Genomic DNA, 72089 nt, shown 5'->3' with positions numbered 1-72089 from the left:
TGATCAAAGATGTTATCATAGTATTAAAAGAAATGTGCCGGGTATGCACAGACATGGGTTCCAGGCTCACTATACCACTGAATTCAAGCTACCCTGGCTGATGAGGTGTGATACCCTGAAATCGGTTCCCAGATGCTTAGTTCCGGGCCATGGAGGACCTGGACTGGCAGTTCGGGCTGGACTATTCACATGGGGAACAGGGTCAAGACTGATTTTAATAGGGCTGGGTCCAAACTGGGGTGTTGGGGTGAGCAAAAGAATTGATGGATTAAAAACAAAACTGTGACTGGAGGTGAATGTTTGATTTGTTCCGCATTACATCCATCATTTGGATTGTTTACTTTTCGAAAGTTGGCATTTTCCTATCTTAGCCAATTAGTGCCTGTAGCCTGTCCATGGATCACATGACTGGTGTGGCTAACAATTGGGCTTTGGGTATTCTGCCTCTACTGCCACACACAATAGGGAGTGTAGGTATGCTTGGATGAAACATCACTAGTATGATGGGAGGGAGGAGTTGGACAGAGCCCTACTCAATCTTGAATAGGTTGTGTCCTGCCTCCACACAAAGTGTTGCATACCCTCTGTAGTTAGTCTGGAGTCAGGACAGGGAAGGCAGGATGCCAGGGACTTCAAAGGGAATTTCTACCTGCATCTTCAACCTGAACCCAGGACCACCAGAGTGACTCCAAGGGCTAATCTTCTGGCCTCCTGATTCAAGCGATGGGGCCAAAATGTACTCTCCAAACATACTGCACCATCCCCCAGGCCCAGCTGTAGTGAGTTTCTGACCCCCTAGCAGTGCCTCTTAGGTCCTTGAACACGTGATGAGGCTCAGAGAGCTATATTTAAGTTTTTGGGCTCTTTGCGACCGTGAACAGAAACGTTCACACCAAGATCTTGCTGTCTGCTCTGTTATTCTGCACAAAGCTCCAGCAGCTGCCTTCTAATGCTGACCACCACTGTGAAGCTTCAGCAACTCCTATCCGCAATGACTGGTCTGCTCCATGCGCTACTTTAACAGCTTCCCACAACACTCTCCCTGCTCCCTTCACCATGAATGGGACATGAGAAGGTCAACTTTAGAGTGCCTAATCTGGTGACTGTAGCCGACCTGTGCTCCCTCAAGGTCAGCCTAAATTTGTAACTTTGACCTGGTGGAGCGCGAACAAATGTCCATAGTTAGGATTATGTGTTTTTTGGTGATATTTCCACTAAAATCTCTAAAAATTTGTAACTCTGGTTCTACTAATTGTATTTTTCTAATTATGATCTTGCTTTATTTATTAAAAAATATGTGTTTTAATTCCGTTGTGGGATCTTTTTGTGGTGTGTTTTCATTATATTATTGTTTGGAGTGTTGCACAAATACTTTTTACATTTTCCCTGAGTTAAGTCTGACTGCTCTTTACCAAGCTACCCAAGGGTTTCACAAAGGTTGAGTTAGGGTTCGCTTGTGACTACACACTGAGAGGAATTGTTTTTGCTACTTGGGAAGAATTTCACCTCCCCAGTTGGTAACCCAATTATTTACAGTATTAGTATAACCTTGATGTATTTTGGCATTAAAAACACCTGACACAAATAGAGCAGCATTGGGAACATCATTGTTCAAGCTACATACAGCAGAATTTATTTCAAGGTACTATAATGTAAGTGAAGGACACAGTTAAATAAAAAAAAGTTCTGGTTATATAAAGAAGTTAATGTAACATTTTAATTTAAATGAATTGATAGGATGGGTCTCAATTAATGATTTTAATTTAATCTATTGCAAATAATTCAATTGAAATTGATTAAGAGTTAGGATTCGTATGAGCACAAAGCCTAGAAAGTGTTAAGGTAAATATTAAGATTAAATTACGAATCTTGTTATTGAAATTTAATTTCAATGTATTAATCTATTAGAGTTGGTGCTAGTATATAGGCTTAGTTTAACCCCTTCTGTGCCCAGGACGTAATGGTTACGTCCTGAGGCACAGTGCTCATGTGCCCAGGACGTAACTATTACGTCCTGGGCACAGAGCGCTAGCGCTCCCTCTGTGGGGTTTCCCCCCACCCCCCCAAGGCAGGGATGGAAGGGGAAGCCCTTCCCCTTCCACCCACGGCCCCTCCACCCCCGTGACGTCAGCACGCAATCGTGCACTGACTATCACAGAGGCCTCCGCGATCGGAAGAGAATCTCTTCCGATCACGTGGAGGTGGCCGGAGAGGCTTCAAAGGGAAGGAAATGAATTTCTTTCCCCTTGAAGTCTCTCTGAGCGTTTTAGCAGTCGGATTGTGAAGCAATCCGGCTGCTAAAACACCCACTAGACACCAGGGATTAATTTTTTTATGGGAAATTGGCATGAGGGAGCGACCCTTTGGGCAAGGGTCGCTCCCAGGGGGGGGCATTTTTTTTTAAGGCTTTTTCTGCCCCCCCCGGGGGGGCAGAAACCACTAGACACCAGGGAGTTTGTTTTTTTCGTGAATTTCAAGCATGGGGAGCGACCCCTTAGGCAAGGGTCATTCCCCTGGGGGGGGAAATTTATTTTTGGGCCATTGCTGCCCCCCCGGGGGGCAGATCAGCCTATTTTAATTAGGCCGATCTGCCCCCAAGGGGGGCAGAAACCACTAGGCACGGGGATCTTTTTTTTTGCGTCAATGTCACTCAAGGGGAGTGACCCCGTAGGCAAGGGTCTCTCCCCGGGTGGGATTGGGGGACAAATTTATTTTAGGCCATTTCTGCCCCCTCGGGGGCAGATCGGCCGATTTTTGTTACGCCAATCTGCCCCCATGGGGGCAGGAACCACGTAGGCACCAGGGATTGGTGTGTGTGTATGCGTGTGTTTTCTTTAGGGGGGCAGCCCCTTGGGTAAGGGTCGCTCCCCATGGGGGCACATTACTGTTGACCATATCTGCTCCCCACTGGGGGCAGATATGCCTATTTTTGGAAGGCCCATCTGCCCCCAAGAGGGTGCAGAAAGCCCACCAGAGGCCAGGGAAGTTTTTTTTCTCAAGAATAAGAGGGTGGGGGTATGGCCATACCCCCACCCCAAATAAATGGTGCCAAAGTTGTTCTGCCCACCAGTGGGAAGATGGGGCAATTACCCCTGATCCGCACCCTGGGGGGGGGCAGAAAGTCTACTAGATGCCAGGGAATTAAAAAAAGAAAAATATTGGGGTGGTGGCTTCCAGTAACAGTCTTTCAGCTCTCCCCGCACTCTAAAACATCTTATCCCACAGCAAGCAAGAAGACATTTGATTATTTTGGGTTTTAGTTTTACAATTGGGCCATGAGAACTTGGCTTACTCTCAAAATCGTCCCACTTGGAATGGTGAGGGCTGCGCTTTATGGACTTTGGGACGATGCCATGTAGAAAAATCCACAAGACCTAGACTCATCTGAAAACTAAACATCTGGTTGATTCCAGGGTGGTGTGTTTCACATGCACCACGCACCATTTTTGTACCCACAATACCCTGCAAACCTCCAACATTGCTGGAAATCACACATTTTTCCCATGTTTTTGTGATGGAACCTTCTGGAATCTGCAGGAATCTACAAAATTCCTACCACCCAGCATTGTCCCATCTATACTGATAAAAATTCTGCTGCACTTGTCAGCCTAAAAATGTTTTTGTGCAAACTGCCCATTTGGACCCTCTTTGTTCCCCCTCAATATCGACATGTTTTTGGCTCTTCCCTTTCACAAGCACATGGCCCACGTACACAAATGAGTTATCATTTTTACCGGGAGACTGAGGGGAACATTGGGTGGTGTGAAATGTGTCCCAGTGTGGTGATCCCACACAGAAATGGTGGAAAAATTTGATTTCTTAGCTAAATTTGAGGTTTGCTGAGGATTCTGGGTAAGAAAACATTGGGGGATCCACTCAAGTCACACCTCACTAGACTCCCTCGGGTGTCTAGTTTTCAGAAATGTCTGGGATTGGTAGGTTTCCCTAGAAGGCTGCTGAGCCCAGGACCAAAAACGCAGGTGCCCCCCTGCAAAAACAGGTAGTTTTGTATTTGATAATTTTGATGTGTCCAGATAGTGTTTTGGGGCATTTCCTTTTGTGGGCGCTAGGCCTACCCACACAAATGAGGTACCATTTTTATCGGGAGACTTGGGGGAACGCTGGGTGGAAGGAAATTTGTGGCTCCTCTCAGATTCCAGAACTTTCTGTCACCGAAATGAGAGGAAAAAGTGTTTTTTTGGCCAAATTTTGAGGTTTGCAAAGGATTCTGGGTAACAGAACCTGGTCAGAGACCCACAAGTCACCCCATCTTGGATTCCCCTAGGTGTCTAGTTTTCAAAAATGCGCTGGTTTGCTAGGTTTCCCCAGGTGCCGGCTGAGCTAGAGGCCAAAATCCACAGGTAGGCACTTTAAAAAAACAACTCTGTTTTCTGTGAAAAAATGTGATGTGTCCACGTTGTGTTTTGGGCCATTTCCTTTCGTGGGCGCTAGTCCTACCCACACAAGTGAGGTACCATTTTTATCGGGAGACTTGGGGGAACGCTGGGTGGAAGAAAAATTGTGGCTCCTCTCAGATTCCAGAACTTTCTGTCACCGAAATTAGAGGAAAAAGTGTTTTTTTGGCCAAATTTTGAGGTTTGCAAAGGATTCTGGGTAACAGAACCTGGTCAGAGCCTCACAAGTCACCCCATCTTGGATTCCCCTATGTGTCTAGTTTAAAAAAATGCGCAGGTTTGCTAGGTTTCCCCAGGTGCCGACTGAGCTAGAGGCCAAAATCCACAGGTAGGCACTTTGTAAAAAACACCTGTTTTCTGTGAAAAAATGTGATGTGTCCACGTTGTGTTTTGGGCCATTTCCTTTCGTGGGCGCTAGGCCTACCCACACAAGTGAGGTACAATTTTTATCGGGAGACTTGGGGGAACACTGGGTGGAAGGAAATTTGTGGCTCCTCTTAGATTTCAGAACTTTCTGTCACTGAAATGAGAGGAAAAAGTGTTTTTTTGGTCAAATTTTGAGGTTTGCAAAGGATTCTAGGTAACAGAACCTGGTCAGAGACCCACAAGTCACCCCATCGTGGATTCCCCTAGGTGTCTAGTTTTAGAAAATGCACTGGTTAGCTAGGTTTCCCCAGGTGCCGGCTGAGCTAGAGGCCAAAATCCGCATGTAGGTATTTTGTAAAAAACACCTCTGTTTTCTGTGAAAAAATGTGATGTGTCCACGTTGTGTTTTGGGCCATTTCCTTTCGTGGGCGCTAGGCCTACCCACACAAGTGAGGTACCATTTTTATCGGGAGACTTGGGGGAACGCTGGGTGGAAGGAAATTTGTGGCTCCTCTCAGATTCCAGAACTTTCTGTCACCGAAATGAGAGGAAAAAGTGTTTTTTTGGCCAAATTTTGAGGTTTGCAAAGGATTCTGGGTAACAGAACCTGGTCAGAGACCCACAAGTCACCCCATCTTGGATTCCCCTATGTGTCTAGTTTTAAAAAAATGCACTGGTTTGCTAGGTTTCCCCAGGTGCCGGCTGAGCTAGAGGCCAAAATCCACAGGTAGGCACTTTGTAAAAAACACCTCTGTTTTCTGATAAAAAATGTGATGTGTCCACGTTGTGTTTTGGGCCATTTCCTTTCGTGGGCGCTAGGCCTACCCACACAAGTGAGGTACAGTTTTTATCGAGAGACTTGGGGGAACACAGAATAGCAAAACAAGTGTTATTGCCTCTTGTCGTTCTCTACATTTTTTCCTTCCAAATGTAAGGCAATGTGTAAAAAAGACGTCTATTTGAGAAATGCCCTGTAATTCACAGGCTAGTATGGGCACCCCGGAATTCAGAGATGTGCAAATAACCACTGAGTCTCAACACCTTATCTTGTGGCCATTTTTTAAATACAAAGGTTTACTTGATACCTATTTTTCACTTTTTATATTTCAGCAAATGAATTGCTGTATACCCGGTATAGAATAAAAACCAATTGTAAGGTGCAGCTCATTTATTGGCTCTGGGTACCTAGGGTTCTTGAGGAACCTACAAGCCCTATATATCCCCGCAATCAGAAGAGTCCAGCTGACGTAACGGTATATTGCTTTCAAACATCTGACATTGCAGGAAAAAGTTACAGAGTAAAACGTGGAGAAAATGGCTGTTTTTTTCACCTCAATTTCAATATTATTTTATTTCAGCTGTTACTTTCTGTAGGAAACACTTGTAGGATCTACACAACTGACCCCTTGCTGAATTCAGACTTTTGTCTACTTTTCAGAAATGTTTAGCTTTCTGTGATCCAGCATTGGTTTCTCACCCACTTTGGTCACTAACTGGAAGGAGGCTGAAAGCACAAAAATAGTAAAAATGGGGTATGTCCCAGTAAAATGTCAAAATTTTATTGAAAAATGGGGTTTTCCAATTCAAGTCTGCCTGTTCCTGAAAGCTGGGAAAATGGTGATCTTGCCACCGTAAACCCTTTGTTGATGCCATTTTCAGGGCAAAAACCATGAGCTTCCTTCTGCAGCCCTTTTTACCCATTTAAAAAAAAAAAAAAAATGTTCACTGTATTTTGGTTACTTTCTTGGTCTCCTTCAGGGGAACCCACAAAGTCTGGGTACCTCTAGAATTCCTAGGATGTTGGAAAAAAAGGACGCAAATTTGGCATGGGTAGCTTATGTGAACAAAAAGTTATGAGGGCCTAAGCGCGAACTGCCCCAAATAGCCAAAAACAGGCTCGGCACAGGAGGGTGAAAAGGCCTGGCAGCGAAGGGGTTAACAGTACATGTCTAATTCCAGTAAAACAATGAAAGGTTAGGGTTAGTATTAGGATGTTTATTTAATTTATTTTAATTTACTTCAATTAATTGCAAGATTTGGCTTTGGGTGTAAGATGAACATAATTATGCAATATTTGTAAATCTAACTAGAATTAATTAGGGCTGCAGTTTTTAAACTTTTGCTTTCCGTGGACCCCAATGGAATCATATTTGGAAGCTCAGGACCCTGGGCTCAGCAATAGCTATGATTTGAACAAGAAAACATTACACACAATTACAGAAACAAGTACACAGCAATCAAATGCATGTATTATTTAATATGTTGTTCAATTCACTAACAGAACAATGTAAGTGATTCAACATTATAATTTTAATGGGAAGGTTAGAGTATTTTTAAAATGTGCATTTGTTTCTAAAAGACAAAGCAATATGATAGAGTCTGTGACACCACTTTATCCTTTTTGCATGTAATACATTCTCTCTTTTTGTTGGTGCATACCAGTGCTTCATTTGAGGCTATTATTCGGTCATAGTGATGTTTGCAGTATTTGAACTGCTTCCACACAATGCTAAGGATACAAACTTAGTTCGGAGCCTCCAGTTTCAAATGTTTCCACATTAACCAAGCATTTTTATATTTTAAATGTTGTCGTTTGCATTTCTACCATATGTTGTTCATTAAACTGCTGTTAACAGTCTGAGTAGTTGTGGACCCCTTCTGTAGGCATTGTAGACCCTCAGAGTTCCTACACCCCAGACATTGGGCTTTGCCCCGTCCCATAATGGACCCACCACTCTTTCTGACCCTTCTTAAGGGTAGATTGTGGGGTTTCCCCCCAATCTGTCACAGGCAGGGCTGAAAACCCGCTAGATACTAAGTATTAGTACATTAATAATATTTTTGAAAAATTGTGTGGGATGGATTCCAGCCATTGAGCATGGCACCCATCCCTGAAGAGCCCAACAGTGTTACTACGTAAGAATTTTACTCCAATCTGCCCTGAGGAGCAGAATGCCCAGAAGATACCAGACACATTATTTCTAGTAAATATGTGGTAAGGGGAAGGCCTGCCCAGCCATTGAGCCTGACCCTTACCTCCAACCAGTTCCATCATTTCTTCCTTAGGGGCAGATTGCAGTAAAAGTCCTAATCTGGACCCCACTGGGCAGAGAGGGGGTGAGAAAGGCCACTACACTCAGAGATTATTTTTTAACAAGATGGAAACTGGTCAGCCTAGAGCAGGCCAGGCCTCTGCCCCAAAGGTCTAAAAGTCTTTCTGTCCTCCAAGGGTAAGATTGGAGGATTTAAACCAAATCTGCCAGGATGGGGACAGAAAGCCACTGGATGCCAAGGATATTAAAAACAAATCCAAAAGACTTTCCAAATGCCATTGCTATCTACATTGCAAAAATGGGTCAATTTTGATGGTGAAAACTTCACATTTCCACAATGTTGTTTTGTGGTGTATCATGTCACTGGCAATAAGTACCAATTTAAACAGAATTATGGACACTGGATGGTATGAAGTTTGTGGATGCTGCAGATTTCCAAAGTTTTACTCACGAAAATGTTGTAGCGTATGGTTTAATGTGTTTATTTCGGTCTCAAGCCAGTAAAGCACACCACACAGTAAAACAGTATAAACATTCATAAATAGCTGCATAAATAATAAAAATGAAGTTCCTACGACAATCAATTTAATTATATCACAGTACAAAGCCAAAATTGCTAAAAAAAGTTTAAAACTATATACATAGGTGGTCATTACAACCCTGGCGGACGGTGTTAAAGCGGCGGTAAAACCGCCAACAGGCCGGCAGTAAAAAATTTGGAATTACGACCGTGGCAGAAACCGCCAACAAAGACAGCCACTTTAACACTCCGACCGCCACGGCGGTTCATACAAACAGCATGGTGGTCACCGCCAACAGACTGGCGGAGGACAAAGTACCGCCCACAGTATCCTAACCTACCAATCCGCCACCTTTTCCGGGGCAGATTTACCGCAGACAAAAACACGGCGGAAACAGGACCTCGAAGGGAAAACGCTCACCTCTACACACCCCATGAGGAACCAGGACGCCATACAACCAGAGCTGCAGATCCTGCCAGCCCTTATCTTCTTGCTCCTCTACCAGGAGCACGAACGCCGGCGGCGAAGACCTTGGTGAGTACTGCACCTACGACACAGGGTAGGGTGGAGGGAAAAAACAGGGACACACACACGCAACACCCCCACCCACACCTTCACCCACGACAACACACACACTAATACAGCATGATACATTATAGTTACACCCCCAAACACCCAGAAGAATGCAAAGACCAAAGAAAATGAGTGCAACCATTGTAATATATTAAAATGCAGTACGCCAAAATATACATATATACACTATTAACAGAACATACACCAAGATAGTAGTCCAGGTAGTGCTCCATTGAAGTCCGTGGAACACTGGGCCCACACGGTATGGGCGAGGCTCACACAAGATCCCCGACCATGACGGAGAGAACACTGCAGGGGCATCAGATAGCAATAAAACAGGTGTCTCAGGGGAAGGGAAAGGGGGGGGGGCACCTCAGCCGGTTGAGTGCACAATGCCAAATCCACGAGGGGGCCACATGCCCACTGTTCAATCCTGGGGAGTGCAAAGCCACAGTCTCTCAAGTCTCTAAAGTGGGTGGTTTGCCCACTGCTTCATCCTGGGGAGCACAAAGCCACAGTCTTTCAAGTCTCTACAGTGGGTGGTTTGCCCACTGTTCAATCCTGGGGAGTGCAAAACCACAGTCTCTCAAGTCTCTAGAGTGGGTGGTTTGCCCACTGTTCAATCCTGGGAAGTGCAAAGCCACAGACTCTCAAGTGGATGATAGTCTCCACTGGTTCAGGAGGGGGCATGGTGCCCAGAGTGCTATATCCTGCCAAAGACTGAGGTAGTGGATGGATCTCTCCACTGGTTCTGGAGGGGGCTTTGTGCCCAGAGTGCTTCATCCTGCCAAGGACTGAGGTAGTGGATATATCTCTCCACTGGTTCTGGAGGGGGCCTTGTGCCCAGAGTGCTTCATCCTGCCAAGGACTGAGGTAGTGGATGTATCTCTCCAGTGGTTCTGGAGGGGGCCTTGTGCACATAGTGCTTCATCCTGCCAAGGACTGAGTTAGTGGATGTATCTCTCCACTGGTTCTGGAGGTGGCTTGGTGCCCAGAGTGCTTCATCCTGCTCGTGATGGACTCAGTAGCGTCAGTGCCCTTGGCGCTCATGGTGCTCAGTGCTTGTGGCGGTGGTGCCCTGTTCAGCGGTGTTTGTGGCGGCGGTGCCCTGTTCCGCGGTGCTTGTGGCGGAGGTGCCCTGTTCAACGGTGCTTGTGGCGGCGGGGTCCTTTGCAGTGACTCAGCTGCTGGCGGTCCTGTCTGGGCCAGCGGGGCTGGTGCTGGCGATACTGTCTGGCCCAGCGGGGCTGGTGCTGGCGATCCTGTCTGGCACAGCGGGGCTGGTGCTGGCGGTCCTGTCTGGACCAGCGGGGCTGGTGCTGGTGCTCCTGTCTGGGCCAGCGGGGCTGGTGCTGGTGATCCTGTCTGGCCCAGCGGGGCTGGTGCTGGCGGTCCTGTCTGGGCCAGAGGGGCTGGTGCTGGTGGTCCTGTCTGGCCCAGCAGGGCTGGTGCTGGCGGTCCTGATGGCAGTGGCCTCCTGGGCAGCGGGGATGATGGCGGTGGCCTCCTGGGCAGTGGGGCTGGTGGCGGTGGCCTCTTGGGCAGCAGGGCAGGTGCTGGCGGTGGCCTCCTGGGCAGCGGGGATGATGGCAGTGGCCTCCTGGGCAGCGGGGATGATGGCGGTGGCCTCATGGGCAGCGGGGATGATGGCGGTCTTCTCCGCCGTGCTGCTCTTCCCAGACCTGCTGACTTTCTTGTGGCCCTTCCCCACCTTGGAAGGTGTCGCAGCTGACTCCACACTCCCACCTGTACCCCTGGGAGCGGATTTGGTGGCTGGAGTCTTCCCCCTCTCCCGCCGGTCAATGGCCAACTTTTGATGCTTCACAGGTGGGGGACTGTCCATGCTGTGGCTCCGTGCCACACTGGCTGCCCTGGTGGCCGGTGCACTCCAGATTCCGGTGACTACAGGCATCACTGGTCCCGGAGATGTTGTGGCTGAGGTACTAGTTTGGGACCTGGAGAGTCGGGCCCTAGGAGACGGACGGGGTGGGGGAGGTGTGGGAAAGAGGTCAAGGTTGGACAGGAAAAGTTTTTGGGAACCACTGGGACGGGTAGCTGGTGGGGGTTTGGGAGTGGAGCAAGAGGTTGTGCTTGTAGGAGGTGTTCGTTTGGTGACTTTGGGTGAAGGTGCATGCGCTGGAGGCTGTTGTGAGGTGGATGGCTGTTGGGTGGGTGTGTGTCTGCGTTTGTGTATCTTGGCAGGTGGCATCACAGACACTGGGAGAGGACACAGGGGACGTGTGAATGGCAGTGGGGGTGGTGACTGCACGTGAGCGGGGTGTGGTGGTGTGTGTGCTGGTGATGGCAGTAGTGGCTGTAGATGTAGTGCATGCAGGTGTGATTGTAGACGAGACTGGGAGGGAGGAGGGAGATGAGGAGGAGGGGGACACAGTGGAGGCAGTGGATGTTGGTGTGTCTGCATGTGTGTGATGCTTGCATGAGTGCCTGTGGGATGTGTGGTGCTTATGTTTGCCTGAGCTTCCCTTGTGTGTTGACGTGTGTGCATGCTGGTCTGAAGTTGTGCTTGGGATAGGCTGAGGTAGAGGGGATTGGGTCTGGGTGGAGGAAGTTGGAGGGGGGAGGCTAGACACAGGGACAATGGCTGCCATCAGTGCTGAGGCCAGAGTCTGAAAAGCTCTCTGAAGGGCCGCCTGACCAGAATGAATGCCCTCCAGGAATGCATTTGTTTGTTGCAACTGCCTTTCTACACCCTGGATGGCATTCAAAATGGTAGACTGCCCAACAGTGAGGGACCTGAAGAGGTCAATGGCCTCCTCACTGAGGGCAGCAGGGGTGACTGGGGCAGGGGCTGAGGTGCCTGGGGCGAAGGTGATGCCCACCCTACTGGGTGAGCGGGCAAAGGGCAAAGGCTGAGGGGCTGCTGGGAGGGCGGTGCTGGTAGGGGGGTGGCGGCTGTACCTGTAGATGTGGGGGACACAGATGTTGCCACCACCGCAAGGGAGCTCCCATCAGAGGACGAGTCCGTGCCACTGGTGTCAGCTCCTGTCCCTGCCGTGGAGCTCCCTTCGCCCTCCGTCCCACTGGTGAACTCCGAGTCCGTTGTCTCACCCTCCAGGGCCATGTGGGATGCAGGTCCCTCCTGCTCCGGTGCCACTGCTCCTCCACCTGATGATGCTAATGCACACAAGAACAGGAAGACCACAAAAAGGGGGGGGACGACAGAAGAAAGACATGTTGAGTGCATGCATTACCGCTACCGTTGGCGGACACGACAGACACAGAAGCCCCCTGCACTATGCCGCGCACTTGGGCTCCACTGTTCAATCCCTGGGACATGGCCTACAAGGCTATGGACGACATCTACACACATGAACGACACAGGAGCCTGACTAGGTGTACTTGGCACTGTACACAGGTGGGGTGGGGTGCCACAGGGTCTGCCAGAACAAGGGGACCTTGCCTACTAAATTCGCTCTGGCCTAGGGAAACCCACAGCCCACCTCCCCCACCCAGACACCTCCACTGCATGCAAATTCAGCAGAATGAGAGTGTACTCACCCCCTTGTGGCTGCTGTGATGCCCCCAAGCGCCCATCCAACTCCAGGTACGCCACCGCCAGGATCCTGAACATCAGGGGGGTCATGGTGCGACGAGCACCCCTCCCACGTTGGGAGGCCTCCCCAGCTGGGCCTCTGCCGTCTTCTTGCTCCATCGGCAAATGTCCTCCCATGTCTTACGGCAGTGGGTGCTCCGTCTGTGGTAGACCCCCAGGGCCCAGACGTCCTTGGTGATGGCACGCCAAATATCTTTTTTATGGTGGGCGCTGGCCTACATGAATTGTACAGGGGGAAAAGAAAAGTTATTACCAAATGCACCGTCACAGTCATTGGCCACCATCCCTACCCTTGCCATGATGCACATGCACTCACCGTCGTTTCATGCACGCCTCAATCCCCCCCTGATCTTTTATCCACCCCACTTCACACAGGCATAGCCCATACAGCATGCTCCCAGTGTATTTACCTATTTGTCTGGAGGACCGTAGAGTAGCCTGTACTGGGGAGGACCCCATCCACGAGTTTCTCCAACTCCTCCGATATGAAGGCAGGGGCCCTTTCCCCAGACGCACGAGCCATTGTCTCTTCCAGACCGAGGTCACAGCAGCACTTGCAGTGTAGGTCCTCTCCTGTCGAAGATCAGGTATCGAGTGATTGAACAGATAGAAAATGGCGGTCACGTCATTGGCTCCTGGGACCCATAGGGTCCAATGTTAACCAATGCAGCATTGCGCCGCAGTCTTCGACCGCCTACCGCGACGGTGTACAACGCCAGCGCAGTTACCTCACATCCCATTGTCCCACTTTACAGGTCAGGCAGCCGCCATTTCAGGGGCCCGCATGGCTTAATTTTTAACTGCATCACACATACCTAGGCCTAGCCTCAACACACATACAGGCCAATTTTCGGATTATGATTCGTGTTCTGTGTAAGCTGTGGGTACGTACCTCTGAGTTGTTTGACTCTGTGCTCGCTGTTGTCCTTCATAGGCACCGTCCGCTGGGACATGTGAGGAGATGGCGGCATCCTCAGGTGTACAGACCGCTGGTGGGCCTGTCGACAATGGAGGAAAGACATGTGATCATCACCTACAGGCTTGACCATGCCACAATCCAGGAACTGTGTGCCCAGCTGGAGCCAGACCTGATGTCAGCTATCTGCCATCCCACAGTAATCCCCCCTCAAGTGTAGGTGCTGTCAGTACTCCATTTCCTTGCAAGTGGGTCATTTCAAACAACAGTGGCCATAGCATCAGGGATGTCCCAGCCTATGTTTTCCAACATGTTGTTCAGAGTGTTGTCTGCCCTGCGGAAACACATGTGGAGCTACATCGTTTTCCCTCATGTGGAGGATTTGCCTACAGTGAAAGGAGACTTCTATGCCCTGGGACATATCCCCAACATCATAGGTGCCATTGATGGGACCCATGTGGCTTTGGTACCCCCCGCAAGAGTGAACAGGTGTACAGAAACCGGAAGAGTTATCATTCCATGAATGTGCAGATGGTTTGTTTGGCAGACCAGTACATCTCCCATGTGAATGCCAAGTTCCCTGGCTCAGTGCATGACGCCTACATCCTGCGGAATAGCAGCATCCCTTATGTGATGGGTCAACTCCAGAGGCACTGTGTGTGGCTATTAGGTGAGCACCTGGAAGCAAGTCAGTGGGAATGGTTGTCTGGGGATTTCCCTACAGGTTAGTGTGTGTCTAACAGTTGTCCCTCGCCATTTGCAGGTGACTCTGGGTACCCCAACCTGTCATGGCTACTGACCCCAGTGAGGAATCCCAGGACAAGGGCAGAGGAACGCTACAATGAGGCCCATGGGCGAACTCGGCGGATAATAGAGCGGACCTTCGGCCTCCTGAAGGCCAGGTTCAGGTGCCTCCATATGACAGGTGGATCCCTATTCTACTCACCAAAGAAGGTGTGCCAGATCATCGTGGCCTCCTGTATGCTTCACAACTTAGCTTTGCAACGACAGGTGCCTTTTCTGCAGGAGTATGGTCCAGATGGCAGTGTTGTTGCAGCTGTGGAGCCTGTGGACAGTGAAGACGAGGAAGCAGAAGAAGAGGACATGGACAACAGTAACTCGGTGATCCTGCAATATTTCCAGTGAGACACAGGTAAGAATACAAAGCTGCCTACTACATGTACTTTAACACTACTACCTCTCTACTGTCTGTTGTTTTCACCCAGTGTATGAAACCTAATAATCTTTATTGTATAGTTAATAAAAACCATAACAATCATCTCATAATACAACATGTTTAAAGATAAAACATCTCTAAAATACCGTAAATTCCTTGGCCATGAAACCATGCGAGGATCTAAAGTCAGTTTCTTAATTCTAAGATGCAAAAAAGTGCGTGATTAGGTATGCATCCTGGATGGCAGGTTTACGTCTTTGGTGTGTGCAGTCAAGAATTTGATAAATTTGCATATTGATTGTGCATCATTAGGATCAAACATTGACATCACCGCTGACCGACAGGAACGAGTTCCATTTCTCATAAAAAGCGGTTTTAATAGTTGTCTGCGGGGTTCTTTTAAGGCTGGACAGATACAGATCAGGTGAACCATATCTTCTTTTGGGCCTTTGCATAGCCTGCAGGAAGTCTCTCCTCTATTCTTCCACGATGGTTGATCCGCTCTTGCAGGAGATGCTCCCAAATGGTGAGTCAAGAAGCGATGCTTGATGTGAAGTGCGAAGGTTTCGGCCAGGTATTGTGATGGGGCCCTGGTGGTATAAGTGTGCATTACCAGCCAGGCGTGTGAGCGTTGCGCAAGTTTAGCTTTATCATCTAGAAAAGATTAGATACTTATTTCCTTTTTTATCGCTCGACACAAAAGGGAATACGACATGTTGGAATCCCATAGGTACTTTGTTTTCGTCTCTTGCAAGGAGTTGTTCAGTTATCTGTTGTATACTGAATTAGGATTGCCATTTACTGAACTCCATAGTGCTGCTACTAGCGGGCTGACAGTGTTTTTACTTATTTTGTACCAGATCTTTATTGTGTGTGCCTTCCTGTCGAGCTGCTGTTTGTGTTAGACAAAATTCCAGCCTTATCTGTGCAGGGGAAGCAGAGCGAGGAAGATTGAAGACTTGCTTATAGATTTTTATTTGCTGCCTTTCCAGAAGGCTAGCATCTTTCCCGTATTGGGCTGCGCTTCCGTATGTAATTGCTGGAAGGAATTTAGCCGACATAACCGACATTAGTGGTTTATATGATGGGCCCTTTAATCTTTTAGCAAGAGTGCAGAAAGCGAAAGCCAAGGCTTTGGACTTCTGTAGAATATACTGATTTTGGGGCACAAAATTGATCTTATTGTCTACTATAAGCCCAAGATATTTGTAGCTGCAGATCGTATCGAGAGTGAAACCGTTCAATTTTATTTTGTTTGCAGGATTCAAAGAGCAGCCTATTGACATTGTTTTTGACTTTGAAGTGTTAACCTCTAGTTTGTTTGTCTTTGCAAATTCGCCCAAGGCAGTAACCAGTCGTTGCAACCCTATTTTTGTGTGGCTTAACAGAACAATGTCATCATCATACAATAGATGTGTTATAGCCAGACTTCCCATCCTTGGAGAATGTGAGTTGGTTGCATCTAGTTTTGTAGAGAGATCTGCCATGAAGAGGTTAAAGAGGTGAGGGGCCAGCACGCAGCCTTGCTTTAGTCCTATATTTGTTGGTATTCTCCTGGAAACTTTTGAGCCGTCTGCTACCTTGATTCGTACCCAAGTTTTGTCATACAGCAATTCTATACACCTCAAAATGCGTTCTTGCAAACCCCAACTCCGTAGTTTGTTCCAGAGAATTGCTCTGTCCACACAATCAAAAGCACTTTTGAAATCCACAAAACATATGTGTAAATTTTTCTTTAAGCACTTTGCTCGATTGGCTATATCACATAGCGCAAGAATGTTAGTCACTGTGCCGTAGCCCTTCCGGAAACCAGTTTGATTCATAGGGACCAAGTTATTTAAATTAGACCAGGTGAGCAGGTCTGCTAGGATTAAAGAGGCAAAGTATTTGGCCTCACTGTCAATTAGAGCTATCAGCCTATAGCTCGCTGGGTTTGCCCTGCTGCATCCTTTGTATATAGGATTGATGACGGATCCTTTCCAACTATCAGGAATGGTACTGTTACGTTCAACTTCAGCATATAATATTGACAGAGTGGCTGACCAATAATCGAGATCTGTCTTAAATATGGCTTGGGGGAGACCATTAGGGCCGGGAGCCCCATCCCTACGGCTCCTTCTGATCACCTGGGCTACTTTATTGGCACTGAATCTCATATCACTCTGAGGAAGGTCTGTAGGTTTAAGCAAAGCCTTCAGTTGCTGATTTTATACAGGAGGAGTTGGTTTAAAAAAGATTTCTAACAGGTAATCCACCCATTTATCTTCTGAAATTGAAGTACAGTTTATTACTCTTGCTTTTCGGTCTATTTCATTCACTGACATCCAGAATTCTCTAGTATTAGCCTTTCTTAAGTTGAAAAGTATTTTGATCCAGAAATCATCCTCCTTTTGGGTTCATATTTGCCATAGCTGTTTCTTATAATTTTTCCGAAGGGTTTTTATTTGGGCACATAAAGATTCTGTAGGAGGTTTATCTTTTGTGGATCTGAGTTTACGTCTCAGATCCTTTCTTAATTCTAAGATATTTGGTGGCATAGTTAGTGGCCTCCGGTTGTGATTTGGTGCTTGACGCCTGGCCGAGCCAAGTGATGGAACTAACTGTAGAAAGCTGGCCCACACTTCCCCAGCTGAGAGATCTTGGCATGCTGTTGATTGAAACAGGGTTTTTATATTTTTTGCACAGCTGTGGTAAAGAGGACTCCGTCCAAAACAAGCGGTTTAGATTGACAGAGGTTACTGTACCTAATTCATTTATGGCTGGAAGAAAACACGGAGCGTTCCAAGCCAATTCTATGTGCTGAAGCGAATGGTCACTGTGAAGAGTGGGTATGATTTTGAATTTTTTAACATGTGCCAGAAGGGGAAGAGAGACGGCAGTATAGTCGATTGTAGATGCAGATTTTGCACTATGATGAGTAAAGCTGGGTGGGACATCACCTTTCACCCTGCCATTTAGCATCCTCATACTCAGATGTTCTAAGGCCTCGACCAATTGCTTGCCCCTTATATCCAGTTTCATCTGTGTTGATGGTAACTGTGGTAGCACTGACCAAATTCCGTTTTCTGCTGCCAATTGCTCGTCCGGTTCTGGAGTATATATCAGGTTGCTATTAAAGTCGCCTGTTACTAAGATGTCCCATGCTGGATTAGTGCACGGTGTCTCTTCTACCTTTTGTAGTAACTTCTCGAAGAGAAGTACTTTGCGATGTTTCCGCGGATGGGCGTTGACATTAAAGATAATTAGTGGAGCGTGACGGTTGAAACTAAAATTGATTTTTATTGCCTGTAAGTCCGTTGATGAGAAGGCCAGCTGTTCTGTTGTGACCTGAAGTGCCGTAGAGATGTATGTGGCTAGACCACCGCTTGCCCTGCCTGATTTGTTTGATTTTTCAGCTCCAATGTGGTGTAGAGAAAAGCCTCCTAGTTCTATCAGGTCTACCAGCCATGTTTCTTGCAGCACTATTATCGAGTAGTTGCAACTGGACAGTGCTGTAAATCCTTCTGTAATAATTGCTTTTGCTCCCGCAATGTTCCAGGACATAATAGTAACGGTCGGCCTTTGATCTGTATCTGGTGCATTACGTATGCTGGGTCAATTACTTCTCCTTGAATTTAGGGTACGTGCCATCTATCTCCATTCGTCTTGTAGTCCATTCCCTACAACTAGGGGGTCGATAGAGGTGTTTGAATCTTTTCCCCCCATTTGGATTGAAGCTGTTCCGCTTCCCCGACGTCCGGGCCCCATCCGCGCTTGCGGGCCTGTGATTCAGTTTTTTTAATTGGTTCACTTTTCAGATTTAACAATAGGGGAAAAGGATACCGTGGGTTGATTGTTTGTGGTTTTCAAACTCTTGCTTAACTGCCATAATTAAAGCAGCGATTTTGCTTGTTCTCCACATAGTCAGAGTTTGTTCCCGGTCATTCTGAGTGCTGTTGGAGAGGAATTTCAGTGATATTAAATCTGGGGACATAATTTTCTTAGTTGAAGGAAGCTCTGCCAAAAGCCTCAGAATGTTGCCCCTGTTCAGGCTTGGCCGCGTGCGTCATAATCTGGGGTTAGGATGACCTGCCTTGATTCCCTATCATTTTCAATAACATGACTAGATTGGGAATGTTCTATAAGTCTGTGTGGCATAGGCCTGTTTCGTTGACCATCTTCCGACTTGTTTCTACTTGGGCCCCTTTTGAGCGTGCATGATTGTTTGCTTAAAAAGGCTTTGTTTTCAAGGTCTGTTGCGGCTATTTGAGTACTTTGAATCGTTACTTTTGTCTTTATTCGTCCATCATGATGAGTAGTTGCGACCTCCCTAGAAGGATATTTGAGATTTAGGGTCGGTGACAGATGTGTTTCTCTGGTGCGAGGATTGAGTCTGGACTGCGAGTCATCTGCTAAAGGAGTGAATTTATTGTTCTTTGTTCTTTGTGCCTGCGGGGATTACTATAACCTGCCCCGCATTGACCTGGGCGGACGATCTTTGCCTGGAAGATGTTTTTAGACTCTACAAGATGCCCTGGGTCTTGTCCGGAAGGGTTATTGTAGATAGTGAGGAAGTGGCTGTGCTACAGCTGCATAGGAGGGTGGTTCTGGTGGAATCTTCAGTGGTAATTGGGCATCTAAAGGGATCTCAGATTTATCCTTGTAGATGCAATTTCCTGCCCTTAGGTCTCCCTGACAAGGAGCTGCCAACCTCGTGGCCAATGCGTGCCCGTTCAATTGGTTTTGGGATGTTGGGTGTGGCATGTTATATTTGAGTGACATTGGTGAGTCAGTCGGTAGATGTTCTCCAGTGAATTGTTGTTCTGGACTGGTGACTACCCTCTCCCTTATGGCTTTGAAGCTATTTGAGGTTTGCATGCTGCTTGCGGTTCCTAAAGCTCGATTTTGCGGTTGCCGCAGCATTGAAAATATGGGATATAGATTGTCATTAATAGCTTTGGCACGTGTTTGTTTCCTTGCCTTTCTTGCTCGCTTTTTTTGTCTCTTTGTTAGGGGTTTCAGTGCTGGAGCTGGCTGTTCAATTATACTCTCCAAATTGGTAGATGCTGTTTGTTCCGACTGTGAAGATCTATCTGATCCGTCTGTGACCCCTGGGTTAGTGCACTGAATGTTTGCATCTTTTTTTGCTGGGTTGCTTACCCCAAAGACTGGTGTCTTTTGAGATGTATCTTGGTTCCTGGAGATGGCCTCATTGTTTTTCCTTGCTTTAACTTCCTGCAGAATCTCTGCTAAGACTTGTGGTTACGTACACAGTTTATCTAATATTAGGCCACAATTACAAGGAAAATGCTGTTGGTTGCAATTTTGTTCAGTTGGACGAATGGCCAGCGAGTCCAGTTTGTAATTGATGCCAGCTATGCATGTGGCCATTACCTTCATTAGATCCATTTGCAAGTCTAATTTATCTGATTGCATGTTAAGAACCGCTGTTGAAGTATGTAAAGCATTCAGCAATGAGGTGTGTAGTCGCGTTAGATCTCCCATTTCACAAGTAGGGTGGCCTGCGTGAGCGGGATTTTTGAATAGAATTTCCCTGTTAATGGATTCTGAGGGGATATTATTGGAAGTTGAAACAGTCGAGTTGTTTTTTACCCTTAATTCCTCAAGTGATTGTGTTTTGGACATCTCACTAGAAATTTCAGTAATCGAATTAAAAGTTCTTTCTTGTTGGTGCGTAGTAATACTGTTTTTAATGCTTCCTACCACCAGAGGATAGCTCGACTGCTGGTCCTTAGGATTCACTAGATCAAAAGTTTTTAAGTCCAGCGCTTCTCCCAGGTCTTTGTTATTTGTTATAGAGAGCGACTGTAACCAGGAATCTTCCAACCCTGTAATTACTTCGGAACCAATGTTCAGTCTCTCATTATTCCCCTGGGTGTTGAAATTTGACCGCAGGATTGGGGTCGATTGTTGGTGGGTTTTCACATACCCAGTGTCATTATGTACCTCTGTCGCATTACCCGTATAGATTGGAAGCTCGGAGTTACTTGGGTTGCCCGTTAAAACCTGTAGATGAGCACCTGGAGCAGTTTCCCGCTCCTGGGCATGTACCTGAGCCATAGTCACGATTCTACCTGTTTGCGAATTTTTGTGCGCTATTAGGCTACTTAAGTAACTGAAGTTGATTTGTTGCCCTTGGAGCAGGGGATCACTAAGCTCTACAGGAGCTTGGACCTTTGATGTTTCCTGACAGGGGAGGGCTGCCCCTAATTGTTGTGTCAGGTTTGTTAACAGCTCGGGCCCCAGCTGCCCCGTGATCAGAGGTTGTGGAATCAGTGGGGTTGGAAGGCCCACGTCGGTGTCGGGATTTGAGAAGAAAGCCGCCGCTGGATCTTTCAAAAAGTCCGCCTTGTTAGTGAGTCCTTTTTGTTTGAAGTAGAGCTGAAAAGGAGTGAGGGGCGTTACCAGCTGATCCTGTCTGCTACTTTGCGGACTTGGCGCTGAGTGCTTCGCTGAGCACTTTCCCTTCCCTTGCGCCCTCCTTTGGGGTTTTAAAGGTTTGACTTTGCCCTCTGCTAGAGTCCTGAGTCGCCCCGATCTCATGGTGGGTATCTCTTGGCCCGGACTGGTGAAAGAGAAGCGCAATTAGCTTTTTCCTGATTTTTAGGATTGCAGGATTACAGTGGCTTACAGCGGCAGGTGAGCGGGGCACCTGGGGGATTCACAAGCCGCACCCAACCTAGCGGGCCGCCTCCGTGTAACCCCGGTGCACTCTCTGTGCAGCAGTTTAAAAAAAAAAAAAAGAACTGCTGCGCTCACTGCGACCTGTAGAGAATGTTGGGCCCTGGTAGGCCCTGAGCACTACACCTTCTGCTTAGGTAATAGTAGGTGAAGTTGTACATGCGACGACGTACAGCAGTGGGCTGAGTGTCCAAAGGGCTGAATGTTCGTAAGTTTCGTAAGTGAGGAGGTAGGTGAGGAGCGAGGTGCAGTTGGGAGGTGCGGTGGGTAAGCGGGGCACACAGGGCCCACAAGCTGCACCCAGACCTGGCTGGGCCACTTCCGTGTGGCCCTGGTGCACTCACTCCGCTGCTGTGACTGACACAGCTGCGCTCACCCTGCCTCTCTCAATAGCCTACATGGCAACAGCAATGGCCGCAATGGCAGCGGATGCCCTCGTCTGCGTTTACAGCGGCGCCCTTGTTAGCGCGTCAGCTCCGTCTCGCTCACTCCGTCTCACTCAGTGCGTCACTCTGTCTCGATCATATTAAAGTATGTTTCCAACACATCAGTATACGGTGACCAGCAGTATGCTACGTCCACGTTCCTTAAGATCAGTCTCAAGGTTTTCCTAGGTCTTTTTGCAATCCTTGAACACTGGGCTCCTTTGTTAACTCAAAGCTCCCACTTCGCCCACTGTGAAGAACTGTTTCATTTCCTGGTGAGCGGTGTCAGGGACAGCACAGACAGCGGAACCTCACAATGAGCCTTGTAGATTCTTCAGTAGGGAGTCCCCATCCCGGGGCTCGCTCTACAGGCTCTCCTTCCCATGGGCTTGGGGTCCAGACTCTGCTATCCTCCCCTGCCTTTGTTCTTCCTTCTTCTTGGTGGGCGAAACAGGAAGCACCACTGCTGGAGTTCTGAAGCCGAGCGTAGGGCGCCGTTCCTCATCCTGAAAGAGCACGCACTCTAGAACACGGCTCCTGTTTCCCTTTATGATGTGGATAGTGCGATTGGGACTCAGCAATCTAATCCAGCGCTGCCGCACTTCAGGGCTGTTTCCAAAACGGCAGCTCCCGCCAGTAGCTCATAAAATCCATTCGCCTCTGCTTTGCTTCCGACTCTTACCAACTTTCCAGAGGAGGGAAGAACCACCTGCCGGGCTCCCCGCTACTCCCGCCTGTTCAAGTGGGTCCATGCCCCAGGCTGCTCTCCGCGGGCTGGGCTCTTGCCGCTGGCGGTGTCCTGTAGGATGTGGCAGACGCTGGGTTGGTCCTTTAAAGGTGGACTTCGGTCTTCAAGGATAACGTAAAACAGAGGTGTCCGGTCCTCAAACTGGGGTTGTGCCGGTTCTCACCGGGAGCAGAGAAGCTTCCGGTCCTCAAAGGGGGGGAGGCGTGGGCGACCTCCGGTCCTCAACCTCAGCTTTCCTTCCCCTCAGCGCGCGCCCCGCAAAGCCTCACCTTCTTACAGCTGCCAGGATCTACGTACGCAGAAGGCCTTTCCGCAACAGGAAGCTCATGGCGGCGGTCGGGTCTCCTTGCTTCGTCGCTTGAGCACACGCGGGACGAAGCGAACTCAGACGGGGAAGGGCCGGGAAACCTAGAGCACTGCAACGACTTCCAGAGCCAAAGACAACGCACGGCAACGACTTCCGGGAGCAGCAGCAGTCAGTCTCACATTCAGCCACAACAGCTGACTATGAAACCTTAACCACGAACAACAATCTTGTACACAATCCCGCTTTCGGTATTCTGTCCATTTGTCTCTCACAGCAGCTAGCACCTCCGTGCTTTAGTCTCACGAGGGTCGTGTATGGTCACTGAGTTGTCACTTTCCCTTATGATTTCACAGATGTGGGTCCCACAGTGTGACATCTGCTTTGTTTCCTCATGGACTAGAGCTGTGTGACATAGGTATGTTGACATTACAATTGAAAGAGCATTTTGCCACTGTAATTGCTAATACACTATTTTGAAATCACAGACTGACTCCAGATTGTTTTGTGCTTCAAGGGTGTTTATTTAAGTGCTCAATATTGGAGGGGGTTGTAAAATGGTGAGGGGTGATGGTGGAGGAATGTCCATGGCAGAGTCCAGTCTATTAGTCTCACAGGTGCATTGCCCAAATGGGCATAGGAAGTGGAGCTGGGGCAGTTTGAGGGTGGACAGGGTGACAAGGTTGGACAGAAGGATGACAATCAGGGTGGTCTCATTTCTTGGTGGGGGTCTTGGCATCATTCTCTGTCTTTGTCCTGGATCTCAGGGACCATTTGCGGGGTGGTTCTCCCTCTGCAGGGGGTGGGGTGCTGGTATGGTGGTCCTGTGGTGGTGCCTCCTGTCCACTAGTGCCGGCAGAGGTGGTGGGCAGTTCATCATCCATGCTAGTGTCAGGGGCCCCTTGTTGTGCCACAGTGTCCCTCCTGGTGTTGAGTAATTCCTTCAGCACCCCTACAATGGTGCCCAGGGTGGAATTGATGGCTCTGAGTTCCTCCCTGAAGCCCAAATACTGTTCTTCCTGCAGGCGCTGGGTCTCCTGAAACTTGGCCAGTACCGTTGCCATCGTCTCCTGGGAGTGGTGGTAGGCTCCCATGACGGAGGAGAGGGCCTCGTGGAGAGTGGGTTCCCTTGGCCTGTCCTCCCCCTGTCGCACAGCAGCCCTCCCAGTTCCCCTGTGTTCCTGGGCCTCCGTCCCCTGGACCGTGTGCCCACTACCACTGCCTCCAGGTCCCTGTTGTTGTTGGGGTGGTGGGTTAGCCTGGGTTCCCTGTAGTGGTGGACACACTGCTGCTTGACGTGTCCTGGGGACAGAGGTATGGGCCCGCTGGGTGGGTGCTGTGCTGGTGTTTCCAGAGGGGGGAAGCTCTGTGGTGGCCTGTGACTGTGTCAGGGAAACCGACTGTCCAGAGGTCCCTGATGGGCCGGGCTGGTCATCTAGATCCAGTTGGACAGAGCTGCTGTCATCACTGTGGGCCATTTTCTGTTGGTGGTGTGGACGTGTGTGGACCCTCCTGTCCGGTGACGTTGGGTAGGGGTCCTGCAGGGGTATAAAAGGATGTTTATTACATCTGTGTGTGGCATGGTGTGCAATAGGTGGGTGTCCTTGTACCCCAGTGCTTGCATTCCTGTGTGGGACCTTGTGTGATGGTGGTTTAGGGGGGTGTATGGGTATGTGCAGTGGCCATGCTTTGGTGATGGGTGTCCATGCTTTGTTGTTGCATGCAGGGCTTGGTGTTGGGATGGGTGGGTTGTGATGTTGGGACATTTGTGAGGAGTAGGGGTGATGGGGGTGAGGGTGAGGGTAGGGGTATGTGATGGCATGCAGGTAGGGTGGGGGATGTAATAGTAAAGGTTTGACTTACCAGAGTCCATTCCTCCATCTACTCTTGCGAGTAGGCCCTCAGGATGCAGAATCACCAAGATCCGCTCCTCCCATGTTGTTAGCTGTGGGGGAGGAAGTGGGTGGCAGCTGCCAGTCCGCTGAACCGCAAGGAGGTGTCTTGAGACCACGGAACGCTCCTTCCCCCGTAGGTCGTTCCACCTCTTCCTGATGTCATCCCTATTTCTTGGGTGCTGTCCCACTGCGTTGACCCTGTCCACTATTCTTCGCCATAGCTCCACCTTCCTAGCAACGGAGGTGTGCTGCACCTGTGATCCGAATAGCTGTGGCTCTACCCGGACGATTTCCTCCACCATGACCCTGAGCTCCTCCTCAGAGAACCTGGGGTGTCTTTGCCGTGCCATGGGGTGGTGTGGGGGATGTGTGTAGTGATAAGTGGGGTGCTATTTAGTGGTGTGTTGTGTGAGGTGCGTGGAAGTAATGTGGGTGATGGTATTGTGTGCCTGTGGATGCTTGGTAGTTGTTTCTAGTGTCTCTCTCTGGCCTTCTATCTGCACTTGTGGTCGTAGGGGTTTGTGGGTGATGTGGGTGTGTGTTTTTTATTGTATTGGGTGTGTGGGAGTGGTGTGTGTATGTGTATCAGGTGTGTGTATTTTGAATTGTCCAATGTGGTAGTGTTTTGTAAATGTGTGTGTATTTTGAGTGCAGCGGTGTGTACCGCCAATGGAATACCGCGGTTGAAAGACCGCCGCGCGGATTCGTGTGTCGTGATAGTGTGGGCGTATTTCTGTTGGCATGACGGTGGAGGTTTTGTTTTCGCTAGTTTATCACTGACCTTTGGTGTGGCGGACTTGTGTGGGTGTCTGAATTTTGGCAGATTCTGTGCTGTGGGTGATAATAGCTGTGGTGGAACTCCGCAGCCGCGGAGGTGTGTTGGCGGTCTTCTGCACGGTGGTAAGCGGCATTTACCGCCAATGTTGTAATGAGGGCCATAGTGATATATATAGCAATAGTTTCATAAAATTCGCTAAAAATACATTATGCTTTAGACTATTACTAAACCTTTCAGCAGATAGTTTAAAAACTATAATGGGATTCCCAATAGTTTTCTTACTGTCCATACTGCATAGCAATTGCTACCAAGACAAAGAGCAATGGGAAGGCTGCAATCTGTCCATAGGACACGCTATACTACTCTATAGTGTATCACCCCCAAGGTGACACAGTTTGGCCTAATCCATAACCGCCTTGATGGAGCATATGTCACGGCAGAAAAATTATAAATGCTCTATGTTCTCTGTGGCATGCTTGCATAATATGCAATTTTGAGGTTTGGATGAATTAGAATTCCATTTGCAGTTACATTTGTTCCCTAACAAAGTGTCTACCCTGAATTTTATAAGCAGGTGCGGGCCAATGGAGGAACAAAAACATCTATGTACAATCTAAGCATGGGTGCAGGTTTAAAAGACAAAAGCTCATCAACCAACCCTCCCAGTTTGGCATTAAGGTGGTAGGAATCAATAATATTTTCTGAGGATGCCTCTTTAACTACTGCTTTGGTGCTACTATTTATTAAAGAGGGATTACTTCAGCCCATACCCAAGCTTAGATTAATCAGTTAGGATTTGATAAAAGAAAACCAGGGGATGGAATTACTATTTTCTAGATAAATAACCTCTTCCATTGAGGATCTATAGGTGACTAATTCTGATGTGCACCATTGTCTTACCCAGAAGGGTAGGGGTTTTAGCATTTAACATGTATGATTTCAGCTACATTTCGAGGTTTAGATGGCATTCTGCCCAAGAAAATATAGTGGCATCCATGCAACTTACACCATCTTTGACTCCCGTGGGTAAAACGTTTTCAGCAAGGTTTGAGTTTAGTAGGTTTCCGTGGGTGACAGCTGAGCCTGGGACCAAATACGTCAATTACACACATCAACAACATGGGTCAATTTTCATGGTGCATTTTTGGGGTCTGTTTTATCGCCAGCATTGAGCCGACCCACACAAGTGTTCCTACTATTTTAATCAGGAGAACTATTTTTGACTTACAAATGTCAGCTAGTGTGCAATAAAGAACAAAATATTCAAAATGCCATCTGAATCACTTGAGAGTGTGGGTAACCGCAAATTCTGAGTTGTACAAGTAACCTGTTAACACTGATGGAGGTTGTGCCCTATGATATTCATCACTATTGACTCATGTTCGCAATCATCTTTTGTTGGTATTATGCCCCTGAGTCCAACTCCACCCAACAGAGATCTGACTACCGTATTTAGAAGTATGGCTGCTAAACCTCTGCCAGGTTCAAAAGAGTGGAATCTGTCATGTACACCCTCTATCGCTGTCCACACATCAGACTGTAATGCTGACTAACAGTACTCTGTAACCTTTCAGGATAGCAAGATTGCACCAAGCATTTTTAGATTTCACAGTCATGCTGCCGTTCTCTGGTGGTGGATTCCTGATAGCAGGAGTCTGAGGTCAGACCCACTCAGCATTGCACTATTGCTGTGGGAATTGGATGGATGGCAGCAGCACACACCTGATGTATATTGGCCTATTGAAAACAACTGCATACCACACTATAAATACATTCCATTTTAGGCCATGATCCTTTCCCATTCCACTGCAGAACACCATTTTTGCTGCTGAATTTGCCACTCAGAAGTCAGGTTATTTTATTTTGGTTCACTTCCTCTGTTCATTAGTCATTGTTTACATTTATTTCATTAACTTGTGGGCTAATATGCCATATATTTTTAGTTACTCATAATGGTAAGAACTCCACATTTTACAGAGGGAGAATTTTCAGTCATGATGGATGAAATCATTAGAATAGAGCCACAATTCTTTGAAGCCCAGGTACAAAATACAACCATATCTCAGAAAAGTCAATTGTGGGCCAGAATAGCTGACAGACGGAATACTGTACCAAAAAAGACAGAGGTGGAATGGCCTATGGGGGAGAGTGCATTTTCTGACCTCCAAGTGTCACCAGGAGGCCCAGAGGGTTGGTGTTGTTCTCCCAGCCCCTGTTTACTATTTTTTCCCTGGGAAGAGAAGGTCTTGCAGATCCTACATCCTGAAGGCTTGATAGGAGTTCCTGGTGAAGTGGAGACTGGTAAGTTGGATATACATATGTCTCATTAAACATAAATGTAGTTTTTCCTCTTAAGTCAGCTGTACATAATGTGTTTTCCACCTTTGAACGACATAGATGCACAATTCGAAAAATTATGGTGTCAAAACTCATTTCACTATTTGGAAATTTTGTGTTGTCATTATGTGTGTTGTTCTTCATTTATAATTTGTTGTATTTGATTGTTTGTATGTTTGAATGTATTGTGTTGCAGTTAAGATAACATATTCACCACCCACCCATTAAACCATGAAGGTATTGTGCTTTTAAGTCTTTTTTTACACTTTAACATATTTCACATGTCATAATTTTTGTAATGTGTGCACACCTTCACTGTATATATTTGATTAGGTATGTTCAAATTACAGTTTTCCAATTGTTGGCAATGTTTTATTGAAAAGACTACAACTACCATGAGGACGTATTTTTGTACAATGAATATATTTTTGAATGTCAGGCATTTCTCAAACCACTTTTTCTGCAATTAATAAAAAGTGGATTATTACAGGTAATTTTGTATGTTTTCACTTTTTTGCCATTTCATTGAAGTGATGTATTTGGTTTCACAGCTCAAAGTATGTTGACTTAAAAGGTTTATGTCATGTAAAAAGTCATGTTGTATGCAGAATATAAATAGCAACGATAAGAACTTTAGTTAGCAAAGTTCATATGATGACCAATGCCAATAATCCTACTATGTTCTGTAATAGTCTGAACTTTAGCCTGCTAGTCCTTGGAATGGTTTGCTTCTCATTTCTCCTCTATACCGAGTTGGGTAGAGGATGTGGTATAATTTATGTACACATCCTACACTATCTTTTTTTTTAGGACATCTCTTTACAGGCCTGTTTTGTTCAATTTTGAGTGTGTTTAATTCATAATGGGTGGGTATTAACCAAAAACTGTCAACACCAGGACAGTGCGCGCTCTACGGGCATCTAGAATGCAAAAACCCAACACTCGCAAGATAATGTAATTTATGCTTTGTGATGATATGTTATTGTTTAACCTTTTGCATTGCAGAATTCCATCCTAAAGATTCATTTTTAAGGTGCTTATAAATACTGTACATTTGCAATGTATTGCTGCAGACATTCAGAGTATGTTAGGGTGTGGTCCCTTTCCAGGGCCTTCTAGAGACTTTCCCTGCAACATGCCTGGGCGTGGTTCTAGGCTAGGCCAAGACTCTATAAAAGAGAGTCAGCCCAACTTCCAGTGCTCACTATTCAGAGGTCCCGGTGCAGAGCAGCAGCTTCTTCCTGAACTCCTGTCCCAGCGGCCTATTTGGATTTTCCAGTCTTCTGCACTCATCTCTCATTGGTGATCACTGTTTCCAGGCGGTAAGACGGTGTTTGGACATTTCCCAACACCGTAATTGAGAATTTTCATATTCTTGATTTTAATTCTTAAATGAATAACAGATTACTTGTGTGCTGCCATTTTTTGACATTTGTATGGTGGTTTGCAAATAGGGAGGACACGCAATTTATTCCATAAAGATTTGATTTCGTTATTACATTGTTGTTCATTGCGCGCTGATATTTCTTGACATTTACATGATGTTTTACGAGTTGGCAAGACGTGCAACTCGTTTCATGAGCATTTAACTTTGTTGTTTATTGCGCGCGCTACCTTTTCTTGACATTTACATGGTGGCATTCAAATCGGCGAAACGCGCAATTCACTTCTCGTGTGTAATTCATGCTGTTCATTGTGCGCTACCATTTTCTGGCATTTACATGGTGGCATTCGAATCGGCAACACGCGCGATTCTTTCCTTGAGTGTTTTTTCATGTTATTCATTGTGCGCTACCATTTCTTGGCATTTGCATGGTGGCATTTGAATCGACAAGACGCGCGATTCTTTCCCTGAGTGCTTTACATGTTGTTCATTGTGCACTACCATTTCTTGGCATTTGTATGGTGGCATTTGAATCGGCAAGACGCGCAATTCTTTCCTCGTGTATAAATAATGTAAATTACTGTGCGCTACTATTCTAAGACATTTTTTTGGTAGCATTTCAAGTTGACACGTTGTGTGATTTCATGGTGCACAATCCTTTATGGTGTTTAATACTCATATAAAAATCTGCAATGTGCGCAATTCACTTCCCAATGTTTTTTCTGAGATGAACACAACAATACCAGAGTTCTAGATGTAATGCTGTGTGTTCCTGATATATATTCTTAAAAGGAGATTCATATGGTTGTTTAGAAATTGCTCAGAGTGTTTCCAGATTCTCATGCTAAAGAAAGTACTCGAATCTGAAAGTCCTATTTAACTTTTCCTGTTTCCTCCTCAGGCATTCGCTCATCTAAAGCCTAGTCAGTTTTAGGACTATTCTAGGGTTGTTCATGTTTTTCGGAAAAGACGAAGCTTAGAGTGGTAGCATGGTACTGATTTCATGAGATGTAATTTTGATGTTGTGTTTTAACCTTTTGCTTCCTACAGGTCTCCTTCCCAGCTGTTCCCGTCCTAATCCCCTTTTCCCCACTTGGACTCTCTTAGACTCTGTGATAAATCTAATCAGAGTATTGGAGCTGTCTTGTGGTCGAAGTGTTGGGAACGTGCACAGACCCCTAGGATCTGGTGACTCTGACAAAAACACAAAAAGGTCTAAACATAACATAAATTCCAATGCATTAATTATAGTTTGTTTCATCTGTAGCTCAAAACACATTTGATGCATAATCCAGACTTTTACAATGCCTTTTCTTGTAAACCATATTTGGTCCTATACCCAGAGTATGTGGACAACCTTCTGCTACTGAAGATACCTCCACTCCAGACCAGGATCAAGCCTTCAGTGAGGGCTCCACTCCTGGAGGTTCTGATGATGTGTAGGAGCCTGGTCCATCTAGTATGTCTGGGCAGACAGCTCCAGTGAGTCTCTCTCAACCCACACCTACACCTCCCACCTCAGGTGTTACAACACCTTAGCCAATGGATACCTCCAATGTATGTGTCCAAAGAGACTTCACCCCAAGCTTGTGCCCCTCAGACCTTTCCAAAGAGACTTCACCCCAACCTCGTTCCCCTCACACCTATCTTCTGTTGAGCCAGCACCACCCCATCCAGTTCAGCCAGGACTCAGTGGGATGGGGAACACTGACTGAAGGGCACAGGTAAGTGGTGGGGGGGTACGTGAGATGGAATCCGTGGGCCAGCAAAGTGAGGCTACTGGATTCACTGTCTCTCAGACCACCACTGAACAAGTCTTGGGATCCCTATATCAGTCCTAAGACATGATGGGCCAGGTGCTTAGAGAGCTCAGGGACATTAAGCAGTTGCAGAGGGAGCATAATGTAGAGATGGAGACTAACTCTAATTTGAGCTCCCTGACTGGGGTGAATCTTTACATTTACCACCGTTAGTGCTAAGCTTTTCCAGGAATAACCATTTCTGTGGCCCTACAACATCTGGGTACACTAAATCTGCCTCAGCCACAGAAAGGGATGCACTGCCAGAGGCTGAAACACCTGCAACCATCTCAAATACTGGAACTGTGGAACAACCCCCTAGAAGGGGACAATCATCCAGACTACCAGGAGAGGATGACAAGACCTCTACCACCACCAGAAAGAGACGACAAACCTAATTTCCTCCAGTGTATGACTACCATTCACTCTGTGGACTAGATTCTAGACACATTTACCTTGTAGATACCAGTTGTATTTTGCATACAGGACTTCCAACAATTTTGCCTCTAAAATAATAGTTTCATCTACCACGATCAAATCTTTTTTTGGGGTTTTCCTTTTTTTATTTTGTTTTCATCCTGCATCAGTTAATTGTTGTTTGTAAAATAAAATTTAAAAAAACAAAGTCAAGGACTGATGTTGTATTTCTTGAGGTTCCCACTTTTTAATTTCTTCTTTCCATTGTTACTTTCTAAGATGCAAATAATCAAAACATTTTTTAGTCAACAAATTGTTACATTAAGGTAATGTCTCTTCTATGTTCAAAAAATTCATACATTAGCAAGAATAGTTTGTCAAATGTTATAGGAAAATTACAGCACATGCATAAACAAAATAATCTGTGTCATTTAATTTTCTTTTTTAGTTCCAGACATTGACACCATGGAGGAATGGAATATAGTCATATAAAACAGATAGAATAGGCAAACTATTGTTGATTCGTGTTATCAGCTGAAGCTAGACCTCCTAACTCACAAACGAAATCCCACATAATTAATGGCAATGGTCACCATCATGATAAACGTGCATGTTGTGTACATGTATGTGGCATCACAAAAATCCCACTTGCCTACTAAAACTGCAGTCAACAACACATCCTCCAATTTTGCTGCTGTTATCGATCTCTGGGAGCCACAATGCTAGGCAAAGCAGGTGACAGGGCGCCTAACTTCTCAGCTAAGGAGTTAGAACTGCTGGCAACGGAAGTCCTGCCCCTGTACTAAACGATAAAGATTTAATATGCACAAGTTGAAATATCACTTTTGCAATGCTAAGAAGAGCCTTCAGTCTTAAAAATCAACAGTTGTCTCTTGTGTGCACAAAGTATCTGGTTTGCGTCAAAATTGACTGAAGAGGAGGAGATGCGTGGAAAAATAAGGTGTGCGTCGGCTTTTCCGATGCTGCACAGATGATGTGTTGTTTCTTTCCACTATGCAAGGGCCTTTGCGTCGATTTCTGGCACACAGTCTTGAGTTCGCACTGCAAAGCAGGGTTCTTTTGACGCCCAGGGATGATGCGTGGAAATCCTGGGCATGCGGGACGAAGTCACAGGTGTTGCGTCGATCAGGTAGACGATGCGTCTGAGTTTCTGTCGCACGGCAGGCGCTGCATCAATCCTTCACTCAGGAAATCCGGTTGCGTTGTTCTGGCTCGGCTGTGTGTTGATCCGGTAGGACTGTGTGTCAAAGTTCCAGTTGCAACGCAGGCGCTACATCGATCTCCTCTTGGGAAGTCAGGCTGTGTCGTTCTAGTTCGGCTGTGCAACAATTTTCTCATCGCAGGGCAGGTTGTGAATTGTTTCCAGCAGGCTGTGCGTTGATTTTCAGTGCACAAGGAGTTTCCTTGAAGAGAGGAAGTCTTTGTGGGCCTGAGACATCAGAAACAGGAGGCAAGCTCAATCCAAGCCCTTGAAGAGCACTTCTCAGCAAAGTCAAAGACTAGCAAGGAAGCAGGGCAACAGCAAGGCAGCAGTCCTTCACAGCAAAGCAGTCCAGGTGAGTTCTTTGGACAGCCAGGCAGCTCCTCTTGACAGGTTGCAGGTTCAGGTCTAGAAGTGTCTGATTTGGTGGGGTCAGGGACCCAGTTTAAATAACCAAAAATGTCTCTGAAGTGGGGGAGACTTCAAAGAATGGTTTTGAATTGCATAGTGTCCTTTTTCAGTACAGGTCTGTCTGTCAGGGTCCCAGTGGGGGGTTTGGCAGTCCATTGTGTGAGGGCAGGCCAGTAGCCTTTGAAATGTAAGTGTCAGGCCCTCCACCCTCCCAGCCCAGGAAGACCCATTCAGTATGCAGATGAGTGCAGATGTGACTGAGTATCCTGTGTTTGCAGTTGTCTGGGTGAAATTCACAAGCGAGCTGTCAACCAGCCCAGCCAGATGTTGATTGGAGACAGGCTGTAAGGCATAGATGGATTTTAAGTGCAGAGAAATGCTCACTTTCTGAAAGTGGCATTTCTAAAATAGTAATAAAAAATCCAACTTCACCAATAAGCAGGATTTTATATTGCCATTCTGCCCATACTAAATATGACCTGGTTACCCCTTTCTGATCAGAATCTGCCACTCAAACAGTATATGAGCGTAGCCCTAATGTTATCATATGAAAGGAGCAGGCCTAATATTAGTGGAAAAAGAATTTAGGGGTTTTCCACTACCAGGATATTTAAAACTCACATGTACATGTCCTGCCTTTTACCTACATAGCACCCTGCCCTATGGGTTTGCTAGGGAGTACCTTAGAGGTGACAAATATGTAGGAAAAGGGGAGTTCAAGGCATGGAAAGTACTTCTAAGTCCCAAGTCGAAGTGGCAGTGAACTGCATACACTGGCCTTGCAATGGCAGGCCTGACACATGGTTAAGGTGCTACTTATGTGGGTTGCACAACCAGTTCTGTAGACAGACTAGAAGCATTCATTCTACAGGCTCTGGGCACATACAATGCACTTTACTAAGGACTTATAAGTAGATAAAATTTGCCAATTGAGTATGAACCGATGGTACCATGTTGAAGTGAGAGAGCATATGCACTTTAGCACTGATTAGCAGTGGTAAAGTGTGCAGAATCCTAAAACCAGCAAAAACTGTGTCAGAAAAGTGGAGGGAGGCAGGCAAAAAGTTGGGGGATGACCACCCTAAGGCTGTGAGGTTTAACAGCTGAGAACAAAATGATGTTTAACAATGTTTGAAATGTCTGAAAATTGAAAGGTGGAGTCATCTAACTGACTAAGGTGATGTTTCTTTTCAATTTACTTACAAATCAAGATTTTCAATTTACAAAATGTATACCCCTTACTTTCAGTGGCCAGTACACACTATACTATAAGTATAAGTGAAAAATACAGCTATATTTCGAAATGAGAGCAATGTAAAGTGCAGGAAAAAACTTTCAAGTTATGTACTTGTTTGAATATCTTTTTATTCACTTTAAATTTAGCCAATTTTTTGATAAATGAGGGTCTGCGTGTATCATCCATGTAATGGTGCTACATATGGGGGAAGGTATATCTTGTGCTACAAGTACATATGACACAGGCTCTCATCCACCCATACAAATATGTCCCATTCCTACACACACACACACTTGTTAATACATCACCAAAAACCATACTCTCACTGACACACATGGCAGTTGTTCCATACTTCCCTTAGTCATTGTCTGTGGTTCAAACCATAGTATCTGGCTGTAAAACACTAGGCATTAACTATTGAATCTGTGTGTGGGGGTGTTTGCTAACAATGTACAAGTTGTTTAGCCTTCAGTAGCTCACAATTGTGTGTACTGATCAGAAGTAGCTCTCACAACAGAAAACGTATCAGTTCCCTGGCCTAGATGGTGTTTGCCATCGCCCTCGGTTAAAGCAGGATCCACTCAGGAGGAGCATGTAAAGAAAAGAAGAACACAGGCAGTGGGTGTAATGGTGCAGGTCAGGAGTGGTGACTACCGCCGGAGTCATAGCATGTGGGAACCGAGAGAAAAAAGGAAATAAAAATCCGGTGCCTTGATAAAGTCCTTCACAGGACGAAACACGTGTCGGCTAAATTTGGTTGAATTTCAAGATCAATTCTTTCATTTGGAAGGAAGGGAAAAAGATGAAATGTTTCACCATTGACTCAAATATGCAATGTGTGAGAAAACACTTCCAAGCTTTTATGTGCAACACCAGTTTTGTACAGTAGTAGTTTTGTCATACTTTTTTTGTATGTTATTTCGTGGAATTGTGTTATATTTGTATTGTGTATATTAAATTTGCCAATGAAATAATATACTTTTTGTAATTATTACTTGTCATATCGATGCCACATTTGCTTTACATTATGTTTTTTGCATAAAATCTCTAAACTTTATTCGTGTGTGCTCCATTCTCATCTTAAATATAAAATTTTGATGGTGTTTGTGGCCTGGATTTGTAAAATGAGGGCATTAAAAGTTATAAGGTTATTCAACAGTTCACTACAAATTAGTATTACCTATGAAAAAAATGTTGGTAAATAATAGGTGCTAACTTTTTATAGAAATGCTTGTGAGAAATTGTACAAAATATGTGTCACAGCAATACAGACAAACCTCAAAAAACTTATTTTTCTTTCTTTTTTCTTATCTATACAAATCAACACCCATCAGAAGAAGGCAATAATGAAGGCCAACGCCAAGAAGGTGTGGAGCCTGCAGGTCTACAAGCAGCGCTGGAAAAGGTGGGAGAACCTATGATGCTGGACCTGCAAGTCATCAGAAGTCCTGTTCATCCCACTCCTCACAAAGTGGGAAGCACATGTGCTGCACATTGGCCCCTATAATGGCCCTAATACGTTCAGTGGCCTATCCGGACTTTGATGGGCAGTTGACAGCCCAATAGTAACATCAAGGAGGTAAGTTGTTTTTTGAGTTCAGATTGTTAGTTAACCATTTTTTGTTACAGTAATGATGTATGGGATTAAGATGAAGTTTTCAGCACTGCCATGGCGGATTGGGATCACCTGCACCACAAGGCTGTCTGACGGCCAAAACGTGGTGGTGCCCGTGGTCCGACCATGACACTTTTGCCACAGTTGTAATGTTACAGTCAGACCACCGCTTTCGGCGGCGGTCCAACTGCAACCATGACCCTGGCAGACTGGTGACCGCCAGGGTCATAATGAGGCCCCTAATGCACGGGAGGATTTCTTGAAGGTGTACGTTTTTGCACAAGGTATATGATGATGTGTTTGTATTGATTTGTGTTAAAGGTTGCCACTAGAATCCTTGTCACAACCCAAGGACTGTTTTGAGCAGACACATGCCTGCCCAAGAAAATAGAGGTACCTGGATTTTGCCTATGTTATGAGAGACAGTTGTACCATACAGGCCCCAATTGAAGATTCTGTCAGGTGTGATGCTCCATCACAAATGTGAGGAGGTAATGTTGGCCCTAATACAGGTGGTTTGGCATATAGTGCACTTACGATACAGAGGATGTTTCTGACTTCACATCGGTGAGGTGGTATAAAGACCAAACAATATTGAGCATCTTGTTCAAAATGACTAGGAACATAAGTACAATGGCAGTATGTGTTTGAAAAAGCATCTGAAAAATATGTTTTCACTGCAAGATTCAAGTCAGTTCATGTTGACAGTAGCAGATTGTCACACATCATTACTCCTTCACAAATATGTATGTAAGCCAGCCTGTTTCAACAGACATGTATTTAATAGCAAATTTTATTCATTGAAACAGACAAGAATGACTACACATTGGTGACATAACATTTTTGTGTCCTTTGTTATGGCCACAGGATGAATCAATATTGAAGCACAGGAGTTATTGAAAGGGACGTTTGCAAATGGACATTGTATATGTTACAAAGTGTTTTTGATAAATATTCATTTTTGTGACATGAGTTCACTTTTAAAAACAACCATTTAGAAGTGTTAAACAATTCCATGAGGAATTTGAAGGCTTTAAGCGAAATGACCTAGAATAAAATGGGACTAATGACGGTAATTTCTTAAACTCTGAGCAAATGGGTCCATAATAGGCTCCCTACACGCATGAAGTAACGGTAAGGTACCTACGTTTTACAGACTTTAAGCAGGTGAAAAATTGAAATTAGGAAATGTTTTGTTAGATAACCTTGTGACTATTTTGAATTGCACAGATATAGTAAAAACGTTGTATGTGTCTTTTCTGCATCTGCAGCAGCAGGCAAAGGAGAAATTGGACATGAAGGCAGGGAAGTAGCTGGCTATTGTTTGTTGTGTGGAGAAACATCAGACACCAACAGACACAGTGACATGGATGGTGAGGGGACTGGCAGAAAGGCCACCAGCTCTATATCTTCTTTGAAGGCCTCCACAGAAGGCCAGTCCCTAGTGGTGGTAGACACGACAGGAACTATTATATCTGCATCCTTGACCCTCACTCAGATTCCCATCTCTACTCCCCCGCTTGCTCCCCCAGTTGGCTAAACTCACCCCCCTAAATGGATTGGGGTCTATTTTGACACAGTCACCTCCCTCCTGCCCATATCCCCCCTGGCTGCACTCAGTGAAGAGGCTAGTGACCTCTTATGCAGAATCTCTGTAAGCCAGACAGAAATTGTGAATGGCAGGGGCTTAGTTACCAAATGCAACAGATGGTTGCATTCCTGGATGCCATTCACAGTTCAATATCTGACATGCAGAGATTTCTTGCAAAGATAGCCTCTGCACTTACCACAGCCCCACAATTGGCCCAAACTTGTGCCCCTGCTTATGTCACTTCTGCATTCCAAATCTTGACTTCGATCCCAATCCAAAGCACACTCGCTTCCTTGCACACACCCACTCCAACAAACAAAAGCAGCACATGCCCGTATAAACACAAACACACCAAGAAACACAAACATACACCCATCCAACAGACACACACTACTGACACTACGCCGACAGGTACCACAACAATGAACACTACCCCCACAACCACCACACCCCCAAACACACCCACAACCACAATACCCCCCACTACAGACCCATGTAGTACCACCATCACCACACCCACAACCAACAGCACACCCAAAAGCACCACAACATCCACCTCTACATCACACTCATCCAAACACACACAGTCACACAAACACACATCTACTTGCAAAAAAACACCCACCAGATGCACACTCTCACAATCATCTCAATACACAACACCTACAAAACCACACACATCCAAACATACACCAGATTCACATGCATCTACAACACATACAGACACATGCACCACTACCATACCAACCACTTTAACAGCACACATCAAAATATACACACTCACACAAAAGCACACACACACCAAACGCAAATGCACACAATCACCCAAACACCACACGCCTTCCAAGGCACACACACCCAAACATGCACCACATACACCAGGCCTAAATGCGCCTGCAAAACAGACAGGCACAGACACAAACATCCACTCCAGCTCTGTCTACCACCCAAACCTCTTCCTATCCCACCCCTACTACCTCTTCTCTCCACCCGCCTTTACTGATTACCTTTCCCTGACCCTGAATACACTGAAAACCACCTCTCCCAAGAAAGATCATTGAGGTACCTGCTCTGCCCAGTAGATGCCCCTAACATTTTGATGGACTATTCTTACAATTTTTTGTTTATTTTTTGATTCCAAGAGAAGTATGTCACCTGTTTAATAAATTCTCATTCATTTTCAAATATGTTGTCATGACATTATTTTTAAATTACCAGTAATTGATAGATGACAATGTTATTAAGGCATATATGATTTACATGAACTACATTTCATTTATGACAGAGACAAACACAGGTTTAATTTTTGAGTTATTTGTATAGTGCATACATTGGCATTGAACATTTGTTATGGGCATGCTAATTTTGGGGCAAGCATTTATCATGATAATGGACACTTACACCAAAACTGAACATGTTTATGTTTTTGTAACTTTTGAATGCTGGTGTGTTTATTTAAGATTGATAGGCGTTACTAATAAACACATATGCATTACACATGAAACAACACTTTTGAGTTAAATAAAATCTATTGATAGACAGAAAATGCATTAGACACAAGGAAATGTGACACCAATACACGTATGACATGTTTTTAAGTTTAGAGGTGGCATTGGATGTACATTTCATGTCAATCAGTTTGTTGCATTGTGTGTAAGTCTGTGCGTGTAGGTGTGTGTATGTCAGGGTGGGTCAAGGGGCGGAGGGTGCGGGAGGACTCTGGGGAGGTGGGCGGGGAAGACCCCTATCAGTGTCAGGGAAGGAATTGCCTTGCACTGATAGTGCCTACTGCCATGGTTTTCGTGGCAGTAAGATTGGCTTGAAAACCATGGCGGTGGGCGTGGTCATAATCCAGAGGGTGGGACTGTGATGGCCGCCTGGTTGGAGACCTGCAGTCTCCAGCCCGGCGGCTGTTACCGCCCTGGCTGGACGGAGTAGTACATTGGCGGATTGGCTTGAGCCAAACCGGCAATGTCATATTTAGGGGAAAGGTACCTCCAGCCTGTTGGCAGTACCTTTCTCCAAAATAACGCCATCCACCAAGGGTCCTAATGAGGGCCTTAATGTGTAATGTTTATGTGTCTGATTTGGTAGTTTAGGGAAAATGATTTTACACACATGTAAGGAGACATTTTGAATTAAAGGGTAATATGACATTTTGCGTAGATGTCCATTAGCATGAAGGCAGTTAGGACCAAATTGATAGATACAAATAAAATATAGAAGTGTGTCTTTTCATGTTTCTTAAACTACCACATTATGCACATAAGCATTGTACAGTAGTGTACTATTGCTTACATGTATTTTTTAAACATGCACAAGTCCAAAGCTAATGTACACTGACAATTCTGATGGTAACAGGTAAAACAGTCACTAACCCTTGGTTCTGGCTGGCCATGCCAGGGTTGATTTTCATCTTAGTCAAGAAGCAGCAGCAACCATAGGACTTGTACAATCGGGTTCATGGTGGCAAGAAAGGTAAATAGTATAATAAGGGTAAGGTTTGAGCTTATATGCCTTTGATTCCTCCATCTCAGGTGTGGCAGTTTAGTCACCACAGTTGCTTTAGAGAGAAGGCACATTTTGATTGGCCCAGTGGTAAAAGTGGCTGGGGCCCCACTGCCAGCCGCTTTTGCCTATGGCACCGTTGATGCAGGTGAGAAATCACATTAGTGATGGTGGTTTGCTGTCGGACTTTCATCTATGGGCCCACCAGCAACCACAAAGAGCGGGTAGACCAGATGGATTATCCGACAGAAATCCAACAGTGAGATCCATTCTGCCAAGATCTAAATCAGGTCCTATATGTTCCTGCTACCAGTAGCATGGTGGTACATATGGTAACATTATAGATTAAGTCTGCATCTGTTATCTGTGAGCTACCATGTGCCATGTGCAATTTTGAAAACTAGCAATGTTCCTTTATTGAGAATTTGGAAAATATGAGGCTTTTCAGAATCAAAAATGTTAAGCATAAAGGTCTTATCAAGTCATTCAAAATTTAAAATAAGAAGGTCATTGTCATCTTGTTAACAATTACCAAAGCAAGCATGGTGACTTTAACATAAAAGCAAACACATGTGGACATGTGTCTTCTCACTAGAGAGACCCATTAAACATTTTGGAAGGCTCAAAGTATAGATTAATTATGCCTTTAAATATCAATCTGTGGATATCAAGCATTTCATTATACCAGACCAAGGAGAGAGGTGACCCTATTAAACCCCTTTTCATTACACTTGTCAGAAAGTTTACAATGTAGAGTTTCCCATACTGTTCCCCATAGTGTTCACAAAGTAAAAGCCTTTCTTGTTGTATTTGTCAGGGAACTCACAATGTAAAATGTCTTCCTATTGAGTTTGTTAAATAGTTCAAAACCCTTTCCTATTGTACTTGCCAAAGTTGCCAAACCTTTCTTTTCGGATTTGTCAGAGAGTTTTTTTATGTATACCTCCTTTTTATTGTATTTGTCACAGAGTTCACAATATTGAACTATCTATGGTGTTTGGCAAGGAGTTTACAATGGGGAAAAGATCTTCTCTTGTACTTATCAGTGAGTTCATAATTCAAAACCCCTTCCTATTGTATTAAAGTAGTCCACTCTGGAATGTGGAAGGGCAGTTGCTATTTACTTGGCTACAATTGTATCAAAATAGGCCTTTCGTCTTTGGTGTCCTGGAGCCTTGTACATGGGCTCCTACATGGGGCTCTCTCAAAATACATACCCAAATGAAACATCACAGGGAGCAACTGGCCCTGTAAATGTAGTCTGCTGCCATCATCTTTCAGGTATTGTTTAATAATATGCACACAATCAGGCTCCAAACATAAAAGAAGAATTTACCCTTTACTGGGCTTTTGTAAAACATGAGGCTTTTCACAGTCAAAAAGGTTAAGCGTGGTCAAGTCATTCACAATATAAAGTGAATGACTTACTGCCTGTGTCACCACATTTAAAAACCAATAAAGAACACCTATTTATTTTAATTTGAACAAAAGCATAGCCACGTGCTCTCTGCCAAGATGCAACCATTTAACAATAGGCAGACCCAAACTATACATTGGCATGAACATTAAAACTCCTTCTGAAGACATCAAACGTTTACATTGGCTAGATTTAAAATTGGATATATGTTCTAAGTCCCCTTTAATAGCACTTTTTCTATTGTGTTAGTCAAATAGTTCAAAATATAGATGCTGGAGCTTATCAGGGATTCCAAAATGCAAACCCTTGTTCTTCTGCATTCGTCAGAGAAAGCAAAACAATGTAAACGGTGCTTGGCAGCGGAATTGACAATGTAAAATGTCTTCCTATTGCATTTGTCATAGAGTTCATAATGTAAATTAATTTCATATGTTCTTTTTAGAAATACTTTCCATAAAGGCCTATGTAATTTACCTTATGCTTTTTACAATAAATAAATTCAGGTTTACTGTGTTTTGGATACATTTTCATAACAAACATTCCATACCTACTGCATCTGACATAACTTTTCCCAATGAACCAATGAAGCCTGTAGCCTTGATCACTGGCATGACACAATGACCAATCCAACCCTGCAATATTGAGGCAATGTGTGCAATACATACACTCTTTTTCAGTAGGAGATAAACTCAGCCTAATCAAATTGAGTAGGATTGTAGCTCAACATGTAAGAAGAGCCAAATCTCCTCTCTTTTTCTATTGATCACATAAAGTCAGGGGACAGCTGCACTTTCAAGCCAAACCTAAAAGTAGTCAACTTAAAACACAGTAGAAGGATACACGTAATCCAGTTAGGTCACTGTGAGTTCTCAAAGCTCTGCTGTAGTAGATCCCTTCTCAGGATTCTGCTTTGGACAAGGTCAATAGGTATTTTCACCCAGCAGAAAGGTGTGGGAAGAGATGCTTCAATTTCACAATAAATCAAATATGGCTTACAATATGAGTATGACCAGGGTGGCCACACAAGGAAAACTCCAGTCTGAAATAAAGATCAAGGGTGTGTAATACAAATTAAGTGTCAGATTGATTGATAATTCCCAGAACAAGACTTTAAATATAGAGACACATTATAGGCTCCTCCTAAAGAAGTTCAAACAAACTAACTTCAAAAAGATAAACCCTATACACAAAAGCAAAAAGAACATCTGAAAAGGAGGAAACAAACACAGTCTAATTCAGTTAAACATTTAATTGTCAAATTCTAAATTCAATAACCTGGCCAATGGGTAACCCTACGAATTAGCAATTCCATATCATTGTTGTGCTGGGTCAAGCACAGGACAAAAAGAATGTGAAAAAAGGGAATCTGGGGGAACTTGTAACTATCTAAGTTTGACAAAAAGTAAGTGAAAACAGAAAGGGAAGGCGTCAGCATTTCAGAAACTCGGTCTAAAGTATTCTTCTCTTTGGGTCGAGGGAACCATCTCTCCGAGTGTCAGCAAAACATCTCAAAGGGCCAAGGGTAGAGAGTGCCATCCCCCTCAGAGTCCAAAGAGTTCAGCAAGCATTAAAGAGTATGGAACATCTGCCCAAAGGGAAGGGGAGGAGAGTGCTACAGGGGGGTTGGAGGAAGAGCTGCTGCTGATCCAATTGGGGAATGGTACATTAAAGTTCATAATGCAAAATGAGTCATCTATCCATCACTCCACATGATGCAGAAGATGAAAATGTCCAATCGCAGGCAGTCATATGACAAAGCCTGCAACATCAGTGAAAGTTCCCATGGTCTTCATGTGAAATAGCTTCCATCTTAACTCATCCATTCAAATTAAAACATTTGTATATATTGTCAAATCTACAGTTCTTAATGTTCTGTGCTCAAGGTTGGGTTCCCAAGCTCACTATGCCTGAAACAATAAAGCATCTATTATCAGGCTAATATTCTCATGAAAATGATGTCTGTTCAAGAAAATAATTGCTAGCAAGAATGACTAAACATTTTCTGAACAGTAACGAAAGTAGGCCTTGCAGGCCTCACCTAGGCTAAGCAAAATGAATTAAAATGGCACATTTATTTATGCAATTAATAAGCATTTTACATTCAAAATTATAATTCCAACATGAAGAAGCTTCAGTAATGTTCATTGTACAGTAAAATACAAAACAAAATAATTCTGTTAACACATTCGTGTAACTATAGTGCAGAGCTACATTCTTGTAGATTTGTCCATTATTTTTTAAATACTTTGCTCATGAAAACTATTATTGTTTTAATGTAAACTGATAATTGACATGATAAACTATGTCATGGAAACAAATGCATATGTTAAACATGAACTTATAAGGCTATATCACATGCTTTTTAACTAATGACTTGCAGTGAATCCACATTAATATGGCTTTCCAGGGCACCACTTTACAACACAATTGCATAGATTGTCACATATAGATGATCACTGTGATTTCAGGGACAATACTAAAATGTCTGCTATATTACCCTTTGGTGAATAGAGAGGAAAACAATGTATTCAGAAGTATCAGAAGCAGGGGAGAGAAGCAGAAGACAAAGCCTTCCAATAATGCCGAAGGGCTGAGCAAAGCTCGCTATAAATATTTGTAATGTATTGTATACAACAGGTATGGTATTCAAATTAGCTAATCACTTGGAATCCAGAATTTGGAAACAAGACACTTTCTGAATAGGTTCTAAAAACAATGTTGTATTTGTTTTTCACAATAACTAACATTAGGAGGTGAGTGCAAATTATGTTAACCCCTGTTTTTGCAAAGGAAATTCCCACTAGTATTTATTTGAGGTAGCTGCCCACAAACCTGAATACAAGTGGACTTAAATACACCATTTGTAAGCACTGCTTGTGTACAATACTCTCTATTGCCTTGTGCACAGACAATAGACAGGTGTAAAAACAAATTAAATACTTGGCCCAGCTTTGTTTGCGTCAAAGTGTTTTTGTATCAGTTATTACTGCACTAGTGTGACAACAATGGTCTTTAGGCAGAAATCTGTTTGATACATACACAAATTACAGGGAGAAAACATGGACACATCTGTTAACGCTGAAATTTTACTGATGAATATTCATGTATTCTGAGAGTTAAATCTGCATAGAAAATAAATTAACATAGGAAATTAATAATACACAGATTTGAAAATGTGCCTACTTGAGTGACCAGCAATAATCATGAAGTGTACTTATCAACAGCTTATTGATGTAAAATCTTGAGCTTATATTTGAATTAATGTAGTAGTATGTCATATGAATGGTTATGAATTATGTATTTGCTTTATTAATCATAGACCTTAGTTTAGTGAGGTCTTTGGCCTAGTTGCATGGCCTCATGTAAAGTTGTATTGCTTGGCCAAATTATAAAATGGCTTCTTAGAGATCTAAATTGTGATCTTCCATTACATTGACCGAGTGTTAGTAGCTAGAATTGTTTCTAGAAGTGCTTGCTAGAAAATGTTGTACTAGCTAAGGATACTTTGTATAATTTAGTGTGTGTAAAGGCAATGTTCCCAGGAGCAGACAATGGATACACTGACGTGAGCATAAGCTAATACAAATTTGTTACTAGACGAACCCAACAGTGGGAACAGGAGAAGAAGAGCCAATCATCGACATGTGAACAATAGTTTCATAAATTCTTAGATTTGAGACTCTACTTTCATTGGACTAAATGCAAACGTATGATTCTTTGACCAATAGCAATGTGGGAAGTAGTTTTAGGGAATCTAACTTAGCCAGACTGCCCGAGAGGAGAGAGGCCATTCTCCCTGTATTTTCCTAACAGTCCTGAGAGGATAGTTATTATTCTTTCTGAATTGCCTGAAGAGACATTTCCTACCTTGAACTTTAATGTAGAAACGCCAATGGATTCCCAACTTTTCAGTCATTTCAAAGCCATTGCAGAAATTGACTCACAAAGAAGTCACTGATCCCCTAATGTTAGATCAGGCCTGTTTGAAAGAATTTTCTGAATTGAGAGATAGTTTGTGCAAAGCCCCCGCTTTGGGAATGCCCGACTACACAAAGCCCTTCATGTTGGTCTGTCACGAGCATGATGCATGTTCTTTGTCTGTCTTGACTCAAGCCCATGGTGGCATAAAACGCCCAGTAGCATATTTTTCGGCTAGTTTGGACCCAGTTGCAACAGCTTTACCAGGCTGTTTGTGTTCACTCACTGCGTTTGGACAGAGCCTTGCACAGTGTGAAGGCACTGTGATGGGACATCACCTGATTATTATGGTCCCCCACTCTATTCAAGTTTTACTTATACAAACGAAGATGAAACACCTAACAGGTGCCAGGCTGACTCATTTTGAAACAAGCATCCTGAGATCCCCTAATGTGTCACTAAAAAGATGTACAGTGCTTAACCTGACAGCCTTACTCCCAAATGAAAATGTTCAAATTGAAAAATTGGAAGATATTGAGCATGATTTTTCTGAAGTAACTGATCTGTGCACAAAACCGAGACCTGATATTAGAGACACCTGATTGGAAGAAAATGACCAAATTATCCTTGTTCATGGTTTCTGTCTAAAGGACAAAACAGGAATACTGAGAGCAGGATATGCTGTGTGCACAATTTCTAGTATACTTGAAGCGTCCTGGCTTCGAGGAGTGTACTCTGCACAAGTAGTGGAACTGGTAGCCTTTACTAGAGCATGCCATGTTTCTGTGCAGCTCAAAGTTACCATCTATACGGGTAACCAGTATGGGTTTGGGATAGTTCACAATTTTGGCCAGTTGTGATTTCAGAGAAATTTCCTGATCTCTTCTGGTTCACCCGTAAGAAATGGTGAGAGGATTCAAGAGTTGTTGCAAGCTATCCAAATGCCTGAAAAGATTGCCATGGTAAAATGCAGTACACATCTGAAATTGCAAGATTTTGTGTCAATGGGATAGGGATATACGGATCAAGTCGCAAGGTTTTGCGCATTCAATTGTATATAGTTCAAGGATAAGTGGGAATTGTTACCTGAAAAAGATGAGACATGTCCAAGTTATGCATTACATGTTATAGATACCTTGAAAGAGCTGAGAACACTGCAAAATAATGTTGACAGGGAGGAAAAATGGCCATGGGTCTAAATGAAATGTGTACAACGACAGGATGAAATGTGGTTTTCAGAAGAGGGTCAATTAGTACTGCCGAACAGTTTGTTGACACAAATGGCTAGATATTATCATGGTCAAGAGCAAGTTGGGAGGAATGCAATGATTTAGTTTTCAAGCAGAATTGGTTCAATCCAAAGCTTCAATAAGTTGCTCAAGAAGTTTGCCATTGTTGCGTCATTTGTCAACAAATGAACGCTGGTGAAGGGACCGTGGTCAATTTGAGCCACATTGTAAGAGCAGGAGGTCCATTCAGCAGAATGCAGGTGGATTTTAATTTTTTATTGAGATGCCTGTGTGTGGAGGATTGAAATATGTGTGGGTGATTGTCTGCATCTTTAGTCATTGGTTTGAAGCTTATCCTACACGAAGAAATGACAGCCTCACAGTAGCGAAATTACTGCTTAGGGAACTGGTACCATGTTTTGGGGTTCAGATCTCTTTAGAATCAGATAGAGGAAGTCACTTCATCAATGAAGTAGTTAAATTACTATATGCAGCCTTAAACATTGAGCAGAAGTTGCATTGTGGTTACTGCCCTGAAGCACCAGTACTGGTGAAACAGATGATTGGTACCTTGAAATCAAGGATATCAAAAATGTGTGCGTCCACGAATCTGAAATGGCCCAACGCACTACTGTTAGTTCTGATGACATTGAGAAAAACACCCAACAGGAAGACAGGATTGTCACTGCATGGGCAAAGCAATGAGGTTGGCAGCGGTTCCTGCAAATGCTCTTGTGAACATAACAGATGATATGGTGTTGGATTACTGCAAGGGTCTGGCTGATGTGGTTTGCTCTTTCTCTCATTAGATGGAAGCCACCACACTGCAATCATCTCAAGACCAAGGACACAACCAGAAAACACAGGAGGAAGATGTGTTTGGAGCCTCTGTGGAAAGACCCTTTCCAGGTAGTTTTGATCACTACCACAGCTGTAAAGTACACTGGAGTTCCGAACTGGATCCACGCAAGCCATATGAGAAAAGTGGCACGTCGTCTCGACAATGATGTGGAGTTGTTAAGAGTACCAACAATGACCAGACCAACCTCAGAGCTGGAAAGAGGAAGTGAGACCAGATCTGAGCAAATTGAGATCGGTTCAACCACTCCTGTGAGAGACGAAGGAGAAGACCCACAGGAGAGTGACAGTGAACAAATCTCAATTGAGGCAGCAGAAGAGTCTAGTCAGAGGAGGGCTCTCCCAGAAGTAGATGATTTTGAGAGACAAACAGATCAAAACGGCAGACCCCGAAAGGGAAGGAATTAAGGCGGATCAAAGCCAATGTGATCTGACTCCTCCTGAACCAGTTGCAGGTCTGCCAAGAGAAAGTCCTTGGAGAGCAAGAAGAAGTTACAAGTTTGACACTGAAAAGAGCTTTGGCAAAAGGTCCACTGAAATGAGATAAGTGGCTGGATTCACAAGCAAAGAGAAAGAAAGCAGTTACAGTGACAACTATTGAGGAGGAAGTAGAAACGACAAGGAGAGAAGATCTGAGTGAAGGAGAGTTGAATGAAGATTGATAGTTGAAAAGAAAGAGAATAGCAAGTCGAAGGTACGCTGATTCTGAATGGCCATATGCAACAACAAGTGAATTGCAAAGAGAATTTTTGTCTTTTTGTATTGATCAAGACATTCCAGGTCAATATTGTGGCACTTGAAGAAAAAACAATGGACTGAACTATTGAAACTACAAGCTAAGAAAAGTACAAAGAATAAAAAGAGACTGTTGAAAGTAACTAGAAAAGGCTTTGATAACCTGATTTGACAAAGTACCCTGATTTGACAAGCTTCTAAACAGATTTTTTTGATAACTTTATCGATTTTGACAAAAGGATCCTGTAAGTGAGACAGAAAGCTGTAAATAATTGCTGAAAGAAGATTTAACATTTTGCTTTTGATTTTTGCTGCATAGTAAATATTATTTTTCTCTTCTACTTTCTGATACTTTACAGATCACGAGTAACCTTTCCTAGCAAGATAGGAAGAGTATTGGTTTGGAAATTGTGTGCTTGATATTGTGCTTGGTACTGAATGTGGGAATGAATGTTCTTGACAAGAGTAAAGTCAATCATACTTCAGCTTTAGGAACTACTACTGCGCTCAGAGAAATAGAGAAGTTCGGGTTAGATGAGAAGTATCTGCACGTAGACAATGCAAAAGGAGAACTTTCTTCTAATGTTTTCTATTGCTTATTGAGTATGTTGAGACGATCGATGCGAGAAATTGTTCTGTTTGCGCTCAGATTCCTTCATCAGTCGAAGAAGGAGTTACCTATCGGAGTTTGCCCCTCACTTATGGGATAAGATGTAGTCCGTTAGTAACAAGATTCTATAACCAGGACTACATCCTGCATTTCTATTCCAATTTTCATGTTGTGTTTTCGTTTGTCCCTATAATTAAGTACCTGAGTAGAGTAGCTAAGCAGAACACTATGGAGCTAGTGAGAGGATTCTTTGAGCCTACCTTAACTTTTGGTACTGCATATGTGCACAGAAACAATCTGACATGCTTGCTTACACCATTAGACAAGAGCTTCTTAGATCAGACAGACGACAGGAGAAAGGCATTCAAAGAGACGTTAGAAAAAGGCCTTAGAGAAAAGGACTTTTAGAAATGATTACACATTTAGTGAAATAAAAACACAAGAGAGGTTAGCTTTAGATGTGCAACACGTAGGAAAGCTTTGTATCTATAGACCTAAATCTAGTATTGACACATTGTTTGTAGGAACGAGCAAATGTAGACATGGTTTTTGTTTCAGAATAAGTGCACATTTATGTTGAATGAACATGACCCAGCAATGCCTGGAATTTATTACATCTGTGGGCCAAATGCTTATTACTGTCTTCCGAGAGGATGGTATGGCACATGTTACTTGGGGATAGTTTTCCAAAAGATATTCCACCTTGATTACTTGAAAAGATTACCGAAAATGGCTGAGTTACATCACGTTAAACAAAAGAGAGAGTCTTCCTCTAGTATAGTGGAAGATATATTTGGAGCAAGGATTCCTTCAGTGGGAGTTGTTCTGAATTTTATAAAGATTCGAAAGTTGTCTACTATTGTGGATAACATGTTGATACATTTTTCAGGAGCCATGATCCTAATGGATACAGGAATGGCTGCGGTAAGATCTATGACTCTTCAGAACCGCCTTGTGTTAGACATTCTTTTAGTAAAAAGTTGGTGGGGTTTGCTGAATTCAACGCATTGTTGTTTATATATTCCTGATAATAGCAAAGAAATTAGAAGCTTATTTACTAATCTGACTAATGAAAGTGCTAGTTTGAAAGAACTGGGAGAAAGTTGGCAAAGGATTTGCTTCAGTGGGAAATTGGCTCAGCAACATTGGGAAAGGGATAACATTGAAAATAATACAAGAGATATTGATTATTGTGATTTGCATAATTGGAGCATGGGGAATATGTGAATTTCATCATGTGATTAAATCAAAGAAAATGAAAAAATGATCAGAGGAGGGAAGAGATAAAAATGGAAAATTTGTTTTGGGAAAATTCAAGGAGGGAACAAAGATTAAAAAGGATAGAAATGAAATTTTTTAGCTGAAGCGAAGGTTTGTGTGGGAAGATGTAAATATGATGCCGTATTTAGTCATCAAAGGAGGGATTGTTAAAGTGTTAAATCTGCATAGAAATAGTTGATGTAGGAAATTAATACACTCATTTGAAAATGAGCCTACTTGAGTGACCACCAATAATCACGAAGTACACTTATTAACGGCTTATTAATGTTGTAGTAGCCAAGGATACTTTGCATAATTTAGTGTGTGTAAGGTCAATGTTCAGACGAGCGGACAATGGATGCACTGACGGGAGTATAAGCTGATACAAATTTGTTACCTGACGAGCCCATCGGCAGGAGCAGGGGAAGAAGAGCCAATCATCGACATGTGAACAATGATTTAGCAAATTCTTTGATTTGAGGTTCTACTTTCATTGGACTAAACGTAAACATACGATTCTTTGACCAATAGCAACATGGGAAGTAGTTTTACGGAATCTAACTTAACCAGACTGCCCGAGAGGAGAGAGGCCATTCTCCTCGTATTTTCCTAACCGTCCTGAGAGGATAGTTATTATTCTTTCTGAATTGCCTGAAGAGACATTTCCTATCTTGAACTTTAATTCAGAACTCTGATGCTTTGCTGACTGAACAGATGTCCAGTTGACAAAGACAGTGAATGAGATATTAAATGAAACAGCAGGAGTGCTTGGTTCAATATTCATTTCAAAACAGAAACCATTTGTGAAAAATCTTTGTGGCTTTTGCTCAGACATCCAAAGTAAAAGAGTTCCAAAGCCCTGGTCCATGTATAAGGAACATAGCTTTCTATCCAAGGTGGGATGAAGGTCAGGACTGTAGTACTGCAGGTCATGGGTAGGTGTGCACTGTACAATCCTGTCAGTGAGATCAACTCAGGCTTTCCCTCACAGACACTTGACCAGGCAGGGCTTTAAAAGACTCAGGAATAGTTGTATAGTTCCGTTCTAAGCTGGCGGCAGCTGGTGAAGCTGAAACATAGCTAGTTGCTGAATTGGGCTGTTAGCATAGTTCAATTTAGCATTCATCTGTGTTAAAACAGTACTGGCAGCAGCATCCAAGCAGTGCTGGAGAAGGCATGAATGTCCTTGGCGTTTCTGGGATACCCTCCTCATTAACAAGGATGGCTACATTCATAATATTTCAACACATCTATAGCTGTTGTGTTATTTGAGAAAAAAATTGCACTGTTTCACAATGTATGCAAATAATGCCAGGTACATGCTCAAGGACCAATATGTTCAGTGCTGAGGAGAGGGCATTATTGAGACATGACATTGGGTTCACTTTTCAATGGTGGTGAACCCGTCACTCTTTGAAGAAGAGGATGCCACTGGGGCTCAAGGGGACCACTGTGCCCTCTTCTCAAGGGAAGCCTGCATAACTGCGCATCACCTTTATCCCAGAGGTTTTTCTGGTTAGGCATCAAGGTCTGTGTGAGCTCGGGGAACCCCTAAATTTATACACCCTAAGATATTCCCTCAACAGCATGACAACGGGTAGATGAATCAGAGACGGTGTTAAACCACAGTTACATGAGGTAGTATGTCTCTGAGATAAGGCATCATGCAGTATGTCAACATATAGTGAATTAAGCAAGGACAGACTTAGGGCCTGATTACGACCTTGGTGGAAGGGGTTACTCCATCACAAACATGATGGATATCTAGTCCGTCGTATTACAAGTTCCATAGGATATATAATGGAATGTGTTATACAGCAGGCGGGATATCCGCCACGTTCGTGATGAAGTAATTCTCTCTGTCAAGGTCATAATCAGGCCCTTAATGTGTGAGTTCTAAGGCAGGAATAGAATGTTTAAAGGCTTTATTATCAAAATTCTAAAGGCATAGTACATAAATTCAAATGCATAATGTTAATGCTGTAAAGGCTCTCAGCAAATTAGCCAGTACAGAATAAGTGCAAAAAATCTGTAAAATGTTAAGTCAAGAAATGAGCAGAAAAAAACAATAAAGAAATGGACAGCATCCCCAGTAGCATCAGAACATCTTCAGAAAATGTCTGGCTTATCTAAACATCTAGGGGTTAGCAAATTATCATTGACTACAAAACATCATGGTATGAGGAAAAACATACACTCAATAAATTACGAATTGGTTCTACAATGCATCATATTGCCCTAGTAGTTAAGTAGTACCCCACTGTATGAATATTGACTCTGACCACTCTGTGCTACTGTCATCCAGAGTTAGCAGGACAGGATAGCAGGAAAAACTACTACAAGAACAACTGTAAACTACTGTGAGGAAATAAGGCACAGTGAGCTAGCAGAAGTGCTTTGGGAAATGCAATGTTACTCTGTCTGTTTTGGAAAGTTTTCTTTGAGAATAGCAAAATCAATATCATTGCAAATAAACAGACATGACTGCTTGAATTTGTGCAGCAGAAATAACGTACAGTAAACTTGCAGGGGAAGACATACTTTTTGAACAAGATAGTGTCTATACCTAAACTGAGGCTTAGATAACTTAAACCAGGAAAACATTCTATTAGGAAATAAAGCAGATCTATTTCAAATGCAACAGCACCATATCAGCGTGTTCATATTCAAGAGTAAATGCACGTTCTTCAATTTGTTAATATTTCAGGAAAATCCAACATGCACAAAAATGTTAATATCTGTAATACATGACAAGTGCAAAAGCAACGCTTTCCTTCATTTGCAGGGAGCCGCACCCTGATGCAAATGAGGAAACAACAATGTGTGCATGTATCATTTATATTGTAGAAAGGGCTGTCCAAGGATCAGTACTAAGCAGGGAACAGCAAAGAGTGTGTACAAATTCCCAATGTACCCCTAAGAAACTTTCTGTAATTAGGCATTTAGGGCCTCATTACAACCCTGGCGGCGGTAATATTGCCAACAGGCTGGCGGTAAGTAGAGCCAAATTATGACCATGACCGTGATATCTCCCATAGACAGCCAATGTACCACACCAACCGCCAGGGCGGAAACAACAGCCACCAGGGTGGTAGCCGCCAACAGCCAGGCGGAAGTCAACGTTCTGCCCATCATATTTTGACTCTGCAAACCGCCACCCTTTCCAGGGCAGTACCAATGCCAAAATAAACCTGGCGGGAAACAGGGCACACAAGTGAACGGACTCACCATTGGAGACACAGGGAAGAACCACGCTGCCATGGAACCCGAACTGCAAGCTTTCCCGATGATCTTGTACGTCAAGCTCCACCACGAACACTAACACTGATGAAGGCGACAATGGTGAGAACAGCCGCCTAGCACACAAGGGGTGGGTGGGTGGGAGGAAAATGAGAGTGACACAAACACGCACCGCACACACCGTTCACTCACACACCATACACACAACCAACTGCACTACAAAAATAATTTGACCCCGAAAATCTGCAGAATAATGCAAGGACAACGGGAATTGACAAAAGTGATTGTAATCAGTTCAACATCAAAATTAATAATCCGATTTGGCAATGAAACAGATATGTACACATGTATAAAAAAAGGGACACTGACAAGTCCAAAGTTCAAAGGGCCCACATGGCCACAGGGCACAGTCGAAGGCCCAACTTGAATCCTGACCACATCCGCATAGAACACTGCAGGGGCATCAGTTTGCAAATAGGCAGGCATCTTAAGGGGAGGAGAGGGGGCAACATGCTTATTGCTTTGTCCTGGGGAGTGCAATGGCACAGTCTCACAAGTGGGTGACTTGCCCACTGGTTCTGGAGGGGGCAGCCGCACAGTAGCCCCTGGAGGGTGGACTACATGGTGTCTGCCGGTGCTGATGGCTGCATGCTGGTGGTGGTTGGGGGAGGCTCCTGGGCAGCCCCTGCACTCACTGATGGCTGCATGCTGGTGGTGGTTAGTGGATGCTCCTGGGCATCCCCTGCACTCACTGATGGCTGCACATCCAGTGGGGGCCCCATGACAGCTGCTGGTAGTGGCGGTGTTTGCCTGACAGCTTCTTCTGGTGTAGAGTGCCTCTTGTCCTCCTGGTCATGGGTTGAGGATCCCTTACCCTTTCTGGCAGGGGTGCAGGCTCCTTCCCCTTCTTCACAGCTCATGCAGGCTCTTTTACCTTCTTTAAATCTGGTGCAGGCTCGTTCCCCTTCCTCACAGCTGGTGCCAGACTCTTCCCTTTCCTCCCAGGTGGTGCTGCTCCTTTCCCTACAGTGTTGTTGGTCTGGTATCCCTACCACCACGAGTAGGTGGTGCTACCAATGTCCCCGTGGACTGTTTGGTGGGGTGCTTGGCTGTGTCCTTGGTACCCTGCCCATACGTGCAGGACCGGGGGAGGAGTAGGAAAGAGGTCAATCTGAGAAAGGAAAGCTCTTTAGGGGCGTTAGGGCGGGAGGAGGGAGGAGTTATGGGAGTGGACAATGAGGGAATGGTTGTTGGAGGAGTATGTCTGCTGGAGTTGGGTGCAGGTGCATTGGCTGTATGCTGTTGTGAGGTGGATGGCTGTTGGGTGTCTGGGTGCTTGCGTTTGTGTCCTCTAGGAAGGGGGTACAGACACGGTGGGAGAGGACACAGAGGACGCGTGCATGGATGTTGTGGAGGTGTCTGCCAGTGAGGTGTGGCTTCTGCCTGGTGTGGTGATGATGCCGGTAGTGTATATTGATGTAGTGCATGCAGGTGTGAGTGTGGACGTAACTGGGTGGAAGGTGGAGGAGGAGGAGGAGCAGGGGGAGACAGTGGAGGCAGTGGATGTTGTCGTGTCTGCAACTGTATGGTGTTTGTGTGAGTAACTGTGGGATGAAGTGTGGTGCTTGTGTTTGCCTGTGCCACTCTTGTGGGTTGTCTTGGGTGCATGATCGTCTGCCTGTGTGCTTGGGATAGGATGGGGTTGAGGAGAATGGGACTGGGAAGTGGAAGTTGGCGGGGGGTGGTTGAAATAGGGACAATGGCTGCCATCAGAGAGGAGGCCAGAGCCTGAATCGATCTCTGTTGGGCCACCAATCCACTGTGAATGCCCTCCAGGAATGCATTGCATTGCTGCATCTGGGATGCCAGCCCCTGGATGGCATTCACAATGGCCGATTTCCCTACAGAGATGGATCTCAGGGGGTCAATACCCTCCTCACTCAGGGCAGAAGGGCTCACTGGGGCAGGGCCTGAGGTGCCTGGGGCGAAGGAGATGCCCACCCTCCTGGGTGAGCGGGCACGGGCAACTCGCTGAGGGGCTACTGGGAGGGTGGTGCTGGTACAGGGGTGGGGGCTGAACCTGCAGCTGGGGTGGTCACAGAGGTATCCACCACCACCAAGGAGCTCCCATCGGAGGAGGTATCTGAGTCTGCGTTGTCCCCTCCAGTCTCGGCTGTGGTGCTCCCCTCGCCCTCTGTCCTATTGGTTCCCTCGGCGTCAGTGGACTCTGCCTCCAGGGTCCTGTGGGATGCAGTTCCCTCTGTCGCCGGTGCCTCTGCTCCTCTGACAAATGATGCTAATGCACATAAGGACAGAATGACAAAACAAGAAAGGGGGAGAGAGACAAAGGGTACACTAGGTCAATGACTGCACCAACACCACCATTTGCGTACACAGCACCCTCACACACAGGGAACAGGCCTGCAAACTATGCATTACACTACCAGTGAAATGGCTAGTCACCAAGTCATGAGGAGGGGCACACACTGCCAACTGCAGAACACCTGGGACCCAGGCAGCCCTGCCTAGAAGTGAATACTAACAAGTTAGGTAACCAGTATTTTCCATTCAACCCTTAGCCTCCAGGCAACCTACGCTGCTGTGTCTGGCCTGGCCTTAGGGGCTCCCACTAACACACAACCACCACTTGGATACCACCCCACAGGCCATAAGTTGTAATGATAGCCACTGTACTCTCCCTCTTGGGGCTGCTGTGATGCCCTCAAGCGCCCATCCAGCTCAGGGTAGGCCACCACCAGTATGCAGGCCATCAGGGGGGTCAGGATCTGACGGGCACCCTTTCCTCATTGGGAGGTCTTCCCCTTGCTGGGCCTCTGCGGTCTACCATGCCCAGCGTTTCAGGTCCTTCCACCGTTTCCGACAGCGGGTGATCCGCCTGCCATAGACCCCCAGGGTCTGCAAGTTCTTGGCGATGGCACGTCATATTTCCTTCTTTTCATGGGCACTGACCTGCAGAGGCAATACAGACAGGCGAACACCATTAGACAAACAGTCCAGCCTCTCACACAAATGGCTCACCATAGCCTAGCGCACACCATGTACACCGCCAAGAGGAAATTCACCCCCCCCTTACACGATGGCTTCACACACAACTCCATGCATTCATGACACATGCATCTTGTCCATACAGCTGTCCATACTGGGGTAGGACCCCCATCCACCAGTCGCTCCAACTCATCAGAAGTGAAGGCTGGGGCCCTTTCCCCAGTCACACGGGCCATGGTAGGTTCCAGACCAGGTCACGGCAGCATATCCAGTGTAGGTCCTCTCCTATGGATGGTCAGAGAACAAGTGAGGGATGTGAAATAAAATAGTGGTCATGTCTGCGGTGGTGCATACCGTAACCACCGGCGTAGATCCCCATTGGCCACTGTACCCATAGGGCCTAATATAAACCAATACGGAATTGCATGGCGGCTCATGCCCGTCTACCGCCACCGCGAACAACGTCGGCAGCACTACCTCACTTCCACCTGTCCCTCCACACAGGACAGACGGTCGCCCTTTTTCGGGGGGTGAACAGGCCTATCGACAATTTCTGCGTCACAGGATATATAGGGACATACTTTTAAATTACACTTTCCCAAACATGATTGCACAATGTGGACTGCTGTTGTGGTATAGTTGTTCAAATTGTGACAGCCTACTCACTCTTGTGTCCCTTAAATACCTACTGCTGCAGATGAACAGGAGATGGAAACATACTCCCGTGTACAGACCCTTGGTGGACTTGGCTACACTGAACAACAGGCACATTATACTCACCTATAGACTGGACAGGGCCACAATCACAGAGCTGTGTGCCCAGTTGGAACCTGACCTGATCTCAGCACTCCGTCATCCAACTGGGATCCCCCCTCTTGTGCAAGATCTATCAGTGCTCCTTTTCCTGGCAACTGGTTCTTTCCAAGTGACAGTGGGCTTGGCAGCATGAATGTCACAGCCAATGTTCTCAATAGTGCTCGCAAGAGTATTTGTCTGCCCTGATAAAAAACCTGTGCAGCTACATTGCTTTCCCCCAGGTGGAGGAGTTGGCCAATGTAAAGGCTGGGTTTTAAGCAATGGGACATATCCCCAATATAATTGGGGCGATTGACGGAACACAAATTGGGTTTGTCTCCCCCCTGCAAGGTGTACAGGAATCATAAGAGTTTCCACTCCATGAATGTGCAGATGGTGTGCTTGGTGGACCAGTACATCTCCCTCCTCAATGCTAAGTATCCTGGGTCGGTGCATGATGCCTTTGTCCTAAGGAATAGCAGCATCCCAAATGTGATGTCCCAACTACAGAGGCACAGGGTGTGGCTAATAGGAAATCCTTGATCCCCACCCAGTATATGTTGTTGTATGCCTATGCTGTTGGCCAAATAGGATAGTGTGTGGCTAAATTTTACCCCTCAATATTTGCAGGTGACTCTGGTTACCCAAACCTATTGTGGCTACTGGCTACTGACCACTGTGAGGAATGCCAGGACAAGGGCAGAAGAACGGTATAATGAGGCAAATGGGCGAACCAGAAGGATCATTGAGAGGACCTTTGGCCTCCTAAAGGCCAGGTTCAGGTGCCTCCATCTGACAGGTGGATCCCTGTGCTACTCATCCAAGAAGGTCTGCCAGATAGTATTGGCATGCTGCATGTTCCACAACCTGGCCCTCAGACACCATGTACCTTTTTTTGCAGGAGGAGGAGATTGGATGTGCCCCTGTGGCAGCAGTAGACCCTGAGGACAGTGAGGATGAGGAGGCAGAGGATGAGGATGTGGACAAAAGAACATTAGTGATACATCAGTACTTTCAATGACACACAGGTGAGACAGTGCAACTTCACATTTCTATGACTATTGGTGTATTCTGTGTGGCATTGGCATTCTGGCATTACCCACTTCTTTCCCCTACTTACTGTTACCTATGGATATTCATTTTACAGATGTTGGTGATATGACAACAATATCCTGATGTGATCACAACAGCCAGCAACAGGTCATTCATTCTATGCTCACACTATGTACAGTTCATTTTCAATGGTTGTAGCTGTTTTAATCAATACAAATTTGCAATACATTAAATATTAGTAGTCGAGTTTTTTCCAAGGGTGTTTATTGTTGTGCTAAAATATGGAGGGGAAAGTGCAATGGAATGGGGTGATGATGGAAGAGAGTCCACGCTATTGTTCTAATCTGTTTTCAGCACAGGTGGAGTGTCCATGGGAACATAGGAAGGGGAGCAATGGAAGTTCAAGGTTGACAAGGTGACTGAGTGGGACACAAGGGGGACAATCAGGAAAGTCTCATTTCCTGGTGGTGGTCTTGGCAAATGTCTCTGGCTTCTGTCTGGTTTGCAGGGAATGTTTGCGGGGTGGTTCACCTCTGCAGGGGGAAGGAAGCTGGTGGCCTGTGGGTCCTGTGGCGGACCTCCTCGCAACTAGCAGAAGTGGAAGTGGAGGGCTGTTTAGATGACTGGCTAGTGGTAGGGGCCCGCTGGTGTGCTGTTGCCTCCCTCATGATGTTGGCCATGTCTGCCAGCACCCCTGCTATGAAGATCAGGGTGGTGTTGATGGCCGGCAAGTCCTCCCTGATCCCCTGATACTGTCCCTCCTGCAGTCACCTGTTCTCCTGCAATTTGTCTTGGATCTGGCCCATTGTGTCCTGGGAATGTTGGTAGGCTCCCAGGATCTCGGTGAGTCCTTCCTGCAGAGTCGGTTCCCTGGGCCTGTCCTCCATCTGGTGCACAGCAGTCCTGCCCACTGCCACTGACCCCAGGTCACTGATTGTCTTGTGGGCGAGGTGTGGCCTGGGGTCCCTGTATAAGTGGGTACACTGCTGATTGATGTGTCCTGGGGACAGAGGCATGGGTACGCTGGGTGGGTGCTGTGGTGTTGGTTCCTGATGGGGAGGATCTGTTAGTGGTCTGTGGGTGGGCTTGGGTGACCGGCTGTCCAGTGGTCCCTGATGGCCCGGGTAGGTAATCTAGATCCAGGAGTCCAGAGATACTGTCATCACTGTGGGCCTTTTCTTTTGGGGGACTGGATTGTGGTGGCACCTCCTCTCCACTGACATTCACTGGGGTACCTGTTAGGATGTAAATGATGTATTATGCTTCAAGTGTATGACATTTGTACTTCCGTAGCTTCCCCTCTATGGTTGGTGTTACCCTGCCAGCTTTTGCTTGTGTATGTTGGTGTATTGTGGGATTGTTAGTTTCCCCTATCCTGTGCATGCTTTAGTGATGAGTGTCCATGCAGGGCTGTGAGGGGTGTCCATGCATTGGTACCTCATGCAGGGCCTGGCATTGGGATTAGTGAGATGTGTTGGTGGAATGTGTGGGACGTGGTGGAGTGATGCGAGTGAGGGTGTATGATGACATGCAGGTATGGGGGGGTGATTATTGTTAAATGTTGAATTACCAGTGTTTATTCCTCCAACAACTCCAACCAGTCCCTTTGGATGCAGTATTGCCAGTACCTGCTCATCTCATGCTATGAGCTGTGGGGGAGGAGGTGGTGGTCCACCGCCAGTCCTCCGTATGACAAGCTGGTGTCTTTCTGCTATGGAACATACCTTCCCCCCCTAGGTCGTTCCACCTCTTCCTGCTGTCATCCCTTGTTCTTGGGTGCTGTCCCACGGCGCTGACCCTGTCCACAATTCTCCGCAATAGCTCCACCTTCCTTGCTATAGATATTTGCAGTACCTGTACGCCAAAGAGCTTTGGCTTTACCCTGATGATTTCCTCTACCATGACCCATAACTGCTCCTCAGTGAAACAGGGGTGCCTTTGTGGTGCCATGGGTGTTGTGTGATGTGTTTTGGTGAGGGTGTGTTGGGTAATGTGGTGGTGTGTGTGATGTGGAGTGCGTGAGGGATGTATGGGTGTATGTGGTGTGTGTGTCTAGTTGTCTCTTTGCTCTTCTTCTCAGTCTCCTGGTGGCAATTGTTGTTCATAAGGGGTTGAGGGTAATGTAGGTGTGTGTTTTATAGTGGTGTGGGTGTGTTGTATGGATGAATGTCAGGTGTATGTATTTGGTATTGTCCAAGGTAGTGTTGTTTTGTATGTGGGTGTCCATTCTGAGCGCAGCGGTGTGTGTACCGCCAATGGTTTACCGCCATTGACTGTCCGCCGTGGTGATCAGTGGGGTATAATGTGATGGGCGTTGTTTTGTTGGCATAACGGTATGGGTTTTGGGACCGTCACTTTATCACTTACAAGTCTGGCAGATTTGTGTATGTGGCTGTATTCTGTCTGATTGGTGTGTGTGTGTCATAATATGGTGAACGGATATTCGCCGGCGCGGCTGTAAATTGGAGGCCGTCATTGTATCGGTAAGCGGGATTTACCGCCAATGTCATAATGAGGGCCTTAGTGTGCTTTATGAGCCCCATTTTATGAGAAAATCACCCGATCTGCCCCATTCAGAGACAAAAAGACTGTTAGAAATTATAATGTGGGTAATGTGGCTTGGTGAGAGGTCTGGGCTGCTCTCACTCTGTTCTTCTTTTTTTAATATAAATTCATCCCTGGATTCCAGTGTGATTATGCCACTGCCCCCACAGAAGGGTAGTTTGAAGATAAATCCCCTTAATTGCCCCAGCAGAAAAACTGTTCTCCTCAGAAGGCAGAATGGTGCTAAAGCCCCAATCTGCCCTGAGTGGACAGAAAGACTGTTAGGGCTTTAGTGATAGGGGTTTTGGCCCAGTACCTCACCCAATTCTTTTTTTTAAAACATGTAGGGGGCTTTCTACCACCAGGGGCAGAACACTTGGGCACCAGTGGAGCAGAAACACTTTAAGAGTTTAAGGGTGGGTTAGGGACTGGTGCCAGGGAGGGTCCACCCCATTCCATTTAAAAAATACACTATCCATGCTATACAGTGGGCTTTTTGCCCCTCCTGGTGCAGGAAAATTCATGGTAATAGAAAGCATGTAAGGGCTTTTGGTGTGCTGGTTCAGTCTGATGCCAGGATAGGCCAGCCTCCAATCCATTCTGTTTAAAAAATATCTGCATCTTTTGAGGTTCTGCTCACCACCGAGGAGTGCAGATTTAAGCTAAATCCTTCAATCTGACCTGAGAGGGTAGAAAATGCCTATTTGTCTTTCAGGGTGAGGGTACATTTGGTGATGCTGGTCCATTTAAGGAGGTTGAGGAAGAGTCTGGCAGCAGCATTCTGTATGGTCAGAAGTAAATGGGGAGGTGGGTAATTGTATGGGCATAGAGCGCACTTCCGTAGTCCAGTCGGCAGGTGACGAGGATCTAGTTGAAAATCCTCCCAAGCATGCAGATGGTGTGGAAGCAGGAGGAGGCTACTGCATTGACCTGGTGCTTCATGGAGGTCACTGTCCAGGATGATGCAGAGGTTGGGGTGTGGTTGGAAGAGGTAGGTGAGGGTCCGAGTGCAGCAGGCCACCAGGTTTGGTCCCATGTCCTTTCTTGGATGAGCACTTCCACCTTGTCTGTCTTCAACATCAGGAAGTTGGATCTCATCAAGTCGGCGACAATGGTTATGTGTTCTGAAAGTTGGATCTGGTGGTGGCGGTGTCTTCCGTGAGTGAAAGGATTAATTGGGTGTCGTCAGATGATGTTGAGTCTGTAGGTGTGGATGATGTCAGCCAGTGGCAGCGTGGGGATGCTAAAGAGGGTGGAGCAGAGGGAGGATCCTTGTGGAACACTACAGAAGATGTTCTTGGGTTAGGAGGAGAAAGGCGGTAGGCAGATTCTCTGTGCGTCCTGTGACGAAGGAGGTGATCCACTTGAGGGTGTTTCCTCTGATGTCGATGTGGTGGAGTCTGGTGATGAGGGTGTGGTGAGATACAATGTCAAAGGCTTTCGAGAGGTCAAGGAGGATCAGGGCTGTCTCGCCACGGTCAAGGATGGATCTGATGTCGTTTGTCTTGGCTGTCAAGGCGGTCTTAGTGATGTGGTTGGAGGGAAAGCCAGTCTGGGAGGTGTCAAGTAGGTTGTTTTCTTCCAGGTGGTCTGCGAGCTGCTGATTGATAGCTTTATCCAGGACCTGGGCGGGAAGGGGAGCAGCAAGATGGGGCGGTAATTCTTGAGCTTGCTGGGTTCGGTGGAGGGGTTTCTTCAGGAGGGGTTTAACCTCTATATGTTTTCAAGTGCCATGGAAGGTGGCAGTGGTGATGGATGCATTGAGGAGATTGGTGAGTGCACTGCAGATTCTTCTGTCCCAGGTTGAAGGCATAGAAGGGGCATGGGTCTGTCAGTGCTCCAGAGTGGATGGAGGTTATGATCATCTTGATGATTTGTGTGGTGAGCGGTGCCCAGTCAGTGAGGTGGCTCTGGGACTTGTGAGTGTGCATCAGGAGGTGGCCAGGGTCGGTAAGCTGCGGGTCAAAGTTGCTGTAGATATCTGCTATCTTGTTGTGGAAGTAGTCTACCAGGGAGTCACAGAGGGATTGGGAAGTGCAGATCATGGTCTCGATGGTGGACGGGTATGGAAATTCTCTGACAATGCTGAAGAGTTCTTTTGTGTGATTGGGGCTTGCCTCAATGCAGAAGGTTAGGGCATCCTTTTTGTCTTCCTTGAGGCAGTGGTGGTATTTGCTGAGGGCCAATTTGAAGGTGGTGTGGTCTGAGGGGTTCCTGCTAGAATGCCATCATCTCTCCAGTCACTTGCACTTATGTTTGGAGGTCCGTAATTTGAGGGTAAACCAGCTGGAGTGCTTGCTGAGTCTACTGGTGCTGGCCTTTTTCATGGGGGTGATAGTGTCTCTGCAGTCAGAGATCCAGTCAAAGACATTTTGGACAACTAGATCCAGGTTGCTGGTGTTGCGGGATGTGGTGGTATTGAGGGTGGTGGTCCATTGGGTCTTGGTTATCTTGTTCTACCTGTGGCGAGCAGGGTAAGGGTCACGGAGGGGTGTTGTGGTGAGCCTGCTATGGTGAAGTGGACAATGCTGTGGTCTGTCCAAGTGAACCGGAGGTGTGGCTTAATTTGATTCTATCGCTGGCTGTGAAGATTGGTTCCAGGGTGTGTCTTGAGTAGTGTGTGGGGCTGGTGACCAGTTGTATAAGTCTGATGTTGCTCATGCTTTCCAGGAGGTTGATGTAATTGGGTTCAGTGGAGTCGGTGAGGTGGAAATTGAGGTCGCCGAGGAAGATGTAGTGTTTGGAGTCGATTGCCGGGAGGGGGTAAGTTTGGAGATGGTGTTGCAGAAGCCAGGTTGGGGACCTGGGGGTCTGCAAGCAAGGTTTCCTCTGATGGTCGTGTTTGCATCAATTTGAATTTGGAAGTTGAGATGTTCCATGACTGATGATGAGTCATCTTTGGTGGTGGTGCATTGGAGGGTTTCCTTCTGGATGATGGTAATGCCTCCTCCATGGTTGTTGGTGCAGTCTTTATGTATCATCTTGTAGCTGTGGGGTGTTGCAATTGCGATGTCGCGGATTGAGGATGGTATGAGCCAGGTCTTGTTGAAGAACATTATGTCAGGGGTAAAAGTGGTGATGGTGTCCCAAATTTCGGTGGCATGCTTACAGAGTAATTGGACATTGAGCAGTATGCACTGGAGCTGTTCCGGAGGATTAGATGTCAGTTATGTAGGTGCAGCGGTGTGGCAGGTAAACCAGCAGCGGTGACAGGTGAAGGGTCCTTCCATTAAACTCGGGAAGGAAATGCAGCAGTTGTTATTGTGGCCTCTGTGAGCCAGGGCTAGGAGCTCAGAGGTATTGGAGCTCTGGATGGCAGACGAGCGAGGGATCCTGGCGCTGGGTGCAATCCGGGCACAGATGTGCGCAAATAGGCAGCAGCCTCCATAAAGAGCCCTGGGAGATGGGAGGTGGGAGGGTGAAGCAGGATTAGCAACAAGGCGCGATCATCAGCATCAACGAGACATAAGAAGCAAGTTATTTGGGGCAGTTGCTAAGGCAACCTAAAACAAGCTGCGAGACAAGTGAGGGCAAAGCAGAAGTTAGTGGCAGTGATTAGGGGTACTTGCTATGACACCCAGAAAAAGAAGCTGAGGCAAAGCAGGAAAGATTAGCGGCAGGGGAGTATTGATCTAACCGGTGTGGGTCAAGAATTGCCCATGGGGCCGTGCAGCGGGCTCCATAAACAGTCCTGGGAGGTGGGAGTGGCTGGCCGGGAGGCAGAAGGGTAGGAGCAGAAAGGTAGGAGTAGCCTGCATCAGCAAGACGCGAGAAGCAAGTGATTCAGGTAGGTTGCTAAGGCAATCAAAAAACAAGGTGCGAGGCAAGTGAGAGCAAGGCAGGAGAGGTTAGCTGCAGTGATTCAGGGTGGTTGCTATGGCAGCCAGAAAAACAAGCTGCAAGGCAATGGAGGAGAGGTTAGTAGCAATGGAGTAATGATCTAGCAGGCGAGGGTCAAGAACTGCTCCTTCCACCTTTCAAACTTGGTATTCCACTGAGTGTAGCCCTGCCTGGGATCACCCTCCTATGGTTATTGGGAAGCAGGGATCAATTAGGTAGTGTTACCATTAGATAGGGTAGATCCTCCTTTTAACATTTGCACCTCTAGCCATTGTGATCCGGTGTGCTAGCCTGTACCAAAGGGCTCCCGCTGCTTTCAGTTTCACAGGTCTTACCTCAAAGATCGATTTTGGGGCAATAAAAACAAATCCATCAGGTGCAAGCATTTGAGTGATTTTCTCTCTTTAGTGGGACGTGAGATTCACATTCTCCGAAATGGTAGTGCAAAGGGCGTACGCATCACGTCTTCAGAGAGAAAAAGGTTAGAGAAGTTTGAATTTTAAAATAAAAGGCATCAGTTGAACATTGATGTATTAGATGTTACTTTTGTGAGTGGCTTATTTCTAAATTCCTAGCCTACAACACTTCCTGCGCTCAGCCTTGGACTGCTCTACAACCATTCTCTGAGAGTTATGCTTCGCATTTTGAACTCTTTGACAAACGGTTATATGAGAGAGTTTACATTGTGAACCGTCTAAAAAATGCAAGATGACAGGGTTTTGCGGTGAGAACTCTGTGATCCTACAATAGGACGAACTTGTCTTTCTGAAGGGTATGCTAAACAGATCTCTATTTTATTTGATGGTAGAGATACTTTGATTTCGTAGTATACATTTGTAACTTTTTTTTAATATTTAGATGTTTGTGACTTCAAGTATTTTTTCTTTTCTAAAGTGAAAACATTGGACATTGAATAATTGTAATACTTGCTTGATGCTTACTTAACCTCTACAGTTGCTTTATTATGTCTTAACTCTTTTTTTAAAGAGACAAATGTGATGACTAGGCAACTATCTCATTCTGTTTGGATTTTACAATGCGATCTTATGTTACATACAAGATACACATTATCCATAAATACATATCATTGAGGCAGCCTGCATTTGCTGGCTCTTGAGTAACTCAGTTCTTGTCTTCTGCCCTACATGCCGTCTCACATGTTTTGTTCCTCTTCTCATGCACTCCTGTTTGAGCCCATCTTCCATCACACTAGAGCAAACCAACACCGTTTGTTGGTTTTCATTCCTAGCCCTAGTATACCACTGATAAAATACTGTAAACATCTGAGTGCAGGGTGTGAAGTGTGACTGTGAGAGACCTATTAGCATTGTCAATGCTTGTCTTATGTTGTCTTATGTTGCTTTAAGCACTCTGTGGGAGTGCAAGGGTTTTCCTGCTCTTTTCCTTTCCTAGTGCACAATCTTTTCACTTCACTCCCTTTTTCCCAAACCTATACTGCTTATATCCATTTTCCCATTTCTTTCTATTTTTTCACTTCAATTTTTTTAGGAGTGGTCAGCAGCTGCATCTCCCTTTTCCCAGATGTTTCCTGCCCAATACCTGTTCTGAACCCCATCCCACATTGAATTACATATTAATTATTTTTGTCTGAAGGGTTTGGGAGCAAGAAAGTGCTACCGGACGAGTTGTTTGATTTTTGCACTCTGCACAACTTGTTTTCACTTTTATTTTATATCTTAATTTCAAGTCTGGTTAATTAAAAATACATTATTGGATTATGTGAAATCATCATAAAAATAGCAACATATTATAAATATACACATATTTAAAACATTGCTATATTTCATTAGTGCCAAACATATAACATCTTAACCCCTTCGCTGCCAGGCCTTTTCCCCCTCAGGTGCCAAGCCTTTTTTTGGCTATTTGGGGCAGTTAGCACTAGGCCCTCATAACATTTTGTCCACATAAGCTACCCTCGCCAAATGTGTGTCCTTTTTTTCCAACATCCTAGGAATTCTAGAGGTACTATGTGGATTACCCTGAAGGAGAACAAGAAATTAGACAAAATACAGCAAAAATTTGATTTAAAAAAAAGAAATGGGAAAAAGGGCTGCAGAAGAAGGCTTGTGGTTTTTCTCCTGAAAATGGCATCAACAAAGGATTTGCAGTGCTAAAATCACTAGCTTTGTAGCTTTCAAGAACAGGCAGACTTAAATAAGGAAACCCAATTTTACAACACAATTTTGGCATTTTATTGGGACATACCCCATTTTTTACTATTTTTTGTGCCTTCAGCCTCCTTCCAGTTAGTGACAGAAATGGGTGTGAAAGCAATGCTACACAGTTTTCCTACATAAAGTAACAGCTGAAATTAAAAAATAAATGAAATTGAGGTGAAAAAAACTGCCATTTCTCTCAACGTATTACTCTGTAACTTTTTCCTGTGATGTCAGATTTTTTAAAGCAATATACTGTTACGTCTGTTGTACTCTTCTGGTCGCAGGGATATATAGGGCTTATAGGTTAATCAAGATCCCTAGGTACCAGGAGCCAATAAATGAGCTGCACCTTGCAATGGGTTTTCATTCAGTACTGGGTATGCAGGAATTCATTTGCTGAAATATAAAGAGTGAAAAACTAGGTATCAAGAAAACCTTTGTATTTCTAAAATGGGCACAAGATAAGGTGTTGAGGAGCAGTGGTTACTTGCACATCTATGAATTCCGGGGTGCCCACACTAGCAAGTGAATTACAGGGCATTACACACAAATAAACGTCTTTTTTACACACTGTCTTACATTTGGAAGGAAAACAGTAGAGAAAGAGAATGGGCAATAACACTTGTTTTGCTATTCTGTGTTTCCCCAAGTCTCCCGATAAAAATGATACCTCACTTGCATGGGTAGGCCTAATGCTCGCGACAGGAAATGCAACATGGACACATCACATTTTTACATTGAAATATGACGTATATTTTGCAAAGTGTCTAGCTGTAGATTTGGCCTCTAGCTCAGCCAGCACCTAGGGAAACATACCAAACCTGTGCATTTTTTAAAACTAGACACCTAGGGGATTCCAGGATGTGTTGACTTGTGGGGCTCTCACCAGGTTCTGTTACCCAGAATCCTTTGCAAACCTCAAAATCTGCCTAAAAAACACTTTTTCCTCACTTTTTGGTGACAGAAAGTTCTGGAATATGAGAGGAGCCACACATTTCCTTCAGCGTTCCCCCAAGTCTCTCAATAATAAAGGTACCTCACTTGTGTGGGTAGGCTAGCACCTGTGACAGGAAATGCACCAAAACACAACGTGGACACATCACATTTTCCCAAAGAAAACAGACCTGTTTTTTGCAAAGTACCTAGCTGTGGATTTTGGCCTCTAGCTCAACCGGCACCTTGGGAAACCTACCAAACCTGTGGATTTTTTTAAACTAGGCACCTAGGGAAATCCAAGGTGGGGTGACGTATGAGGCTCTCACCAGGTCCTATTACCCAGAATCCTTTGCAAACCTCAAAATCTGGCCCAAAAACACTTTTTCCTCAAATTTCGGCGACAGAAAGTTCTGGAATCTGAGAGGAGCCACAAATTTCCTTCCACCCAGTGTTCCCCTAAGTCTCCCGATAAAAATGGTACCTCACTTGTGTGGGTAGGCCTAGTGCCCGCGAAACAGAATGCCCCAAAACACTATATAGACACATCAAAATGATCAAATACTAAACTACCTGTTTTTGCAGGGGGGGACTGGGTTTTTGGTCCGGGGCTCAGCAGCCATATAGGGAAACCTACCAAACCCAAACATTTCTGAAAACTAGACACCCAAGGGAATCCAGGTAGGTGTGACTTGAGTGGATCCCCCAATTTAGCTAAAAAATCACATTCCCACATTTCTGTGTGGGATCTCCACACCGGGACAAATTTCCTACCACCCAACGTTCCTCTCAGTCTCTCTGTAAAAATGATACCTCACTTGTGTAGGTGGGCCCAGTGCCTGTGACAGGGAAGAGCCAAAAGCATGTCGAAATTGAGGGGGAATCAAAGGGGGACTAAAAGGGCAGTTTGAAAAAAAACATTTTTAGTCTGACAAGTAGGGCAGAATTTTTATTGGTATAGATGAGACAATGCTGGGTGGTAGGAATTTTGTGGATTCCTGCAGATTCTGGAAGGTTCCATCACAAAAATGTGGAAAAAATGTGTGATTTCCAGCAAGTCGGAGGTTCGCAAGTTATTGTGGGTAAGAAAATGGTGCGGGTGCATGTGAAGCACACCACCATGGACTCACCCAGATGTTTAGTTTTCAGATGTGTCTAGATCTTGTGGATTATTCTACATGGCAGCGACCAAAGGTCCAAAAAGTGCAGCCCTCACCATTCCGAGTGGGATGATTTTGAGACTTAGCCAAGCTCTCATGGCACAAATGTAAAACCAAAACCCAAAATAATCAAATGTCCTCTTGCTTGCCGTGGGAAGATGTTTTAGTGTGTGGGGGGAGAACTGAAAGACTGTTACCCCCTTCAGTTGGGTGGGGGCATAACCATGCACATACTGGTTGGTAGCCACCACCACACTATTTTTTTTGATTCCCTGGCATCTAGTAGACTTTCTACCCCCTGGGGTATGGATCAGGGGTAATTGCCCTATCTGCCCACTGGTGGGCAGAACAACTTTGCCCCATTTATATGGGCATACCCCCACCCTCTTATTCTGAAATAAAAAATCTTCCCTGGTCTCTGGGCTTTCTTCCGCCCTTGGGGGCAGATGGACCTTCCAAAAATAGGTCGATCTGCCCCCAAGGGTGGCAGATATGGCCAACAGTAATGTGCCCCCATGGGGAGCGACCCTTGCCCAAGGGGCTTCCCCCCAAACAAAAAAACCCATCCCTGGTGCCTAATGGCTTCTGCCCCCCCTGGGGGCAGATCGGCCTAATTAATATAGGCTGATCTGCCCCCCGGGGGGACAGTAATGTCCTTAAATGAAATGCACCTCTTGGGGAGCGGCCCTTGCCCAAGGCGCCGCTCCCCTTATGACAATTTGAAAACAAACAAAAAAATTCCCTGGTGTCTAGTGGCTTACTGCAACATGATCGCTATGCTCCTGTGGTGCGCCGCATGCTAAATACGGCACACATATGATGGGGGCGCTAGGAGGTGCAAGAAAAGTGGTGTAGCGGAAACTTCCATTTGAGAAGAGGCAGCAGAGTGACATGGCTGTCGCTTCGCCGAGGGACTTGGATGATGACTGTGGTGGCCCAATGCGTAACCAGACTGTAGGAACGGAGGACATACTGATGGAGCTGTGGGCTGGATTCCACTCCATTGATTGCAGATTTGACTTGTTGACCTCCAGGGAACACCTGGCCTGGCAGTTCGGGCTGGACTGTTCCCATGGGGAACAGGGTCAAGACTGGTTTGCATATGGCAGGGTCCAAATTGGAATGGCATGGGCAGCAAAAAAATGATGGATTTAGGCCCAGATCTCTGTACTGGGGGTGAATGTTTGACATTGTTCAGCATTCCGTCCATCACTTGTTCTTTTTGCATTTGTCGCCCTAAGTGGGAAGGGTATGCCCAGACGTGGGTCTTGTGCTTCCCATGCCACTGGATTCAAGCTAGCCTTGCTGATGAGGGGTGAAACCCCGAAACTGGTCCCAGGGTGCTTGTTTCTAGTCCAGGGAAGACCTGGCCTGGCAGTTTGGGCTGGACTGTTCCCATGGGGAACAGGGTCAAGACTGATTTGCATATGGCTGGGTCCAAACTGGAATGGCATGGGCAGCAACAAAACAATGGATTTAGGCCCAGATCTCTGTACTGGGGTGAATGTTTGACATTGTTCAGCATTCCGTCCATCACTTGTTCTTTTTGCATTTGACCTCCAGGCTTGACAGCATGGGCAGCTTGTTGGATAAACAACAAACACGCCCGGAGAGTGTGGAGGGTTGCATATCGCCATTGAGGATGACACAGCAATGTTGAGAAAGCGCCTTGTGAAGGTCGAGGGGAGGTTGAAAACTGTGGCTATAAAAAACAAAGACTTGGGAGCCAGAGGGCGCAGTAATAATGTGCGCATAGCCGGAATCGCAGAATCCACCAACACTGGCCAGCTCGACTTGTTTGTGGAGACCCCACTGGTGAAATTGCTGGGGCACCAAGACTTCACCTCGACCTTTGTGGACAAGGGCGCATCATATCATGGGCCGTGACCTCCCCTGGGGGCCCCTTCCCGCTTGATAATTGCACACCCATTCAGTTACAGAGACCATGACACTACCATTCGCCTTGCCAGGGAGAAGGGTCCGTTGCAGTATCAGGGAGGGGCAGTGTCCCTCTTTCCCGACTTCATGCCCACGGTACAGGACGCCAGGAATCTCTGCGGTCAAAGCCACACTTCACTCTCTTGGCATGTGTTATGGCATGTTATATCCCGCAAGGTTGAGAGTGAAGGTGAATTGTAAACCACAGTATTTTGACAATCCTAATGATGCCATGGCATTCTGCAAACAATATCCTGAACTGGGTCGGTCGCCTCGTGGCTCCCCACGAGGGCATGACATTTCGGATGCTCCGCCCACTTCGAGCATGGAACTGTTTCTCCCAGATTAGTTGGGGCCGATCGGTTAATGGACTCCTCTGTGTTTGCCTGGTCAATGTATTTCTCCTAGTTTATATATGGTGATCACTGTTTTGCCGCTCCAGGGCCTTTGTCACTGGTTTCCTAGATGGGTCGCCCTCTCCTATACCACTTGGACATTCTGAATACAATCCCGGAGTACTCTGTGGCTGCGTTGTCATGCTCCCAGGCTTTATACCAAGATATTTGTTGTTCTGGTGTAATGGTTACTGTTTAGGATGTTACGGGTTTCGCTTGGCAGGGGTAGGCTTGGTGTTGGGGGTGAAAGGGTTGTTTTACCGCAATGGATTATGTGATGTTATGATGTTATGCAATGCAACTCATATACATACTTACATTTCCTACATATGACCACACATTTCCAACAAGCAGTGGCTAATGCCTCTATAGTGAATAACTCTCTAAACCTTACACTCATTTTCTGGAACATAAGAGGCATTGACAACCCCTGTAAAGGCACAATGGTGTTACAGTACCTTTGCAGGCACTCAGTTCAGATCGCTTTCCTGCAAGAGATACACCTACCTGATAGCGATGCGCCCTCCTTTGCTTCTGACTGGAGTATGCACTGCTACTTTGCTAACTATAGCACCTACTCGTGGGGGTTTGTATTCTAATTCATAAAACAGTACTGTTCAAGACATTATCGATTAGGACGGTGGTGATGGACAATAAGTGTTGGTTGTGGGGGGGGAGTGGCCTGCAGCCGATGAAGCTGCACGCCTAGCGCAACGCTCCGTGGCCAGGAACGGGACCCAGCCAATCTACAACTCCAAATTAGCCCAGACTGCACAATAATTCGCGACCCCAGCACCGGAGAACAGCCGGGACGCGGGGGTCGACGCTCGCTGAAATTAGTTGAGCGGATGAGGAGAAATCCGCAACTGTCTCCCGCGACCCCCTGGATTCAAGATGGCGGTCGCAACTGCGGGCTAGCTCGCCCGAAGAACTACTGAGCAGAGAACCTGACCGGAGTTCCGGGGCCGCAAATCCAGCGTCCCAGCACCACTGGAGCAATCCGGAGGTGCCGGCGGGACACACACCTC

This window comes from Pleurodeles waltl, chromosome 2_2 (assembly GCF_031143425.1).
Source record: "Pleurodeles waltl isolate 20211129_DDA chromosome 2_2, aPleWal1.hap1.20221129, whole genome shotgun sequence".
Taxonomy (NCBI): domain Eukaryota; kingdom Metazoa; phylum Chordata; class Amphibia; order Caudata; family Salamandridae; genus Pleurodeles; species Pleurodeles waltl.
The sequence above is the reverse complement of the archived record's forward strand: the minus strand, read 5'-3'. Positions refer to the sequence as shown.